We start from the raw sequence: 71118 nt of genomic DNA on the forward strand, positions 1-71118 counted from the left end.
GCTTAAAAGTCTGAGCGGTAAACTTTGGATATACTAACCACTTCCGTGTCACTTTACAGTGGTATAGGGACCATAAACTACAATCAAATAACCCAAAAATGTCCAAGAAAAGAAAAGTTGATGCAGAGGGAAGGCAATTTCAGGAGAGATGGGAAAGTGAATACATGTTTGTGATTAATGGAGACAAGCCGGTATGTCTTATTTGCTATGAGGCAGTGGCAGTGATGAAGGAATACAATTTACGCCGGCACTTTGAGACCAAACACGGAGCCAAATTTGCTAACCTTAGCCACCAGGAAAAGCAACAAAAGGTCCAAGAATTAAAAGGTAGCCTGCATTCTCAACGGAATATTTTTGCAAAAATGACAGCAAAAAATGATGCAGCAGTGAAAGCCAGCTATCTCGTGGCTGAAGAAATTGCACGAGCTTCAAAGTGCTTTTCAGAAGGTGCATTTGTAAAGCAGTGTATGATGAAGGTATGTGAACAGGTGTGCCCTGAGCAGAGACAGGCTTTTAACAATGTCAGCTTATCAAGAAACACCATCACAGACCGAGTCAGGGACCTAGCCTGTAATCTTAAAACAAAGTTGGCTGAAGAGGCATGCAGTTATCTGGCATTTTCATTAGCTGTTGATGAAAGCAGTATCAGCAATTAGTGACATGAGCTCCAGAACATTCTAGAGCCGATGCACTCTTTATCAGCAGATAATGCACAGCAGAAGTCGCACTCAGGAGAGCATTATTTACAAGTTTTATTCAGCGTTGATCAGAACAAAGAAAAACATGACTGCCTGCATCAGTGTCCCCAGACACACGGAGAGAAACGAAAGCAACAGAAAACATCCTGTGAACAGGAAATGCGCAGACTCTGACTCTCAAAGCCCGCTCCCTTTTAAGGTGGAACAGAAATATCCTAACATCCTTAACTCTTGTGCGTAACATCACTGACACTTCATTTGATCAAACCTATTCTCGTTGATATCTACAGGAGCCTGGCTAAAGGAATATTTAAAGACTATCTTCATTTTGGACAATTTGAATGAGTTTTCTGTTTGTGGCTTCTGTAGTAGATCTTGTGCATAGCCCTCTCAATTTTTGGACTATTAATATAAGATTTAGAACTTAGAATGTTTTTTGTGTGTTTTGTGTGCCGCTTATGTGCTGCTTACTTTATACTGGTATACTACGAGAATTAGTAGCATACGTTCATGTCTTCAGAGCTTTTTCAACAGCAGCAAACCATTAAGCTATACACATCAGCAGGACTTGCCCATTTCAGGTGATCAGGGCAAGCAGCATAGGCAGGGAGAACAAAAAGACTGCTGGTTACTTTAAGCCAATCATAATAATTCCTACATTTGGCTTTTTGCACACTTGACACATATTCATTTTCTACAAGTGGCTCAGCCATTCACAAGCCTTTTCTGCCATCTGGTGGCTAGTATATGCGTGTCACACAATTTTAAAAATTGTTTGTACATTTAAACAAGGCATCTGAACACTGGAAGCCAACAGGTACACCCAATACCTGAACCCAAAACTTAATCCTATCGATCAATGAAATTTTAAGCCATGAGAGGGATCAATTTTTAAAAAAATTATGTTTGCATGACAGCAATGTACATACCGAGCACTAATTCACCAATAATAAAAATGAGGCATCTGGTGGCTGCACTTTTCTGAGGTCCACGGCAACTACAAAATCTGGGCCGCAAAAGCAAAAACATTACTTTTTAACCTTTGTGATTTAATTCTCTATGGCCTTTTTGAGTAGGTGAGATGTTTTAAATATATATAGGACTCTGGGTCAAGATGGCACCTGGAAAGAGGATATTCAATCTGTTCAGCACTCTCAAGTGAACCTAAGACAACAGATGCATAAATCTCAAAGGTGTGACCACAGGGTGTGTCTGTTTGGGAGAAGGGGAAGGATAATCCTATACTGGTGGTCACCCAAGCTCAGTTGCACAAAGTCACCTAAGACACCTAACGGACCCTAGTAAAACCTTCAAAGGCGTCAGGCAAGGGTGCCTATTGGCCCCTCTACTATTTAATTTCTATCTAAATAACTTAGTATCTGCACTCAATGACTCAGAACTCCACCCGCCGAAGCTTGCAAATCGGCATATTTCGGTCCTGCTTTATGCCGATGATGCGGTAATCCTATCTAGAACCCCCATTGGACTCAAAAGAGCACTAAGAAAGCTCGCAGCATACTGTGAATCTGAATGTCTCAAAATCAACTATTAAAAGACCAAGATACTCGCTTTTGGGGAAAAACCAAAGCTTAGAAGCTGGGAACTCCAAGGCCATAAATTAGAACAAGTCACAAACTACATGTATCTAGGAATGGTGGTACAGGCCTCAGGAACCAACAAACTACACATAAATTCCATTGGGAGTTCAGCAGAAAAAACCGCAAATTGTATTCTTAAATTCCGCAGCTCTAAAATTATACAAGGCCAAAACTTTGGCACAACTCCTGGATGGTTCCTTCCTCTGCTTTCTCACCCCTTGAGAGTTCAAGCTAGACTTCTTAGAGCTCTCCTCCAAGTCCCCAGATGTGTCTCAAACACATGGGTGAGATTGGAAACGGGGATGAGAGTGGAGGCTAGCATTTGCTTAACATCAATCCACAAATGGCTGACATTGAATCTGCTCCCCCCCCCCCGAGGGATAGCCCCACTGATCCTCTGTGACCAATTCCAGTCAGGCTGGCAGACCGCAGTTCTGAACACCCTCCAGAAACTGGGTTTTGCCCCTCAAGCCCTTCTAAGTCTGGGGTTGGGCCAGGCAAAAGCCATGGTCAGGCAAAGAATATTAGATACCAAGAGACAACTGGACTACGCAAGGTGCCCCGACTATAAAATTGGAGAAATCATCAGATATATAGCCGCACCGGCAGCATATCTCTTCTTTCTCGTATCTTGAAATGCAAGGGCCTTTACACTCGCCAGAAGCACAGCTCTTCCCTCGCTGGTCCTGGATGGAGCCTTTAGAAGGGTCCCGTATGCTCAGAGACTTTGCACCTGTCCATTGGGAGAGACAGGAAGCCCAGAACACTTGCTCTTTAAATGTCCCTTTTACTTAGAGGCACATAGTAAGTTCATTGATCCCCTACTGGTGAGGCTCGCCGACCTCCCGCAAAAGCAAAAATTTGACCTTTTGCTGTTAGGCAAAGATCAGAAGAAAACCTGGATGGTCGCCAGATTCTGTGTACAAATCTGTAGGCGCAAACCATTGTCCAACTCAAAATAGTCCAGCATGAAAATCCCCAAACTCTATTCCATGGGTGACTCTTGAGTCAACTCCCTGGGATAGTTTATTGTTGCACATTGTTTCTAAATTTATTGTTGTACATTGTTTTAATTGTCTGTTTTAACCATATTTTCACATCAGTTTCTAATGTTGTAAGTGTCCTCTATTTCAGAGGCTTCTACTCTGCAGCGTCTTATAGTTGTTTCAACTGCTTGTTTTTAGTTCTTATCTGGTTTAAGTATCAGTTTTTATCCATCCATTATCCGTGTTTAATCTTGTATTTTATTAAGATGTTTTATCCTATGCTTGTTTCTTTGTCCTTATTTGCTCCAACATTTATCAGTTAAAAAAAAATCATAACTGCTATTTTATTTGTATGTTGTTTTTTTATACTGGTCTGTGACCATAATAAAGTTCATTCATTCATCTGTTGAACCATTTGCAATGGAACAAAGCTGACAAATACCCAGGCCAAGCCAAATTACAGATTTCTGTGCTTGGCGTGTATAGCCAAATCTCATTTACAGCCCAGGAGTTTAATTGGTCATGTGGACATTGACTTGGGAAAGGAGGGGGGATTCATTCAATTGCTGACAATAATTCCACATGAAAATCTTCCTTGTATTTGGTCCCCAGACCCAGAGTTTTTGAAAACAAACATCGCAAGACTTGACAACAGATTCTTTAAATTCTACCGCTCCCAGGATGAAGGACACAATGAGGTCCCTTTCCCTAATGCCCCTAAAAGGTATTTGCAAGATCCCTCAAATAAAAATATTTTTCAGCTGCAACTCACAGGAACACACTTCTGGCACCTCTCAGGTGGGTGCCATTGCCATTATAGGGTAACAAGGGAGGAATTTGTGAATTTCGGCGCCTCTTTCTAGAAAAATAGCAATGGTTACTCTATATTTTTCAGCCAACAGTATCAGAGGCACAATTTGGATTCCATAAAACTAGAAACACTATTAACTATGTCCTTTGCAATTTAATTAAAACTACACAAAGACTCTCCAAGAATCTTTCAGCTTTCATAAATCTGATTTCAGCCTTCAACTCAGTAAATGTATATAGCAAAGCCTGTCACAGGCAGGAGCCCATACAAATCTTGATCTAAGATACTATGATTATAGAACTCCATCAAAATCTTGCCTAGGTAAGATTGAGTTTAACAGGATGTATTTTGCCCCCTCTAATTTGTTAATGTAGTACTAAGTACTAGTAGCAAGTCAAGGATTTAGTTATTGCATTGCTATTTGTATCTCTGTCCCAAAAATTCTTATTTTGTGCCTCTATAATGGATGCCCAATTAAAGTCATGGTGATTAATCTATTAGTTTACAAGTAAGTTTGTCTTATCAAATTACCTTTTCCAGTGACAGCAGAGAAAGGCAAACAATACCCCCAAAAAACTTTTTCTTTTAACTGTACTTTGCTTTGAATGTTTGCTCTCAGCTGCTATGCGCACAGCTCACTGTAGTTAAAGTAGAATGCAAATAAATTCAATTAACATTGAAAAAAATAATTAGGTACTGCATTTTCACCCCTTTCCCTAAAGCAACCTAGATTCTTTTCAAGATCCTGTCATGCAGCCCCCTGAACTTTAAAATGCTGTTTCCCTCAGCTCAAGTTTGAGTATCCTATTTATTTTTGAGTCTATATTGCAAGCTGCTTGCATCATTAGGAAAAACCCCAAGCATTCAGAATTTTTTGCAGCAAGGGCGATGTGTGCACACACACAAGGCAATACAACTAAATACATAACTAGCTGCGGAGAACAGAGGTCTACAGCATATTTCCAGCATTTTATGACTGCCTCAGTGTTGAAGCCCAAGTAGCTATGCCTTTCAGTAGTTTATGTTCAAAGTCTGCCCTTCTCCCAATAAACTATGCCAAAATACTACTGGACTAACCTAACACCCCCACATACACCAAGCAAACGAAGGATTAGATAACTTTGCAGGGTTGGCATAATATAGCCCACTCTCCAAGTTAGTTCCCCACCTACCCTTGCAAATACATGTAAAGCAATCCAATTTTATCTGTATTGGCAGAGTATTCTTCCCACGTTTACAAACTCTGATGGGGGGAGGTTGCATTCCCTCCCCCCTTGAACTACTCAAGTTTGCAATTAGCCCACTCTCCAAGTTAATTCCCCACCTACCCTTGCAATACATGTAAAACAATCCAATTTTATCTGCATTGGCAAAATATTCTTCCCTCGTTTAACAAACAATGGGGGGATAGGATGGTTTAATCCCCCCCCCCCAGCACTGCCTCAGGTTGCATTTTCCTTTTCTCCCTGCACTGTTTGAAAGCCCGTCTAAAAAGGCTCCTCCCTTTCCAAAGCAGCGTTTATCAGAATGGCTTCCTTGACACGCTCCTCTCCCTGCCCCTTCCCCCTCTAAATGCACCCATCCTCACACTCCGCGCCCCAAACGCGAATAACAAGAGGTGCCGCTGCCGGCAGGTATTTATAGCCGAACTTGCGCACGCGCGCTGGCTTCTCCGAGCCCCTTCCTCAGCAGCTCGGGGAAAGGGCCCCGCCCCTTTCCCCATCACCGCGGAACTTGCCGACGCAGCGGAGGCCGAAAGGGGCGGGGCTCGCGGCGGGCGCCGGAAGTCCGCCCGCTTCCCTCTCGCTTCCATAGGCCGGGTAGTGAGTCGCTGCTGCTGCTGCTGTTTTGTTTTGCTCGCCTTGGCCGCCGCTGCTTCTCCGCTGCATCTTCCAGGAAGGAGGAGGAGGATGAGGCTGGTGATCCTTGACAACTACGACCTGGCCAGCGAGTGGGCTGCGAAGTATATCTGCAACCGCATCATCCAGTACAAACCGAGCCCGAGCAGGTATTTCACTCTGGGCTTGCCAACAGGTAAATGAATGCAATTGCTTGGCATTTATTTATTAAAAATTGCTGGGGTTTTTTTTTGCCTCTATCTCACATCAGGGGCTCTCCCAGATGTCACCAGAGACATAACAGGGTGCCTTGACTGAGGAGGACAAAATTGGACGCACACACCCAACTTTGAGTTGCCACCTGTATAAATATAGATATTATTATTACTATTTTATTTTGTGGCTCCTTGGCTCAGCGCCCTGTGCAGGGGAACTGCCCTAAATCCAGCGCTCCTAGCACAGCGTCAGAGAATGAAAACCAATACTGTACAAGCAATTCAAGTTGTAAGTAAAGCAGATTCCAGCTAAAGGACAGGAATAATTTTCTGGCAGCAAGTTTGACAGCTGAACGTGCTCCCTCCGGAAGTGATGGACTCTCCTTCCTTGGAGGTTTTTAAGCAGAGGTTGGATGTCATCTGTCATGGATGCTATGGTTTCCTCTATTGCAGGGGTTGGGCTCATAGCTGTCAACTTTTCCCTTTTCTTGCGAGGAATCCTATTCGGAATAAGGGAATTTCCCTTTAAAAAAGGGAAACGTTGACAGCTATGGTTGGGCTAGATGACCTTCGGAATGCCTTCCAACTCTACAAGTGGGCACCGAACATGACCCTGCGCTGTGCAGGAAGCCACTGTTCATCCTTCAACTGCCTGCGTATTGTTGTGGGATAATTTCCTTCCGGCCAGGCTTGTGAGTTCCTCCCTCATCCTGCTTTCTATTCTCACTTCCCTTATTTGTTTAACGCAGTTAAAGTGGGTTCACAGATACACACATATGACAGAAAGCCCAATAGTCTCAGGAGGGGCTGTAAAGGAAAGAACATAGGATGTTTTTCTTTTCCAACTTCTCCAAAACACCCCCCTCCACAGGATCCAGATTCATTTTTCGAACGGAAAATGACAGGTGCACATACACACATGTACTGCAATTTGCCTGCTCCCAGAGTAGCCTGATGAAAATGGCTTTTAGAGTTTTGTTACACATTCATGCAGCAAGAAAGTAGCACATTTTAAAAGTTTCAGCAAGGTCCTGACCAGGTTTACTCGGAGCCAGCTACCACACGGTTCAGTGGGGCTTGCTTCTGAGTAAGGGTTACTTCATATGTTGATTTCTTTCTCTTCCTGCTCTCCAGAGTGAGTCTGTTATGGAAAGAAGGGTGAGGGGGGAGAGCTAGTGACTGCCGAAAAAGATGGCTAGAAGCCTTGAACTTCGTGTAGCGACAACGGGTCCCTGGCTTTTGAAGGCAGGCGTAAGAATGGTAGGAGCACCTTCAAATGACTGCTGACTCTGGACTTCTAGTGAAAGGTTTCTTTTCTGGATGCATTACATGCAGAGGAGCAGATTCTATCTCTGTGGAGTCTCCAGAGCAAGCCAGCTTTGAGAATCACCTGTGCCTAGGAGTTTTTTGTGGGGAGCAGGTGGTCTGCAATCCTGTATGTGTACTGACTAGCTTCTAAAAAAATGTGCATCGAATAAAGGTAAGGGACCCCTGACCATTAGGTCCTGTCATGGCCGACTCTGGGGTTGCAGCGCTCATCTCGCTTTATTGACTGAGGGAGCCGGCGTACAGCTTCCGGGTCATGTGGCCAGCATGACCAAGCAACTTCTGGTGAACCAGAGCAGCGCACGGAAACGCCATTTACCTTCCCGCTGGAGCAGTACCTATTTATCTACTTGCACTTTGACGTGCATTTGAACTGCATAGAAGAAAAACCTAATAAAAGCCCTGCGTCAGATCAGGGGCATGTCTAATCTGGCAGCCTGCTTACCAACCAGAGATGTCTTTCGGAAGCCCGAGTCATGTGGCCTCTGATCTTGGAGGTAGTGTACCTCTATAATAACCAGTAGACAGCTGTTAATGTAAAAGTAGCCGTGATTACTTTTAGAGCAATCATTGATTTGGGATAGTATCTTCTGTAGCAGGGATAGTAGCTCCTGTTTTTGCAAAGACGATTCCTAAATCACTCTTTCTCTTTTGCTTTTGTGTAGGTATGTGTGATACCATTTTAAATTTTTTCCAGATGTATTAGTTTGTTTTCTGCTGTATTGGAAAGCTGCCCATAAAAAGGAAAGCATTGTGGTCCAGTTAGTCACACACTGTATTTACAAAAAAAATAAAAATAAAATAAAAATTCCTTCCAGTAGCACCTTAGAGACTAACTAAGTTTGTTATTGGTATGAGATTTCGTGTGCATGTACACTTCTTCCGCTATTGCATGACAGTTCTACACCTAGCTTGGCAACTTGTCCAGTCCTGTGACCAGCAAGTTGCTGCAACAAGTATTTATCTTCCTGCTTCTCTGGGTTACTGCTGTAGGCTGACGGTTCGAATCCCCGCGACGGGGTCAGCTCCCGTCGCTCTGTCCCAGCTCCTGCCAACCTAGCGGTTCAAAAGCATGCCAATGCAAGTAGATAAATAGGTACTGCTGTGGCGGGAAGGTAAACGGCATTTCTGTGCGCTCTGGTTTCTGTCATGGTGTTCCGCTGCACCAGAAGTGTTTTAAGTCATGCTGGCCACATGACCCGGAAAGCTGTCTATGGAAAAACACTGGCTCCCTTGGCCCAAAAGCAAGATGAGCGCCACAACCCTATAGTTGCCTTTGACTGGACTTAACCGTCCAGGGGTCCTTTACCTTTTTTACCTTACTAGTAATAAAAGGTGGATGTTAAGAGAGAAAGACACATAGTGTAAGTAAACACATGTCCTATTTCCATTTGTGAAATACTGGAAGGTATAAATTGAGGTTTTGCTGCGCGTATACTCAACAACTGCTCTTCAAACCTAGATTTAGAGATCAACTGGATTTGTGATTATTTTGCAATTTGTGACTACAGTGAAGGTATTTTTTTTCAGAGTGCATGAAATAATGAGAACTTGCTTCTTGCAGGAAGTACACCTCTGGGATGTTACAAAAAACTGATAGAATATCACAAAAGAGGAGACCTTTCTTTCAAGTATGTGAAGACGTTCAATATGGATGAATATGTGGGTAGGTTTGTCTTCAATGTTTTTTTGCAAAATAGGGTGGGACTGGGTGGTTTACATGTATGCCATGTAAACCTAGAAAAATTGTTTGCAGTCCAGTAATTGGATAACTAAATTAGCATTTGTGTTGAATCTTTTGTTCCAGGGCTTCCCAGAAGTCACCCAGAAAGCTACCATTCTTACATGTGGAACAATTTTTTCAAGCATATTGATATAGATCCAAATAACGCTCATATTCTCGATGGAAATGCTGCCGATCTAAAGGCAGAGTGTGATGCGTTTGAAAAAAAGATAGAGGAAGCTGGCGGAATAGATTTATTTGTTGGAGGTAAAATATATATATATATTATTCAACAGTGGTGGCAAAAAAGGTGTTTTTCAGTGAGCGCTCAAATCAGTAATGCATAATTACCAGACAAAATTCTGTATGCAGGTCTACTCTGAATAATCCCATTGAGTTCAATAAGATTTACTCTCAGGCAAGTGGGGGGGAATTGCAACCTAATAAAAGTATCTGGGTGGAATAAAAATAGTTGGAATAGTTTATTAAACATAGTGGGAGTAGCCTGTTAAGTTTGGCTCATAATAAACACCATCTGTTTATATTACATATGCGCTCAGTGCTGTGCTGCGGGGTTGTTCAACTTGCAGTTTGGAGCACATCTTATGAACTAAACTACCAAGATAAAGATGTGCTTAGTGTTGTTCTGATGCTCTCAAAAGCAAACTATCAACTATAGCTGAGAATGAATGCCACCAATCTACTGCTGCATAAAGTTATTTAGTACTACCAGACATTCCCATCTACATTGTCTTCCTTGTGTGTGCTCTTTCAAGGCATTGGTCCAGATGGTCACATAGCTTTCAATGAACCGGGCTCAAGTTTGGTATCAAGAACGAGATTGAAGACGCTAGCAATGGACACCATTCTGGCAAATGCAAAATACTTTGATGGAGATTTGGCGAAAGTTCCTACTATGGCGTTAACAGTTGGCGTGGGAACCGTGATGGATGCTAGAGAAGTAAGAATATTTTTCTTTCTTTTCTGGATATTTTTGTAGTGTGTTGCTTTTAGATAAGACATGTGAAGCATAGCAGGTCCATTTCATTGCAAAACAATGGAATTGCAAAGTGAATCATTGCTACAAACATTCTGTGCTAATAATGCATGTTTATTTATTTTGTGCGGTGTAACTGATGATGTTGGTAAACAATTTTTTCCTCCAAAGTTGGACAAGGTGCTAGAGTTGTAATTTTATTCCCAATCCATTAGTATCCTTCTTACTGTCAATTAACATCCTGATTGAACGGAATAAAATAAAACTCTCTAGATTTAGCTTCCTCTTGAGCCGATAATGCATGTAATCTCAGTAAAATAGATGCTGCTGTTTCACACTGGTCCCGCTAGCTAGGGATGATGGGAGTTGTAGTCCAGCAACAGCTGGAGACCCAAGTTTTGAGAAACACTGCGATTGTAGAGGACAAAATATTTTTCTCTCTCCAATTACAGTGCAGCCTTTGAACGGGGACACACTTCTCCATCTCAATCCCGTCAAGTTTATGTCCTCTACTGCCTGTACAAGGTCGACTTTGGCAGTGTCTTCTTACAGAAGCATAACACAGTGTCAGTAGGAAATGTGTGCTTAATATCTGCCATCTTCTTCTTTCTTCTTCTTCTTTGGCGATCACTCGTAGCCGAGTAAGATTGCCTTCCATAAACACGGATTTTAACAATGAGTCTGTAAGTGACTGAGGAGGCCAATTCTGTACCCACACGTCCTTCCACAGTGGGGACATTGGTTCCCGGGTGGGAGTTGATCACGGTGTGGATTTGCCAAGCGTGCCTTCCTCTTAGCACGTTTCTCCCTTGCATCCTGAGTTCGAGTGTCTTCAAAGCCCATGACACCTTTGGTAAAGGCTGTTCTCCAATTGGAGCGCTCGCAGGCCAGTGTTTCCCAATTGCTACATTTTTTAAGATTTGCCTTGAGAGAGTCTTTAAACCTCATTTGTTGACCACCAGCATTACGCTTTCCATTTTTAAGTTCGGAATAGAGTAGTTGCTTTGGAAGACGATCATCAGGCATCCGCACAACATGACCAGTCCAACAAAGTTCATGTTGTTATCTGCCGTAACAACAACTGTCTGCAGATCTTCCTTAGCATAACGATGGTGCTTTTTTCTTCCAGGTGATGATTCTAATCACTGGCGCGCACAAAGCTTTTGCCTTGTACAAGGCAATTGAGGAGGGGGTCAATCACATGTGGACAGTTTCTGCTTTTCAGCAACATCCTCACACTATCTTTGTATGTGATGAAGACGCCACCTTAGAACTAAGAGTTAAAACAGTCAAGTATTTTAAAGGTGAGCTGCAGTTGTACACCAGGCTTCTGCCAGTGAAGTCTCCCCTGTTCCCAAGTTATTTTAAGGAATAATGGTTTACTTGTTTTTTTAATACACACACACACGCACACACACACAGCAATTTATTCCTTGATGGGGTGTTTAGGGGTACAGTGGGCCAGTGCGTCTGGCTGTTAGCCAGGCTGGTAGTTTGACCTCACCCTTCCAGCTTTACAATGTCATGATTCTTGAACCTCGAAGTGCAAATTTGCCTATTAGTACTGCAGTTTCTTGGTATTGTCTTTACTGTTATTATTCCCTTCCCTGACAATTGGCCCCCAATAAACGGGAGCTGGATTCCACAGCCTGTTGATAGAGAGGATAAGAAAAGACATAGAACGAGTTTATCTACACTGAAGCCTTGCTAACGTCGATTCTCTTTTCTCAAGGTTTAATGCATGTGCACAACAAACTCGTGGACCCACTTTACAGTATGAAAGAGCAAAACTGAGGGAGAGATCAAAGTTGGACTCGTCTGGCTGACCCTGGCAGTGGTTTTAGGTAGCAGATGAATGTACTGCTATGCAATATGCTGGAATACTGGCTAAAATGGAGAATCTAAATGGAGTACTGTGGGGTTTTGTCTTTGTTCGAAAGGTCCAAATGTGCAAACATACATTCCTCTTAGCACTGTTACAAGCACTGTTCTCTGCTTTCTTGTCCAGATCTTTTTTGCCTGTTACACGCTACCTGTATGCTACTGGAAGCCAATGGAAGAGTAGTCCAGACTTTAAAGGTAGCCCTAGACAAGCTGTTTACAGGAGGAGAGCTCTGTGTAAATTCAAGTATATATAAAAGTTCTTTTTGTCACGGGCTGTGTAATTTCAACCTACAAACTGGTAATTGAGCACTTTACTTTGAGAGACTTGCACATAACTGTCAGACCTAAACCTCAGCAGCTGCGTGCCTTAAAATCTACACCTGGGAATCCGCATGGGGCACAGAAATAAGGTGAAAGACTTTTCATCCCTAAACTGCTGGTCATGTTTTGTTGAATTCTGGAGGTGTAGCCAATATTGGCCTTTTGCAGCAAAAACAGCAAGGAAATTATTTGGCACCTTGAATATGAACTTGGACAGCCATGAGGTGTGTGTATGTATATCTTTGTCTTTCTGCTATAACACTCAGTTTCATTAAACGAAGCTAGATTTTTGAGGGTTAACTGAATTATACACATCTCAAAGTATGACCTCCTTGTTGTTAACTTTCCATAAGAATGCCACACTCTTGTAATTCTAGCTTAAGTAAAGCTTCACATAGCTATTATGCTGTCTAAAATTCAATTGATGCACAACCACTGGTGCACAGGTCCTTTTGGACCTAGGAGAGGGAGGAACAGGCTTATACTCACTCTGCCAATGCGCACAGGGGCCAGGGATGGAATCCCTGCGCAAAATGGTCGCTGCCTCTACTGTACATAATGCGCTTCACTAAGGACCTCTGTGGTGCAGTGGATCAGCGTGTCTGGCTGTTAACCAGAAGGTTGGAGGCCACCCAAGGATGGCTGTGGGCGGGATTGCTCCATTGCAATGGGGGTTGGACTAGATGACCCTTGGGGTCCCGTCCAATTCTACGATCAGAGCATGTCAGGAATGCACGTGGAATAAAAGATGGTGTGCGAAGTTATGGCGGCTGATAAGTTGAGGGATCATAACGCCATCAAAAAAATTGATTACCAGCCAGAATGATTTTTTAAAGAGTTGCAGGCTTTCTAGCTACTCGTCATTTATAAACGTTCTTGAAATCAGAACACTTGTCAAAAGTGTACATTTACATTCATGACATTTCAGAGTCTTGAGCCGTATGTACACACAGGATATATCGGATTCCAGACAGGGCATCCACATTGTAAACACTAGTCTATCAAACGTTTACTTTAAAAAAATCCGTAATTGTGGACTTCCAACTACTTGTCAGTCTGTCTCTTTAGAACACTTATGAAGGCATCCTTTGGCACTTCCACGTTTCCGATTTTCCTCAACTTCTTCTTTCCCTCAGCTTGCTGCTTTAATAGCTTCATTTTCCGTGTAATATCTCCTCCGTACTGTTTAAAGGGAAACAAACAGGTTATTTTCTCTGTGTTTTACAATATGAATATCTATAATACTGGCTGGCATACTCTGGTCAAAACTGTTCTACTGTTTTTCAAGTACCCAAGGCAACTAAAAAGACAGATAAATGTAAAATTGCTACCCTGAGCTCTGGGTGAAATAAGTGGCATAACTCTTATAAAAACCAGATCTCTTAACTTCACACACTGTGGAACTGCCACCAAAAGCAAACTTGTCATTTTTACTGAATGTGCATGTACCAACATGAACCTAAAACATAACAGAAAAGCAGGAGTATATAGCTTAGCACCAGTACCTACAATAGAGGAAGCAAAAAACCAAGGGGGGGGGGCATGATTCTACAATCACCAGACGTTACCAAAGGAAAAGGAAGGTGATTATCAGACAGTCTCTCTCTGCCCCACAGAAAAGAAAAGAATGACACTTACACATTTTGCCAGGACGTTTTTTCTATAAGCTTTCACTCTGGAAGAAATAAGTTTCAGTGCTTAAACCAAAGTGCATTTTCACAAGATGCCCTGCAAAAATGTTACATGATGTCACCTCGTGGTATATCACAAAAGGCAACTCAATAATCGGCATGTGGCCTCAAATGAAATATATTTTCTAGTTCATTTTAACCACTGGGTGTCAGCCTTACTCCATGGCTACTTTTCCCATATCCAAGAGGAAAATTGGAGAGAATTCTAATACAGTGGTACCTCAGGTTACATACGCTTCAGGTTACATACTCCGCTAACCCAGAAATAGTGCTTCAGGTTAAGAACTTTGCTTCAGGATGAGAACAGAAATTGTGCTCCGGCGGCGCGACAGCAGCAGGAGGCCCCATTAGCTAAAGTGGTGCTTCAGTTTCAGGTTAAGTACGGACCTCCAGAATAAATTAAGTATTTAACCCGAGGTACCACTGTAGTCTGCTATGCGCTTCCTAATTACAAAGTGGTATGACAGAAATATATTTCCTTTCGTGAGACCATTCCTTTAATTTGGAATGGGAAGTTATTTGGTTACTGCCTCAACTCTGCCCCATATTCTGCATTCTATGTGGGACTACCCTTTCAGACAGTTCAGAAATTTCTGGTGAGCCAGATTGCAATTGCAGACTAATACCAGCCACCTAAGGCACAAGATATACCTCTTTAAGAAAGTCAAAATTTTGGTTAGTCTCCAGGCTAAAGGCAAAGTGCTGATCTTTAAAGTTACGAAACGGCCTGGATCCAGGGGGTCTTTGTGAACAGCTCTCGTTCCAATATCCTTGTATGCTGAGATTTTCACGCAGATCCTTTGTCTGGATGCCGTCTCTGAAATAAAGCTGGCATCCGCTAGAACAAATGGAGACTAATCTGAAATGCTCTTGAAGTGAGTAGCCTAAATGAAAGACCACAGTGATTTTTACTTTAGTTGTAACCTTTAAAGAGACTGAAACAGGCATAGGCAAACTCAGCCCTCCAGATGTTTTGGGACTACAACTCCCATCACCCCTAGCTAACAGGACCAGTGGTCAGGGATGATGGGAATTGCAGTCTCAAAACATCTGGAGGGGCAAGTTTGCCTATGCCATCTTCTCAAGTAAATATTGGAAACAACTTTAATAGTTACAAGTGATAAAAGGGGGAGGGGAGGGACTTTTATTCGGTTTGCAATACTAGCACTTGTCTAACAAATGACTTTTTTAGAGCAAAGCAAAACACAAAACAACTCACGTTTCTCTCGCAATGACTTTTTTCCCAACAGCTGCCTGAATAGCTATCTCAAATAGCTGTCTTGGGATAACGTCTTTTAAACGCTCACACAGAGCTTTCCCAACAGTGTATGCTTTGTCCCTTAAAAAAAAAAAAAAAAAGGAAAAGACCGGGATGTCAAAGTGTAAAACAAGGTTTACAATTAGATTTTTCCATTTAACTATATAAAGGGGAGAAGGATTGATGTTCCACAATGAAACGGAACCGCTGAAATGAAGAACTCGTGTTGTACTGGAACAGCACCAACCTGTAGAATGAAACTGAAAATTCAAACAGGTAGTTTTGGGAATGTAACCAAAAGCAGGAAATTGCACTTCAGGCACAATCCTATGGTACCTGAAAGGGGTCAGAAGATACTGTGGGCTTTCCAGTGGCATTTTCTATTATTCCTCTGCTGTCAGCGGGGTCAAGGGTTGGCTTAGATCCACAAGCCTTCCCATTACTTCCAACATGGACCTGATAAGTGAGGCCCTCCCAATGTAATCAATGGGGTTTTAGAAAAACTGGCTACAACAGGGGTTGGCAACCCGCGGCTCCGGAGCCGCATGCGGCTCTTTTACACCTTTGCCGCGGCTCTGCAGATCCTCGGGGACCCTGAGCAGAAAAGCAGAAGCGCCAGAAAGAGGAGGGGGATGGAGCTGGGCAGCCGAGCCGGGTAAAGCAAGGCGTCATCATCAGCGGAGCTCGAGAGGCGGCGGCTGCTGGGATGGAGGAGGAGGAGGCGGCGGTGGCCGGAGAAGGGCTGCTGCTGCTGCTGCTGCTTCTGCCGCCGGAGGGAAGTTCTGCCAGGCGGCTTCATGGCTCATAGCTTCCCCCGGGGTAGGACGGGTGGCGGCGGCGAGGGGGAACGCTCTCCCAGGCCACGCTCTCCTCAGCCCCGTGCGCGAGGCACCTGAGGCGAGGGAGAGAGAGCGCGCTCGCTCGAGGGAAATGGCGGGGCGGGGTTTTTGTGTGTGTGAGGGGTGGCAGTGGTACTTTGGGATCCTTTTCCGTGCCTTGCTTCTGAGTGGCCGCCGAGTTGAGGGAGAGCACCTGAGGTGAACCACAAAATGGGCCCGCCCTCCCTGTCAGGGAGGAAGGGGTGAATTCCGTCAGTGACGAGGAGGGGGTCCAGAGGTAGCCAGCAGGTGCAGGATTTCCCCCGTTCTCTCGTGCCTATGCAATTCCTGCCCTTCTCCCTTCTCCCTTCTCCCTTCCCCCTCGAGATTTGCTGCAGAGACAAGCAAATGAAGAAGAAAGGGAAGAGTATTAGCTGACATGTCCCTGGATCCCATGGAAAGCACCACAGATTCCTTTGCTTACCAGCTCTTTTTATTTTAAGTTGGCTTCAAACCTGTAATTGTGTAGGTGTATGTATGTATACATATACACACATAAATATTCATATCTCTTCCCTCTCACCTTCCTTTCACCCAGTTTCTCTGGCACTGGTTTATAAATGCTGCTATGTAGAAATGATGAGAAAGTTGCAATAGCAGAAGGAATGGATATGTGCTGTTAGTAAAAAGAGAGGGAGTTGAACTGCAGGGAGGGACAGACACTTTTCTATGTATTAATTTGTATAATGCCCTCTATGCACATGGTGCTTTGCAAAAAATGGATATGAGAGGTACCATACCCCTCTTTGCTATCTGAAATAGACTCAGGGAAAAGAGAGAATGGGGGAAGGGGAAGAATGTGTGGTTATTTACATTTGGCTTGTTTTGCGGCTCCCAGTTTTTTTTCTCTTCGGAAACGGGTCCAAGTGGCTCTTTTTGTCTTAAAGGTTGCAGACCCCTGGGCTACAAGGAAAAAAGTGAGCCTGCTTTCTGCCCTAAAAGGTAAAGGACCCCTGACAGTTAAGTCCAGTCATGAACGACTCGGGGGTTGCGGCACTCATCTCGCTTTACTGGCCGAGGGAGCCGGCGTTTGTCCACAGACAGTTTTTCTGGATCATGTGGCCAACATGACTAAGCCACTTCTGGCGAACCAGAGCAGCGCACGGAAACACCGTTTACCTTCCCGCTGGAGCAGTACCTATTTATCTACTTGCACTTGATGTGCTTTCGAACTGCTAGGTTGGCAAGAGCTGGGACTGAGCAACGGGAGCTCACCCCATTGCGGGGATGCGAACTGCCGACCTTCCGATCAGCAAGCCCAAGAGGCTCAGTGGTTTAGACCACATCGCCACCCGCGTCCCACTTTCTGCCCTAAGTCAGTGTAAATCCAGCAGAGTTTAGGGACTAATCATTCTTCCACCACATACTTTTCTTTAACACCCACCCATACCATCTCTTAAAGATACCCTCTGCAGACTAGGGCTGCATTTTTAGTTTACTTACTTATGAACAATAGTTATGAGCTCTTCTACAGGGTTCCCGTTTAAAAGAACGTCCATTTTGATAAGATCCGCAGGCTGGTATCCTGCATCTTCATAGTCAAAACTGAAAGGGGGGGGGGAACATTAAATTCATCACTCAAAATGGCTTCGGCTTTTTAAAGACAGTGTTTTTAATATAATATTTGCATTAATTCTTCAAATAAAGATACAGGTTTGTTGTCCCTCAGTAAAAAAGAAAAAAAAAAGTCCCCTTTGCAAATAACAATAAATACATGGCCTATTCTTAATCACATATAGATATAGATCTATTCCCAGTTTGGTATATTAAATTCACCCAGTTGTCTAGACACCGATCTGATAAGTCATTGCTCTTCCATTTCTATACAGTCAAACCTCAGTTGTTGTACGTAATCCGTTCCAGAAGACCGTTTGACTTCCAAAACGATCGACAACCAAGGCATGGCTTCTGATTGGCTGCAGGAGCTTCCAAAAAACATTCAAAAACCGGAGCATTTACTTCCGGGTTTTCGGTGTTCGGGAGCCGAAACGCTCGAAAATGGAGGCGTTCGGGAACCGAGGTTTGACTGTCCTTGAAATAATCTTCTCAGGAGGGTTTTCCCCCTTTCAAAATATTCTCCCAGTGTTTACTAGCGTTTGCTAGAGGACTTAAAATAGTGCAGAAAGGAAATAACCTGCTTATGTCCCACAAGGCCTTAAAGACAGCCTCCCCCACCTATTTGTCCTCAAACATGTCGCAGGGAAACCTGAGGAATAGTCTGCATACACATGTACTTGCAAAGAAGTCCCACTGAACTCAATGGGCCTTACCTCAGAGCAGACATGTATAGAATGGTCCTGCAAGACGCATAAACTTGCCCATTCTGCCCTACAACAGAGGCAAAACCATTGTATTCCTCAAGTGGCTGGGGCAACCCAGTCAGATGAGTGGGGTAAAATTATTATTATTATTATTATTATTATTTCATGCACTTTGGAGAGACTCCACCTCTTCTGCAAAACCTTGAAATTCAGTGGGGACTGAGTACAACTGGAATTCTGAAAACCCAACAAATAATGAATGTCCCACTTAATTTTATTTTAAAAAAAAAAATATATTGCTGTACCTGGCATATCCAGATGAGAGGGATTTCAGAGCATCGTAGAAGTCAACGACAATTTCATTTAGTGGAAAGAAATATTTCATCATGACTCTGTGGTCATCAATGTATACTAGGTCCTTCTGAATAGCCCTTCGAGTCTGGCAAGCAACACAATAGTTTTGACAGTCAACTAGAATTTCTCATGATATAAATCTTCAGTAAATATTCCATTCTAAAACATGATGGGTGAATTTTAAACTGAAGGACCGATATTACTGGGACCTGGCAGATTAACAAACTAAGCAATAAAAGCTCCAGTGTTTCTTTATGGAATAGATATTTATTTTCTCATCTTGTTTGCACATTCTTCTGTGGGTCTTTCTCCCGACTACTCACTTTTCTTATTGCTAAGGTACCAACAGTTTCATGAAAATACAGTGGTACCTTGGTTTAAGAATGGCTTAGTTTATGAACAACTTGGATTGAGAACACTGCAAACCCAGAAGTAGGTGTTTTGGTTTGTGAACTTTGCCTTGGAAGCAGAACGTGTTTCGCTTCCTGTTGAGTGTGTTCCATTTGTAAATTGAGTCCCCCGTGGCTATGGGAAAGCACGCCTTGGTTTTAGAATGCTTTGGTTTAAGAACAGACTTATGGAACAAATTAAGTTCATAAACCAAGGTACCACTGTAATGTAAAGCTATTTTGCTTGATCTCCTATAACTTTGCCTGCTGGGTGAGAAATGGCTTCAGGAGACCAAGTTGTACAGAGTGAAATAAATTGTAATTTAAGATGGCAAGCTAGTTAGGACAAAGTCCCATCTTTTCTTTTCTTTTCTTTTCTTGCTGTGCTGAGCCTCGATAATCTGGAGAACTGGTTGACTACCATAAAATATTTTTAAGGCTCTTAGTACAAAAAAGGGAAACGAAACATCCTATCCACGGAGGATAAGACAAGAAATAGATTATAGTACATCAGATTTAGTATGAACCTTAGAAGAAACTGCACTTAATCTAGGAAGTTCTGCACTGCAGCAAGAAGCCTAAGGTAGCGGTGGCATCTTCTCTCTTGGTGATCAAACAAACATTTGTAAAGGATGTTTTGTTTGAGAGAAGTCATTGGACAAGACAACCAACTGAGTGTCTCCATGCTATAAAACTCAGCCATAAGGATTTTCATATATATATATATATATATATATATATATATATATATAATCTCCTGTTGCTGCATAAGCCTAAACATATTTATCAACCAATTCCATATTTGAAATCCACGTTTGTTCATTTAATCAGTTAACCAGTTAAATGAATAACTCTGATGTGTGTAACTTCCTCTCAACCAATTTATACATATACATGGATTTTATTTGAAGAGACAGAGTACTTCAGTGGCTTAGAGTCTGAGCGCTGAGAGCCGGGAAGTTGTCAGCTGAAACTTCATCTCCATCACAAACTGAATATATAGCCTTAGGCCAGCCACTGTTATTTCAGCTCAGTTTCCAATCTATAATGAAGCTGCCTAGTGCCTCACAGGGTTGTAATAAGGATTACTGGGATAAAACAGGCTAACAGCTCTGAACAACTTCATGGTGAGTTAATCCATGTGAATGTGCTTGCCCAAATCAAACATGTTCCTGGCTTTCCAAACTCTCTTGTGAGGAACCTGCGTTTTCTGAAAAACTTGCCTGCCACCACAGATGTTCTCTGCATTGCGGGTTGAACATGTTCTAGCACAAACGCTCAGTTCACACCGGGGATAAGGAGGCTCAAGATACTTGACCGAGGCTCCGATGTTAACAAAGAATATCCCCCAGAATCCTCTGCAATAGGTGAGGTTTTTCAGCAGACAAGTGGCTCTCTAAAATTAATCTTTGGCTCATTAAAATTAAAACTGCTTCATTTCATCTCAACCCTGAAGGCAGAAAGGAGACCCAAGCTAAAAAAAAAATTCACTAACCTGGCATAGACTTATTATTTTTCCAATATATTCATCAGGTGCTATGATAGTGCCCAAAACTGTAGGCTCCAAGTATTCTGCCACTACTGACTTGTCAGGAAACTTGTCAGGATTTATTATGGTGATCACCTCTTTTCCATGTTCCTACAAAAGGTAAAAAAAAGTCAGAATGGCCCCTCCCCGATTTCAAAAAGCCAAATCAAAACCATACCATTACCTTTATCAATTTTGCTGAGGAAAGAACAGCTTTATAGGGTACGGTGGGTGCTGTCAAAATGACAGATGCGTTGTACTCTTGTTCCAAACGCTGATTAAAAACTTCCATATGTAAAAGGCCGAGAAAGCCCAACCTGTAAATGCAACGTTTACATGGTACTCAATCTTCCCTGTCAATCACAAAGTGCTAAAAAATATGTCCCCGCCCCCCCAAAAAAGCACCAACTAAGCATGTTAAACTTCCTGGCCAAAGGAAATCAAGAGAAAATGTTTGTGCTTTGTGGCGCTGAAGATTGAATATGGCAAGTCTCACCTCCATCCGGCTCCCAAGGCAAGGCTGCTATCACGATGAACAGAAACACTGGAGTCATTAAGAGTCAGTTTTTCTACAGCACTTTTCAGGTTGTTATATTCCGACTGGTCTACTGGGTACATTCCTGTCAATACAACACATAACTTGGCTGATAAAGGCAGCTGATCCTCATATATTTCATCCAGCATTTTCTCTAGAACCACTTAAGACGCTTCTCTGTAGGAGACAGGTGCCAGCCCACAAATAATATACCAGGTTCTTAAATTATCAGTCTTCAGTCTTGTTCCACATAAGGGCTGGATTCAGTGGTTGACTGAGCAGTAGGCAGCTTGAATAACTTATCCTTCTCTTCTGGGAGGAGGGGAAGAGAAAGATCAATTGCATGAACATAAGGAAGTCTCAAAAATATTCTCCTCCTGGAAGTTTTCCATCAGAGTAAACTGACTGAAATTTTCGAAGGTACCCATCCATGCGAGGAAATCATTCCTTGAAATTAAATCTGATCAAGTAAAGCTGTTTATCTGAATAACTGTGAAAAGGCATAGCGATTCACAAGCCTGTACAAAATCACTATTCTGTCAACAAAAAATAAACCACCTTTCCCAAGAAGAGTTTGGATTTGATATCCCGCTTTATCACTACCCTAAGGAGTCTCAAAGCGGCTAACATTCTCCTTTCCCTTCCTCCCCCACAACAAACACTCTGTGAGGTGAGTGGGGCTGAGAGACTTCAGAGAAGTGTGACTGGCGCAAGGTCACCCAGCAGCTGCATGTGGAGAAGAGGGGAATCAAACCCGGTTCACCAGATTACGAGTCCACTGCTCTTAACCACTTCACCACACTGGCTCTAAAGCCACTGTTGTAATAAGCAGTGATCTAGACGGGCACTGAAGCACCACCTCACCTAATTTACAGAAACCCACCATAAACACAAAATGAAAGCATGGTCAACAAGAAGATTCTGCGCTCTACGTGGGGCTATCTTTGAAGGTGATTCGGAAACTGCAATGAATCCAGAATACAGCAGCTAGGCTGGTGACCCGGAGCGGCTGCCAGGACCATATAACAGCAGTCCTAAAAGAACTACATTGGCTCCCAGTATGTTTCTGAGCACAAAAAAGTGTTGGTGCTGTAACAGGGGTACAATTTATACAGGGATCCATGGCGTTCCTGTTACGGTTAACGACGATTCCTAAATGCACCTAAGCACTCTACCGGTATAAGTAAACATGAAAGTACTTCCTGTCATTGAATGTGTGTGCCTCACCTGCAAAGACCATGGGTTTTGCCGACTTAAACCCGGGCAATGGCTCCACTGGTTGGTTATGCAAATAGATTGTGTCTCCTATTTGGGCCTCTTTGACCTCTTTCATTCCAGCAATGAGATAGCCAACCTGGCCGGCATATCTAAATGAAACCAGCATCATGCGGAAATATTTATCACATTAGATATTTCAAGCCTTTTTTCTTGGCAAGAAGAAGCTGTTTAGGGATTTAATCGCACATTATCAAATGCCTACAATTATGTCAAATCCTCTTCCCCATATTTGTGTGCTGCAATCTTTACAAAACTTGCTGCACAGCCTTGGCAAATGGACAGGAAGCAGAGCATTTTACTCTTGCCTGAAATGTTAATGTAACAACAACAACAACAACAACAACAACAATAATAATTTATTTGCACCCCGCCCATCTTGCTAGGTTTGCTTCCAGCAAAGATTAAAAATACATTAGTCAGTCAACAGTGCTTTGTCCTGGGACAGAGGCACCATGAAACAGCTCCTATATGCCATCATGGGACACAAGTGGCGTCGTGGTCTAAACTACTGAGCCACTTGGGACTGCTGATCAGAAGGTCGGTGGTTTGAATCCCCGCAATGGAGTGAGCTCCCATTGCTTTGTCCCAGCTCCTGCCAACCTAGCAGTTTGAAAGCATGCCAGTGCAAGTAGATAAATAGGTACCGCTATGGCGGGAAGGTAAATGGTGTTTCCGTGCGCTCTGGTTTCCGTCACGGTGTTCCATTGCACCAGAAGCGGTTTCATCATGCTGGCCACAAGACCCAAAAAGCTGTCCATGGACAAACGCCGGCTCCCTCGGCGTGAAAGCGAGATGAGCGCCGCAACCCCATAGTCGCCTTTGACTGGACTTAAACGTCCAGGGGTCCTTTACCTATAAAATGCCATTAGCCACTTCCCCACGCTGAGCTAAGCTAGAAGATGCTTCCGCTCTGTGTTTTGCCAAAGGAAAGTGCAAAGCTGATGGGAAATCAGGCTTACTGCTGCTGGCAGTAGGAATCCAGATCAGGGTTTCCCAAACCTGGGTCTCCAGCTGGTTTTGGACTACAACTCCCATCATCCCTAGCTGGCAGGACCAGCGGTCAGGGATGCTGGGAACTGCAGTCCCCAAAACAGCTGGAGACCCAAGTTTGGGAAACTCTGATACGGATATTGAGAAAGGCCAAACAAATAAGAGTTTCTGATTCATTTCAAACGCTTGCAACTTACAATTTGTGCGTTGGCTGCTCGTTGGGTTTCAGAATTCCCACTTCATTAACTTCATAAACCTTTTTCGTATGAGCTGATGCTATCCTTTGGCCTTTGCGAACCTCTCCACCCAACAGTGCAATATTGGCAATCACACCCCTGTAATGATCAAAGGTGGAATCAAACACCAAAGCCTTCAACGGATCCTGTGTGCTGGCGCTGGGCCTGTTATAAGAAAGACATATATATCATGTATTACTGTGTAATACATACTGAGAGTTATTTTTCAATACCAAATGCCTGTTTTCCAAGTGCTCGCATAAATACAGTTCCAGTTACTGTAGCAAATAGCAACACACACTGCACACAGAACATTGAAATGCCTTTGTTTCTGCTTTATCATCATGTTATATTTACCAGAGAAATCTACTGATCTGAATTCAATCAAGAATTCAATTCAGACTGAAATTCCCAGGTTTCAAAAAGGGTTATTTATGTATGCCACTACTGCGGCCCGTGTTTTGTTAGCCCCAAAATGGAGAGCGAGCGAGGTCCCAACCAAAGAAGAATGGCAACTTAGGTTGACAGAATATGCACAACTTGCAGACTTAACATATAGAATAAGAGAACAAGAAGAACATATGTTTAGAGAAGACTGGGAAAATATTTATTGAATATATGGGGGGAGACTGTGTACACTTGAAAACATGGGCAGCATTAAGACAACAGTGTAAATAAGTTTTGATGGATGCAATAATGGAATACTGAATGGTATAGTTTTTGTAAAATATGCAGGGATTTATGATATGGAAAATGAACCATTGGAAAGAGAAGAAGGGAAGTAATAGATATCATAAGGATGTAAAGTGAGGATTTTAAATTGTAAAACTGAAAACGAGAGAGAGAGAGAGAGAGAGATGTTAACTCACTAAATTAAGGAGATTATTAAAAAGATGCAAACATGTAAGTGGCTCAAGCAGATGGCTCAGCGTAACTGCAAGACAGTCCATTTCTCAATAGTACAGAGGTACCTCCGGTTGCGGACGGGATCCATTCTGGAGCTCCGGTCAGATCCCGAGGTTTATACAACCGGAGGGACCGCTTCTGCGCATGCAGCGAAACCTGGAAAAATACTTCCAGGTTTGCCGCATACGTATCCCGAAGGATACGTGAATTCAATTAGAGGTACCACTGTATATAAGATACCAGAAAAATAAACTTACGGAGGGATTCGTTCAATAACTTCCTGAAGTATTCTTTCGACATTTGTTCCCAGCTTAGCAGAGATCTAAAGCAAATTAAAAAGGGAAAGAGAGCTTAATTCAGCGCACACTAACTAGTAAGCTGTTGCCACCTCAATATATTATGCTTCATGCAGTTATATTTGAAAATGCTTTACTCTGAATAGTAAGCAAATACATTTCTTCAATGATTACAGTAGAAGGAAGCAAGGCACTTTATTCTGGGAGAAGTGCTGAGTTTCATTTATCTCAATGGAGCTTAATTCTAAGTAAACACTGTGCACTGTGAGAATATAATCATTTAATAAAAATAACCTGGTAAGGTTTCCATGTAGTTTTATCAACAGCTACTACACACAAATTTATACACCAGAAAAGGTGTCTTACCCTAATACACTCGTCTTTGGGGATATCAAACACCGTTTCAATTTGATTTTCCACCCGCTCGGGATCTGCATTCTTTAGATCAATCTGGAAAACAAAGTTATTGTCGGAACAATGCACCCAATGTAAGAGAAGTCAGAAGTAAATTCTGTTAGAGCAAAAATGAGAGAAGCTTTAAAAATGTGAACTGCATTTACATTTGCACTTTCCTTATCTTTTACTAGCAACCTGGGAAGTTTTTGTGACTTAAGAACAAGACTAGGGACCTGCAGTCAAGAAGATGGGAGTTTGTTGAGAGCAGTTTATACAATATTGGAAAGCTTGGGTTCGTTGTCACCCTATTTTATTTACAAAGCATATAAAATTACCGGGCACAGGACAAACCATTTTAAAAAAGACAAACCCTCTGCCTAACGTAAAGGGAAGGGTAGGGGAGGGGATGCATAAAGGGGGAAACCACAGAAAATGGACATCTGAAACCAGCTGAAATATTTGTAAAAGAAAATGCAGGGCAGAATAAGCAGGTTCAAAATTCTGTTTTTCTTTCGGCATCAGCAGACAGATGGGAAGCATAACCGTGTGCATGTTTACTCAGAAATAAGTGCCACTGTTTTCAGCAGGGCTTACTCCCAAGTAAATCCACAGAATTGCAACTTCTGAGCTCAAGGATAAGGCAGCCCTGAAGAAGTAGTAGGCCTACCCAGAAGATTAAATTGAGCACAATATAAAGAATAAGAGGGACCACTTAGTAGTGCTATATGCTCTCAATAATAATAATAATAGTAGTAATAATAATAATACGTTTCCAAGCACAGTTCAAAGTGTTGGTGCTGACCTTTAAAGCCCTGAACAGCCTCGGTCCAGTATACCAGAAGGAGCGTCTCCACCCCCATTGTTCTACCCGGACACTGAGGTCCAGTGCTGAGGGCCTTCTGGCGGTTCCCTCGCTGCGAGAAGCCAAGTTACAGGGAAGCAGGCAGAGGGCCTTTTCGGTAGCGGCACCCGCCCTGTGGAATGCCCTCCCACCAGATGTCAAAGAAAACAACTACCAGACTTTTAGAAGACATCTGAAGGCAGCCCTGTTTAAGGAATGTTTGACGGAATACTGTATTTTAATATTTTGTTGGAAGCCACCCAGAGTGGCTGGGGAAGCCCAGTCAGATGGGCAGGGTATAACTAATAAATAATAATAATAATAATAATAATAATAATAATAATAATAATACCCCGCCCATCTGGCTGTGTTTCCCCAGCCACTCTGGGCAGCTCCCAACAGAACACTAAAAACACGATAAAAGATCAAACATTAAAAACTTCCCTAAACAAGGCTGCCTTCAGATGTCTTCTAAAAGTCAGATAGTTGTTTATTTCCTTGACATTTGATGGGAGGGCCTCTTGTGTGGCAGCACCTACCCTTTGGCGTGTGTCCTGAAAGAACACTAGGCTGGCAATTTCAATATTGGCATTTGGGCACCTGGTTACAACTCATTTGTTCACCCATCCCAGGCTTTCCCTGCTGGATTGGTGTGGATGCATCAATCCGACCTACAGATTTGTGAGCTACTTGTTTCACTAATGTAATTTCATTGTGGATTTCATGCTGTCCACTGCCGTGATATTATTATTATTATTCCTTAACCCTGGCAGGTATAGAGATTTCTGAAAAATAAAACAAATGAACAAACCATGGGAAAGAAAGAGGAAGCTCATAAAGGACCTTAAAAGTTAAGTGCCGTATTTTTCACTCTATAGGACGCACCGGACCATAGGACGCACTGGACCACAGGAGGGGGAGATCGGGGAAAAAAATTCTCCCCCTCTCTGCTCAGCTCCCATTCAGCAAAGCGGCAGGAGAAATGGAGCCCCTTCCATTTCTCCTGCCGCTTTGCTGACGGGGCGCTGTGCAGAGAGGGAAAACTGTGCAGTGCCTCTCCAGTGAAGCGAAGCCTGGAGAGCAAGAGGGATCGGTGTGCACCGACCCCTCTCACTCTCCAGGCTTCAGGCGGCTATCCGTAAGCCTTCGGAGCACAGCGGGAACTCCTGCTGCACTCCAAAGGCTTGCGGATAGTTGCCTGAAGCCCCCGGAGCGCAGCGGGAATTTGCGCTGCACTCCGGGGGCTTCAGGTGGCTTCAGCGAAAGCAACGCGAAGCCTCCGGAGCGCAGGGGGAGCCAAGGAACCTGCACTCGCTCCATAAGACGCACTCACATTTCCCCTTAATTTTTGAAGGGGAAAAGGTGCGTCTTATAGAGCGAAAAATACGGTATATGTTGACGGAATGATGTAAATCAGGGAAGAGACAACTATAGAGATGATACACAACCAGAATGGCCTCTTGGCCTTCCGTGGCTGGCCTCTGTCACAACTGCATTCAGAGGTGCTGAGAGCAAGTTGCTATTCTACAGTCAAAAGTTATCTAAGAATTTTTAATACTGTGTGTGGCAAGTGTTACCTTATTTATAACAGGAATTATTGACAGCTGTGCTTCAAACGCAAGATAAAAATTCGCAACCGTTTGAGCTTGAATACCCTAGAAAAAAACATCATAATTAAACATTTGAAAGTTTGTGAATGTAGTCTCTCCACCCCACCCCAAATTGTCCCAAAGGGAAAAAAGACATGGCCATAGCTCAGAGCCAGAGCAGATATTTTCCACATAAAAGGTCCCAGGTTTCAATTGCCAGGTAGGTTAGGAGAGGCCCCTGCCCATGAAATCAACTGGTCATGGAAAATTGTTTATGTAGCAGTAGAGGTTAGAATCACAGAATTGTAGTCCTGGAGGGAACAACGAGGGTCATCTAGTCCAACCCCCTGCAATGCAGGAATATTTCGCCCAACATGGGGCTCAAACTCATGACCCTAAGATTAAGAGTCTCAAGCTCTACGGGCTGAGCTATCGCAGCATAACAGGTTACCTAATCTATCACCCCAGTTATCAAGCGAAGGTAATATCTGCAGAAACTCAAAGTGTTCATTCAGAAGGCTCATTATATCTAGTAGGGCTTGGTCTCTTGTGGGCTGCAATCCAGTACTCACTTATTTGGGAGTAAGTCTTGAAAGACCTACACTGGCTCCCAGTACGTTTCCGAGCACAATTCAAAGTGTTGGTGCTGACTTTTAAAGCCCTAAACGGCCTCGGTCCAGTATACCTGAAGGAGCATCTCCACCCCCATCATTCACTGAGGTCCAACGCTGAGGGCCTTCTGGCGGTTCCCTCGTTGTGAGAAGCCAAGTTACAGGGAACCAGGCAGAGGGCCTTCTCGGTAGTGGCACCCGCCCTGTGGAACGCCCTCCCACCAGATGTCAAAGAGAAAAACAACTACCAGACTTTTAGAAGACATCTGAAGGCAGTCCTGTTTAGGGAAGCTTTTAATGTTTAATAGACTATTGTATTTTAATATTCTGTTGGAAGCCGCTCAGAATGGCTGGGGAAACCCAGCCAGGTGGGCAGGGTATAAATAATAAATTATTATTATTAAGTCCCACTGCACTCAATGGGGCCTGCTCTTGAGGAGCCGTCTACAGGATTGTATTGTAAGTGTGTTTAGGATTGTAGGCTAAGATCCCTAGCACTCGTAGCACCTAGAGACTCATAATATCGGACAACACACAGGATCCAACTCTCAGAGCCAAGAGTCCCATAACTGGCTCATCAGGAACTGCCTGTGGTGGAAATCTAACTGGTCTTTTCCATATTTCTGAAAAGTTATCTACAATGATAGACGACTCTTCCCTCGAACCATTTGGGAGAGGGAAACTCTTCATTGCTCCAAGAAGGACAAAGATGAGGCAGAAGTTACTGTTGCCAGTCACACCTCAGACAGCAAAGATAAATGCTTTACAAACCCTACCTCATTTGCATCCACTATAAGCAAGACGCCTTGACAAGCAGACAACGACCGTGAGACTTCATAGCTAAAATCTACGTGGCCCTGTAAGGGGGGAAACAAGCGATGCAAACATTTCAAGAACTTGGCATCTCAAGGTCTGGTTAAAAAGACCATCAAAAGAACACCATGAAGTCATGTAACCCACTGTCTGACAACTTACCAGAAAGCATCGAATCTAGTTTCTGCCATTTTGTGAATATTGTCAAAATCAGTGGTTCCCAATTAGGGGTCCACGGACAACACACCTATGCCAGAGACTCACGTATTTTGGAGGAACGGCTCATAACATCAAAACAGCAACCTACCCCCTTTAGGAAATTAGTTATGAAAGCTTCTTGACCTGTATTTAATTAACTGTAGTTCCTGAAGAATGACAGAATTTTTATTTTGTGGGGAGGAGGGAACAAAGTATAGGAGGGACTAAGTATCTCCAACCTGGTGTTCTCCATGATGACTACAACTCCCATCATCCCTGACATGACCATTGGGCCAAGATAGCTAGGGTGGATGGGAATTGTAGTCCAAGTTATCTGGGATGCACCTGCATAGGGTCTTAGGCCTGTGACACCTTGTATTTGTACTTTCTTTTGAAGAGACCGTGAGAGTCAACAAATTCCTCCCTGTGCTGAGCGATGAAGATTTCTGGATGACTCATCCAGTTCATTTGCTTCAATCTTTCTAAACCCCCTCATTAACTCAGCTTCTCCTATTTAATAAATTAGTTGCATTAGTCTAACAACTGCAGTGTGTCCAGTGATTAATTGCAGCTCTGCTTCGCTCCTGCCTGATAACAATGGAGCTTTATCCAACCCCTAAAGCAGGCATAAGGATTCCTCACCGCTAATATACCAGAACATGGTACAGTGGTACCTCGGGTTACATACGCTTCAGGTTACATACGCTTCAGGTTACAGACTCCGCTAACCCAGAAATAGTGCTTCAGCTTAAGAACTTTGCTTCAGGATGAGAACAGAAATTGTGCTCCGGCGGTGCAGCAGCAGCGGGAGGCCCCATTAGCTAAAGTGGTGCTTCAGGTTAAGAACAGTTTCAGGTTAAGTACGGACCTCCAGAACGAATTAAGTACTTAACCCGAGGTACCACTGTATCCCTGCATGGACTGAGCTGCACAACCAATTCAGTGTTACTAGATCACAGCCATGGATTTGCTCCAGTCTGTGGTTATTTATATATTTATTTTACAATAATTACACGCCACCCAATTATCTGGGCAGTTTGCTGTAAAAAGTGAAAACCAGAGGGTTTCCCCCCCCCCCAACTGTTCGCTGTTTGCAGAACAGACCCACTGAAATGTATGAGCATGACTAACTTCGGTTCATTCATTTCAGTGGGTCTCCCCTCTGAGCAAAACAGACAACCACTGAAGTAAACAAATAAAGCATACATTTAAAAGCTAAACAAAATAAAACCAACAGCAGAATGAAGCCAAAGTAAAAAACCAGCAACAAGAAGTAACAATAATGCAAAATATAATAATCTAGAAGCATTCAATATTTTCTTTTTCAAAAACAACAACAATAGTTCAATTTCGTATTACTTCAGCAATGTTGATGATTAACTTACAGGTGTATCAATGAGATTTAAGAGGTAATTTGTTCCTTTGTGGTTATAAATCAGAGAGGCAGTCTGGGCTTTAACGGTGATTCCTCTTTCTCGTTCCACTTGCAACTTATCCAGCACCTGTTTGTTATGGTCTGTTTTGGCAATGGTTCCTAGAGGGTCAAAAATACTCCATAATTAATGTACATTGTGATAAGTGTCCATTTTTGCATAGCCCTATTTAATTCTCATAGACCTATGGCTGTTTTTTTTAAAAAAACCACGATCAATTTTATGTGTTATCTTTCTCAGTCTATTCCTATCAAGAAAGCTAGGGTTCCAAAGTTTAGTGGAGCAGGCAGACAATGCTCAGGGAAAATCATCTAAAACATATTCGAGCAACTGATAGGTGAAAGGGCTGCTCTCAAAACTGTCAGTCACTCAGTCAGTTTTATTGCACATAGCCAAAGGCTGCCACAATGTACACAGAATCATTCAACAATTAAAAGAAAATATACTGGACTGATACAAAAAACTTAAAACATTTATATTATCAAGACATTACCTACTCTAAACAGAGCTATAAAAGTACCTTAATATACAAATTAAGACATTAAACAATAACAGTTATAAGCTAAAATTATCACATGGCCACTAATATATTAAAAAATGATGTCAATTAATACAGTGTGCAATTATATTCGGAGTTTGGTGATAAGGATAGAATATAGCTTGATGTAGATAGGGTCAAATAAATAAATAAAAGAATTCTCTGTTACTGGTTTGGAGTTCAACAGATGGACAACACTAGGCTACCAAAAAAATAATCAGGGACCTAAATAGGTGCTACGCATGAAAATGGTAGGAAGGGAGCTGGATACATTGTCACCTGTAGAGATGCTAGTCTATATAGAAGATCCCTATGAAAAAGAAGAGCTAAGAGCTGCACACTTTCAATGGACAAAGGCGTATTCGGCAAACAAGGCAAGTTACACAAGTCGTATGTGTGCATATCGTATGTTGCCTCCGTGACTTTGAAAATCTGAGAAAGTTTAGCTGGAAGGAGAAATGTGTAAACCTCTTTTGGTAGTAAGGTTAACACGTTTTTTTAATGCAAACTGACTGCCATTTCACAAAACAGTTGTCCCCCAAATTAAACACAATAAAATAGAATGGAAACTTTAGCGTCCCACTTCTGTGACAAAAATGCACACTCAGGTAGTGAAAGAAAACTTACAATTTACAATACCATAGCCATTACCATAAAGCGTTCTATTTTAGGTATGGAAACGATATACATTAGAAGTATTCTACTGAATCTATAAACAATGGTCAGCATGGAAAATGAAACTGGTATTGGAATCATAATTGCTGTGCGTAAATAACGAAGACGAAGACGATTACCACAGTCTGTGAAGCAGGTCCTGGTAGCCATTCCATGGCCTACAGGTCACCACCTCACCATGGAAAGAAGAGCTTTCTCCCTTGTGGCATCTCCTTTGTGTAGATCAGGAAGCTGCTAAATGTTTGCTTCCAACAGCAAGAGAAATCAGACTGCTTCACCCAAGCTTTTCCTGACTATTAATAGGACCTTGCTATCCTAACTGAATATGACGTTTTATCCATATGGCTTTTATTATTCTATTTTGTCTTATGTCGCTGTTTTACATGTTCTGCCTCGGTATTTATTTTAAATGAAGTGTGGGAACGTCAAGGATATCAGGAAAGGATATACTGAATAAGTACTATCCTTCCTTCAGAGCAGATTCCCTTCAATATAGCAGGAAGCTGGTTTGCAGATTCATTTGAATCTCTTTAGTTAAGTAATCCAATCTGGCTTGCCCATTATTCCTGGTGTCCCCTTTTATCCCTCTTAATAGAATAAAGACACAAGAGTCTTTCCTTAAAAGTAACAAGAGGTTTACTCACGTTTCAGTTCACGATTTGATCCCTGAAAGGCAGGCTTGACTTAGTAGTTACATAACAATCTGTGAGTTCATCTCACATGTAGACTGAACTCATGTGCTGCTAGCTGGGAGCCAGCAGACAGCAAAATTACATTAAGAGAACAAAATGGCTGCAGGAGAGCAGCGTGGCAGCAAGCAAGAGAGAGATCAAGAGAGAGAAAATGGCTGCGTGACTCGGCTCTTTTATGGAGGAAACCATGACCATGCCCATCTCCCAGATCACATGCAGGGGGAAGACACTCCAGACCAGTGGAACAGGAAGTTACCTGTTGTGCCCACTCTAGGGAAATAAGGAATGTTGTATTTGACTGTTCCAATGGATTACATCCCCCAGGCAGTACCCAAAGAAATAAAGCATACTGTAAAATTATCTCACCTGTTATCTCCAGCAGCCTATCTGCTAGAGTACTTTTTCCATGGTCCACATGAGCTATTATGCTGAAATTTCTAATGTTTTCAACAGGAAACAATGACATGTCCACTGTATCCTAAAGCACATAAAGGGAAAGGGTCACAAATCATGAATAGTCTGGGGTGGTGGACCAATGTATTTGCCAATGTATTTATACTCTCGTTAAAAACCCAAAAGATACCATTTCACATTTTTTGCTCCAAGGTACAAAACTGGGAGGAGGACCAGGCCAATAAAAGTTTGTGGTTCTGATGCAAAATCCCTTTAGTGCCCTTACAGCTTTTGTTTTCCATCTGCATTAATAAGCAACAAATGCATGGGCAAACAGAAAGGTTGTTAAATTTAAATAATAGTAATAAAATCAGTGGCTGTCTTATTTCAAGGGATGGGGGTGATTTCACAAACTGGGCAACGTAACAGAAAAGACTGCCCCTATGGTTGGTCCCAAGATGAAACTTAGGGCTTTATAGCTCAACAAGAGGAACTTAAACTGTGCTGTTCTTTCCAAAGTGGTGCAGCTCACATTAGGCAACTCGACGGTAGCCAAGTTAAAACACCTGGAGAACACTAGTCTAGGGAACACTGAATTATGTTACACACACACAGTGTGTTTTAAGTTGCAGCTCGTAACATCTCAGTTAAGAGTAACTATTCGTCACCGCATACACATTCAGTAGCTACGCAGTCAATTGATAGTCACTCTTAACCGAGATGTTTCAGGTGGCAACTACATGCTGTGAACCACTCTACTGTTGTGAACTCATATGCTGCCTTCAAATTTACTAAATAACTAAAGGTAAAGGGACCCCTGACCGTTAGGTCCAGTCGCGGACGGCTCTGGGGTTGCGGTGCTCATCTCGCTTTAGTGGCCAAGGGAGCAGGTGTACAGCTTCATGTGGCCAGCATGACTAAGCTGCTTCTGGCGAACCAGAGCAGCGCACGGAAGCGCTGTTTACTTTCCCGCCGGAGTGGTACCTATTTATCTGCTTGCACTTTGACGTGCTTTCAAACTGCTAGGTTGGCAGGAGCAGGGACCGAGCAACGGGAGCTCACCCCGTCGCGGGGATTGAAACCGCCGACCTTCTGATCAGCAAGCTCTAGGCTCTGTGGTTTAACCCACAGCGCCACCCGCATCTCTACTAAATAAATAGACCAACTCAAAACATAAATAAATAAACTCAAAACATACCTACTTGGGAGATATGCTTCACTAAAATGAATGAGACTTACTTCCAAGGTTATGTTCTTAAGACTTGGATTTTTGATAAACCTTTAACCCCCCTGATACTCATTTAACCAAAAAAAAGTGGTAAGAGGGGAGAAAAACATCAGGTGACCATGGAGTATCATTATGTTTGCAAAATAGTAGCAGGAATTAGCTACCTGGTGTCATCTACTTCAGAACCCAATCCAATGACTTGGATTGCAACTTGCTATGAATTTTTTTTGCCACCCATTTACTTCTCAGCTACATTATTTACAAGGTGAACTTAATCATGCTGAAATCAACCCAATAACAAGTATTTTATAAGTAACCAAGACAACTGTCACCTTGCCAGTCTCAGAGGAATATCGCCTGAGGAATGTGACGCGATGTCTGGGAGACTTTTCCAAACCCAGAGAAAGAGACGAAAAAATGCCAGCATGATATGACCTCTTGAGGCTGACAGCAAGCCGCAATGCCCTTTTCACAAGCACAAACATGCTTTTAGGGGAACTGCAGCAGTCACCGTCCAGAGTGTGGTGTGATAAGCAAAGTGCTGGGAACAGGGCATAAATGCAGCCACTGGCTAAGCATAGTTTTCTCGCTCCTATAATCAGTCAAAGGAATCCTTAACAAAAATGCATTTCCAAAAGTTGGAGAAACTTGGTTTTATGAAGCTGTGCATGTGTTCTCTGTACAGGGCAGAAAGATCCAAGGTTTACAGTGTTTATTCCCATTCTGCACCAAGACTACACCTGCGAAGAGAGAGAAAGCTTGAACTTAGTTTTTTTAGCAGTACACTGAACTTGTTCTCAAAGTGTGCTCCTTTCCCAGCTGCAACCAAACCACTAATATTTGAGAGAACCAATTTACGAAGCAATCTTGAAGTGACAGACCTTGCCTGTATCAACTTACATCCTTCATTGCAAAGGACTTAATTTTTGTCCTAACAGTTAGGTTTATTGCAACTCAAACTCATCAGTGCTCTTTCTTTCACTTCTGCCCACCAGCCAGAGTAACAGATGCGTCCTTGAAGGATAAGCCGATCAACAGTTAATTGCCAGGGTAGCTAGGTAGAAACTCCGAAGTCATAGCCAATATTCCTGCAACTACCAAATGATGGTGAGATACAGAATGCTAGACTAGAAAAAATGGCTAAGCTTTTCTTATTTTCCTCACGCCTTCTATCATCCTGACCCACATGCTCCATGGCCATTACTTTAAATGCACATTATTTTGAATTCCGGCAGAGTCAAGAGATGCAAGCTGCCTGTTTACAACAGTAGAAATGAGCATTATTTCAGAATACTCTCCTGTGGCTGGACTAAACATAATTTTATGTGACTTGAGTTTCATAGTCCACTGATCAGGAATTTGTTCCACAAGTCTAAATGCATGGCCTATTAACTATTTAATAGACTTCTGTGTAGGAATCAATCTACACATTATGCAGAACACAAGGGACCTGAAACAAAACATTGTTCCAGGCAGTCAGCTATGACCTCCAACACAATACTCCATTACTGCTCACATGCCATTGACTCTTTTATTCTTCAGCTGTCTGTCATTATCTATAGACAATGAACACACTCAGCCTTCACTGGGCTTTTTGGGGGGATCTTCCCCATTAAGGTTTTAAAATATGAATTTCTGCAAATCCAAACCTGCTGTTATCTCCCTCTTGTATGTGGGTGGTGTCCTTTTGGGTGCATAAGCATTTTAATATTGGAAACGGGAAATTATAGCGGTAGAGCAAAGCAGTAGAATTCTAGTGGGGGACAATATTTTTTAAAGCATCTCCACATAAAACAGGCAGTCTTTGCGTGTGTGTTTTCCTGCATATGCTAGTTTAGGGGCAGGCATTTAAAATGGAACTCTCTTTTTCTCTCCCTGCAGTCTGAAGTTGTACAGTTATACCACATTCTGCATAATGCATAGAATTGTTTCACAGCTGGTGTAGACATAACGTTTATGGTTTTGTTCACATCAACACGGGCAAAGCAGCAGCAAAGTGGGAGCACACAGAAGATTGCATCAGCAACTTCTATGATAATAAAATATGCATTTGGAACATCCAAGCCTGATTGGATGATGATTTTTTTCAACGATTTTTTCCATGTTCACACTATGTTACACTGCTCACATATATCACATTTATGACAACAACACACAGGGTTTAGGCAGGTGTAGTAAACATATGAAACAGCTTGTAGATACGTCATCCTTGTAGGAAATCTGCAACACATAAAACTTCCAGAGAAGCAAAGCTATGCAAATTCAGAGACATATCTCCCACTTGCCTTCTTCCATTACAAAAGGCCACAGACAAGTTATATCAGAACTCTCTAAGCACCAGATCTGGTCAGTCATAATGGGACAGTGTGGGGGGCTAAGGTTGGGTAGGTTGCTTCAAGACTGGATTAGCTGTATGTGGGGCTTGATCCGGAAGCTGCAGTTAGTGCAGAATGCTGCTGCACGATTGCTGACGGGAGTGAGGCCTTGTCAGCATTTAACACATGCGCTCAGAGATCTGCACTGGTTGCCTATTTGATACTAAGCCAAGTTTAAGGTGTTGCTATTAGTCTATTCAGCCCTTAGCTGCTTGGGAACAATTTACCTATGAGATCGCCTTACACTACACTTCGGTCAGCCGAATTAACACTGTTACAGGTGCCACATACTACCCGTTCTGCATTTGTATGAACTCAACCGTTCAGTATGGCGGCGCCTTCCCTTTGGAACTCCTTGCCTATTCGGATCAAGCAGGAGCCTGCCTAAACCATTTGTTTAGGCAAGCTTACCAAGATGCTTAGAAAGTCGGTGTGTAATTTTAGACTATTTTAGTATTTTAACTTTTTGTGTGTTTTAAAGTAGGGTTGTCATTTTTTCTTGATTTTACTGCTTCATCTTTTGTAAACCGCTTTGAAGCCTTTTTAGTCCTTTTTTTTTTACAATCAAGTGCTGTGAATAAATCTTATGAAAGATCCTGGTTCAAATCACAAAGTTCTCTAGGTGAGTTTGGGCTGGTAGGTCACTACGTCTCTTCACCTCACACACCTTACAGGGTTGCTGTAAGGACAAAAAGTGGAGGATGAGATAAACACACCAAGGAGAGAGGCAGTGTATATAATACAGTGGTACTTCAGGTTACAGACTCTGCTAACCCAGAAATACAGTGGTACCTCGGGTTAAGTACTTCATTCGTTCCGGAGGTCCATTCTTAACCTGAAACTGTTCTTAACCTGAAGCACCACTTTAGCTAATGGGGCCTCCTGCTGCCGCTGCGCCATCGCTGCACGATTTCTGTTCTCATCCTGAAGCAAAGTTCTTAACTTGAAGCACTATTTCTGGGTTAGCGGAGTTTGTAACCTGAAGCGTATGTAACCCGAGGTACCACTGTAGTACCTCGGGTTAAGAACTTTGCTTCAGGATGAGAACAGAAATTGCGCGGTGGCAGCAATTCTTAACCAGTTTCTGGATGAAAAGTCCAGAATGAATGGATGAAAAGTCACACGCAGCCTTTGCATAGAATTGCTAGCGGGACCTTCTGCAGGGACAAGGGCAGTCGGAGGAGGAGTTTATATAGAAATCATGGAATCGTAAATTTTGAAGGGGCCGCCCCCCCTCCAGGGTCATCTAGCCCAACCCCCATTGCAATATGCAGGAATCACAACATGTGTTGGTTCCCCATCCAACCGATGTGAAACCATACCGGATCCTGCTTAGCTTTGCGAAATGTGCTGGCAGTTTCATGGCTGCACATGGTTCTTCTCCCCACCCTTTCCATGTTTACAATCTCATCTGCACTTGACATGGAAGTACGCGGATAAAAGCAGGACAGAATGCACCAAAACAAATTAAAACTTCAGTGGCAATTAAAGCCAATGTTTTATTAATCTATTCAAATATGGGTTTCTTCACTTAGCACTGCCCACTCTTAACATTTCTGCACTAGCCCCAACTTTACGGTCTTTTGCGTGGATTAGAAATAAAATAAAACCCTGCATCACTTATCACAGACCCCAGAGTAACCCCTGGCCGCCGCCTCATTTAGCACCCCGGGTAAGATACTGGCCGTCCTCTTATGAAGGCAACGAGGTGAGGAAGGAAAAGGAAAAAAAGGGATCACCCACCATTACTAACTCGGACATCACAGACTTCCGAGACCCTTGACAGGGAACTAATCGATGTGTACCGGAAGTGATAGGCGGAAATAATTCGGTTGTTTCTTATCTCTATGGCATTTTCGGAGCGCATAGAGATAGAAAAAGAGAGTCGTACGTCCATAGCGCACGGTTTAGAGTTTTTGCTGTTTTGATATGGTCTTTTTTCCACTTAACGCAGTCTGGAATAAGACCAGGGCCGGATTTGCGTATAAGCTAAACGAGCTATAGTTTAGGGCCCCACTCTCTTGGGGGCCCCCAAAAAATTTAAAGGGAAGAAATCTGGATGTACATTTCCAAAATACTAGAAAACAAATAAAATAAAACCTACATACAGCAACAGTGTTTGTTTTGTGTTGTGTAGGCTCCTATGATGTAAGTCATGGGCCCCGCCTGCTAGCCTGCTCCCTAAAATGTCACTGGTTTGCGATTATTATTTCATGCTATAGCAAGTATCTAGAGACTAGATTATGAGTCTTTGTAAACTGTGCTTCTAAAGGAACTTTTGTTATTGCCAAATGCCAGTGTGTTTCCATTATTAAGTTTGTTATGAATGAAAAATCATTTTAGGTTGGAACTTAATAATTATTTCACTATTGATATTCTTCTTCTTAATTGCATTTCAGTTCAACAATTACTTGGATAAAACACATATTTTGTTACGTGCAAATGGTTTTAGATACCTATTAGGCCCATAAATTACCATAAATCATATATTCAACACAAAAAACAGCGACAATTCGTTGTTGACATAGGGTTTATAGAAGCGAAGGCCCCACATGGACCTGTCACTTTTAATCCCAGAGAGAGAGAGCGCGAGAGAGAGGCGAAGATGAAGGGTATCAAAACTAACCCGGAAGTGCGCTTCCAGGCTATGAAACTGGCAGTCTAACCTTTTAAAAGTCTACAGGCTATACGCGAGGAGGGGAGGGGCAAAAAGGAAGGAACCTACCGCTCTGCGCAGTAAAACTTGCTGCTCCGAGGGAGAGGAACGTACTGCGCGTGTGTTGTAGGCACTGGGAAACCTCTGATTGGCCAAGCTCACGGGCAGGGCTTGTCCTGGGGAGAGGAGAGGCTCTTGCGGCAGTTCGTTTTAAAAAGAGGGGCGCATGCGCGGGGCCATGTGCTGGGTATTACCTTATTTGGCGGGGGGCGGGGGCGGGGAGTGTGACCTGTCTTTCAAAACTGCAAGTGATCCAGGATTTTATTTTATTTTTAATCCGCGCGAAAGACGGTAGAGTAAAACTGGGGCTAGTGCAGAAATGTTAAATCTTTGAATAGATTCATAAAACATTTGCTTTGTCACTAAAGCTTTAATTTGTTTCGGTGCATTCTATTCTGCTTTTAATTTTATTTATTATTTCATAAAATCGATACACTGCTTGATTATTATTATTATTATTTTAAAAAAAGACAACCCCAAACCCTCAAAGGTCTCTTATGTTTTTAATTATGGTTCTAAGTTTTTGGTGATAAATTTGTTTTATCTTTTTTTCCCCTTAACAAACCACCTTGAGGCTCCCCCCCCCCCTTACAATCAAGCCGCATATAAATCTGATAAAATAAATAAATAAATAAACAAAACTCAAAAGCCCTAGCTCAGCAAGGAACTCTCTTAGCTAGAACCAGTGTCAGCATGAAATGGGTTGTGGAGGAAGTGTAGTGGCTCCCCTCCCCACCGTCTGGATGCAGATAGGACAGGAAGACCATAGAATTGTACAGTTGGAAGGGAACCCTGAGGATCATCTAGTCGAACCCCCTGCAATGCAGGAATATGCACCTGTCCCATAATGGGACTGAACCTGCAACCTTGACATTATCAGCGCCACACTGTAGCCGACTGAGTCATCCAGATCCTCCGTTGCTGTATCCCAGGGGTCAGCAACCTTTTTCAGCTGTGGGTCAGTCCACCGTCCCTCAGACCATGTGGGGGGCCGGACTATATTTTGAAAAAAAATATGAACAAATTCCTATGCCGTGCAAATAACCCAGAGATGCATTTTAAATAAAAGGACACATTTTACTCATGTAAACACGCTGATTCCCAGACCATCCATTTTTAAAAAAATGTTTTATGTTGTTTTTATATGTGCTGGAAGCTACCCAGAGTGGCTGGGGCAACACAGGGTACAAGTAATAAAACTGTTGTTATTGAATAGGACGTCCCTATTTGCATCAGAGACATGTTGGAGGGCATGAATAAAATGGCAGAATAGACTACAGTATATCACTTCAGGATGCATGTGTTTTTTTGGGGTTGCTCCCCTAGGGTTGCCATTTTTCAAAAAGTGAAAATCCAGACAGAAGAGTTGTTGAGGGCGAAATAATGGGATGCTTTTGAGCAATTTTTGTGGGAAATTGGCAAAAACGAGACCGCCAACATCCCAGACATTTAGCTGAATTCTACCTGGACACTGCTTTCGACTGCAGTATTCTGGATATGTCCGGGAAATTCTGGATGTATGGCAACCGTATCATTCCTGCCCGTGCCCCTGAAAAACCCCTAACACATAGTCAGCAGTTGTTCATAAGGGGTGGCTGGCTAGAGGTAATGTCGTTGTAGCAATAGTCAAGCTACTAGGAGGCAGTCATGCTTCTGAGTCCCAGTTTCTGGAAACCACAGGAGGGGAGAGGCTCTTGCACTCGAATCCTGCTTGCTGGCATCTAGTTGGCCCCTGTGAGAACAGGATGCCGGACTACAGTGGTCTGATCCAGCTGAAGGCTCCTCTTACGTTCTTATGCTGGGCTTATCAGGATATTGGGGTGGGGTGAGGCAATGGGGATACAGCAGGGGTAGGAAACCTATGGTCCATAGGCCAGATCCGGCCCAATCACCTTCTCAATGGGTTGTGGAGGAAGTGTAGTGGCTCCCCTCCCCACCATCTGGATGCAGATAGGGCGGGAAGCCCCAGCCACTCTGGGTAGCTTCCAGCACATATAAAAACAACATAAAACATTTTTTTAAAAATATCCATATACAGGGCTGCTTTCAGATGTCTTCTAAAGGTTGTATAGTTACTTATCTCCTTGGCTCGTCATATAACTCCATATCCTTCAACATTTCTCCAGTGAAAGTAGGGGTATCCTATGGAAAAGCGAGACATTCCTGGATCAAATCAGAAACCGGGATGGCTTCTATAAATCTGGGACTGTCGCTGGAAAATCGGGGAACGTGAAGGGTCTGTTTTATTTTGCTGCCTGAGAGTCGCAGACCTGTGTCATGTGTGACTGTTGTAAATGCAGAAACGGCTCTAGAGCAGAAATTGAATTTACGCTCGTGCCGGTTGGTTTTATGGTTCCCATTATAAACTTGTGGCCTTGGTGTGCACAGTAATGGCCTGTTAATGCTTCTGACAGAATGGCCAAGGGCATGATTGAGAAATGAACCGGGTCATTAAAACAATGCATAGGTAAACAATTTTTAGCTTAGCCAGCACAACACTTAAATTGCGCTTGGAGTCACAGCTGTAAATAACTGTAAGCGGGCTGTTGTTTTTAACAGCACGATGGTTTGTCCATTGTGATATTTAGATCCTCCTTTTCTCCAAATTGCTGAGGATGCGACACATATTTTAACTCAATTTACCCTGCACAACCATCCAGAGAAGTAGACAAGGCTGCTAAGCATGATTTGCCCATCACTCTTACTCAAATCCTGATTTCAAATCAAGATTCCCACAGCTAACACTAGTCACCTCAAACACTCTCTGCCTTTATCTGAGCTATTTTGTTAGATAAAATTCCCTGAAGAACCAAAAGGTAGTTCAAGTGATGATTTATTAATTCATGCGTATATGCCAGAGACTTTATGTACCTGAGCATGAGGTAAATGGCAAGGTGCTTTGAATGTAGAAATGCAAGGCGAGGAATAATATCTTGCCTGGCATAGCAAAATATAAAGCTGAATAAAGTGATTCAATATTATAGCAAACATTATACAAATCACTAGCTCTGTGCTATTGCACCTGCTTCTACTAACACCTGGGCCTATAAAAATGTCTGCACAGGACCATGTCCAGAGATTTCAAAGAAACAATATAGTCTGCCACAGTTTTCAAAACATCCATTATATGCCGGTGATGAGGAACCTTGAATGAGACATAATTGCATTATGCACCATTCTCCTGGAGCCAGACTCTAAATGTATGATAAAGTAATATGGAGAGGTTGTCAATAAGCACATCTGTCAAACCACCCCTTTTTGCATTGCTATAACTCTATATTACACACACGACACATCCTATCTGGATATGGAAGCAGAATAAAAACAACAGGGGCACAGTGCTTAACCCTAGTGATGTGGGGCAGAAAATAATTCTTTTTCCTAAGTTCATTAGTAGCAGAGAATTGGTGCCAAGTAACCTTGCTCACATAGAGGCAAATCACTGATTATTTTTCTTAATTAATAGTGGAAGTGGGGAGGGGGCGATTTTCATCCAGACCACAGCATATGTGGAGGGTTTAACCCTTTTCTTCTCCACCAAAGTCCTGACAAAATAACCCACCCACTTCCACTCTCCAGGCTGCTGTTAGCCTTCACAGAGAGGGGAGAGAGAGATGCTCACATTGGTACTAAAGCAGAGTCCCACAATATGTAGCGCTAACACCATTCCAGAAAACATTGTGGAGAAGGTGGCTCTGCAATAGCAAAGCCTTGCAAAGAATATGAGGATCAACTGTGTACTGAATACGACCTGGCTGAAATTTGGGGCTGTTCATCATTTTGATGACGTTGTGATAATACATATGTGTCTGCTACATAACAGTTAATACATCCCGCTCTGTACTTACTTGGACTCAACACAAATGAGGTGGGGGGAAATTCTGCTCCACGTTTTGTCAACTGTGCACAAGGTAAAACCAGATGAAATGCAACAAGTACTGTATCACATGCATTGGCCAAAACCCTGAAATTTAAATGTGAAACCCCGTGCATTTAAGAAATTATATCCGACTTCACACCCCAATAGCACAGAGGCATTGATTTAATTTCTCAGATCTTTTGCCAAGCAGATGTCTCATGTTATACCATGAAGTGATAAGTGAAAGTTCAGTCAGCTGTTGTAAGAATCAAAGACTTCAAGTAATTATGTACATTGTTAACCATCAGTTAGCGCTCTGAAGCCACTGTACAGTGGTACCTCGGGTTACATATACTTCAGGTTACAGACGCTTCAGGTTACAGACTCCGCTAACCCAGAAATAGTACCTTGGGTTAAGAACTTTGCTTCAGGATGAGAACAGAAATTGTGCTCCGGTGGCGCAGCGGCACCATTAGCTAAACTGGTGCTTCAGATTAAGAACAGTTTCAGGTTAAGAACGGACCTCTGGGACAAATTAAGTTCTTAACCCAAGGTACCACTGTATTCATAGAACCAGTGCTTTTTTTCTGGGGCGCGCACAGGGGTACGCATACCCCTAAACATTTTGTAAATCTAAGTTTGGCCTCATTGAGGGGCAGTATTTCAATATGAGTAGGAAAATGAGAGTACCTCTAAACAATTTTAAAGAAAAAAAGCACTGCATAGAACTGACGGTTGACTACATAGGAGCCAGTGTCTCTGCTAACTAATATGCTGTTATAATTTAGACACAGACACACACAGAGAGAGAGAGAGAGAGAAAGGCTGAAATGTTTTCTTCCTACTCAGATTGAATGGGCACCAGTCAAAAAAGCATTTGAAATTACGTCAGTGGTGTCCATTTCCCACAAAACATTCCCTAGCCCAACCAGTCACCTGACTGAGTATATGCTAAAAGGAAATGGCATTGTAATGGGCACAATATGAATATAATTCTACCCTTCAAGAGGAAGCTCAAAATGTTATTAGTAGGCACGTTCTGTCGCCTACGAATGTGCTTCAAGCATCTCATCAGCATCTGGTCAAGCAGGTGTGATTAAGGCTGAAGGCAGAATAGTGCCTGAACATAATCATCTGCAGGAATAGGCTCCCAAGGGCAGAATCAAAAGGTTTCCGTCAATCAAGTTAGTGTAGGACCTCGTTTGCAAAATCTCAGGATGGCATCACAAGTCCTTGTGTCAGCATGTAAGCTAATGAACGGGTCACCGAAAGAAACTGCTCAACATTTCCTTCCTTAAGCAGCTGGCTCGGACTCAACAGTGAATTTCAGTTTCTTCCAAATGAAGTTTGAAAATGAAATTTAGGCACCACAACAAACTTGCAAAGTGGCGCCCTTCCCCGTAGGTTCTGCTTCATTTGCTGGATTAAAGAAGAGTATTGCATGGATGGTGTCATTATATGCCTCAATCACTCGATGTCAACTATTCCCATAATGTTTAGTGATGCAAAACACACTTTAAAATTTGTGTGACGGGCGTTAACTCCTACTGGAAACTTTTCTGCTCCACCAGGCAATTAAGAATGCATCCCCCGCAATGGTCTATTGATGTTTGTGAGCCATTTCACAGGGGCTCCCTGTCAGTCCTAACAATTGGCAGCTTGCTTTCAGTTGCCAGTTTTTCCTTTTGTAGCTCCATCTGTACCTGCCCTGCACCTGATGTCCCACATGACATCAGGTGCAAGGCAGGTGCGCATTTTTTTGGGAAGCAGCCAAACTAGGCTGGAGTCTCCTCACCACTGTCTTGCACAATGATATTCCACCTGATAATTTGGTACACAAAGAGCCAGGCTAAATCACAAGAAAAGCCGAGGCAATTTATTTGATATGACAGGTAGCATCATCTTAAAGAGGTTTCACATTGAAAGTGATTTTTTTTTAGAAAAAAGAAAAAAACCTAAATATTATTGATGAGGAGAGTTTTACTGCTAATGAATCTCCCCCCACATTTCCTCTCCCACATGGTAATGTGACATTTGAAAGTGTGTTTTCCTTCTTGCATGATGGCATTAATTTTTCAAGAAGGTTCTGAATCTTCAAGACAGTTTGCATACGATGTGTTGCAAAATGGCACAGAGATAAATCAGTAGTTTGGATGAAAGCACAAAGGATTAAATTGCCTTAAGATTAGTCACACACACCCTCACCCTGACTTGAATCTTGAGTTTGAGCACCTGCACGATTTGAGGAAAAAGCACAATTCCCCAGCTGTGCTGCAGAATATAGGAAGTTGTCCATCCATCCAGCATGACCTACACTGATTAGTATCACTTCTGCAAGGTACAGTGGTACCTTGGTTCTCAAACTTAATCCGTTCCGGAAGTCCATTCCAAAACCAAAGCGTTCCAAAACCAAGGCACGCTTTCTCATAGAAAGTAATGCAAAATGGATTAATCCATTCCAGACTTTTAAAAACAACCCCTAAAACAGCAATTTAACATGAATTTTACTATCTAATGACCATTGATCCATAAAATGAAAGCAATAATCAATGTACTGTACTATAAAATAAGTAAGAGACAGTATTGTAGATAAAAATTAAAATTATTATTTTTTCTTACCTGCACTGATGATAGTCATTGTTTGGATCGGGGGCTTTTATCCATTTCCGCAGCCATACAATCAATCAATCAATCAATCAATCAGTAGCGGAACTGGGTTCCACACAGTCGCAAAAACAAACTACAGTGGACTCTCGGGTTGCGAACGTGATCCATGTGGGAGGCACGTTCACAACCCGCAGCGTTCGCAGATGCGCTGGTCACGATTCGGCGCTTCTGCACATGTGCAAAGTGCAATTTAGCACTTCTGCACATGTGCAAGCGCCGAAACCCAGAAGTAACCCGTTCCGGTACTTCCGGGTTCGGCAGGGTGCACAACCCAAAATCGCACAACCCGAAGCGTCTATAACCCGATGTAGGACTGTAACAGAAAAAGCCTCTAAAACAAAAACACAAAATAAATAGCTAAAACAAAAGCGCCAAACTTAATCCGTTCCGGAAGTCCGTTTGACTTCCAAAATGTTCAAAAACTATGGCACAGTTTCTGATTGTGCAGGTGCCCAGGAAACAATGGTCAACAGCCACATCAGACGTTTGGCTTCTGAAAAACGTTCGAAAACCAGAGCACTTACTTCCGGGTTTTCAGCTTTGGGGAACCAAGGCATTTGAGAACCAAGGCGTTTGAGAACCAAGATACCACTGTATTAGGCAGCGGACATTTGCAGTAATACCCGGAAATGCCAGGGATTCAACCTGAACTTCCTGCACGCAAAGCAGGCTCTCTACCTCTGAGCTATAGGCCTTGCCCTCTGACAGATCCTCACCCAATATACTCTTACAAAAGTTGGGTGTCACCCCAACTCTCTGGCAAGCGGTAGTAACATCCCATATGGTTCCAGGCACTCATATTGAGTCTGTGTTCCTTTGGAGAATAGAGACACGGCAGAGACTGTCATAGGTTTATGAAATATGGTTTGTTCACCTTTTTATACCTTCAGTCTGCATGGAGGGAGTCCAGATCTGACAGCATGGTCATTTCAAGAGGGGCTTGTGCCCCACAGCAGTGCAGCTCTCCCAGCCAGCCTTCAGCCAGCCTGCCCAAGATGGATCCCGGTCTTTCTTTCTCCTTCCTCCTCCCCAGAACAAAAACTCTCTTTCCCTGTCACTTCAAACACACACCTTGGCGACATCTATCTCCCCAGGCCAAAGGATTCCTCTCCGATGGCCCGATCATGGCTTTTTGTCATGTTAACAGATTTGCTCATTGCTAAGCCAGCCAGGCTGCTTTGCATTAGGCAGCCCAGGGATTCCTTATCTGGCACAGTTCTGAAGCTTGTACTTTCATCCATATCCCATTTAATCAAAATCCTACCATTTATTATGGGACGCGGGTGGCGCTGTGGGTTAAACCACAGAGCCTAGGGCTTGCTGATCAGAAGGTCGGTGGTTTGAATCCCTGCGACGGGGTGAGCTCCCATTGCTCGGTCCCTGCTCCTGCCAACCTAGCAGTTTGAAAGCACGTCAAAGTGCAAGTAGATAAATAGATACCGCTCCGGCAGGAAGGTAAACGGCGTTTCCATGTGCTGCTCTGGTTCGCCAGAAGCAGCCTAGTCATGCTGGTCACATGATCCGGAAGCTGTACGCCGGCTCCCTCGGCCAATAAAGCGAGATGAGCGCCGCAACCCAGAGTCGGCCACGACTGGACCTAATGGTCAGGGGTCCCTTTACCTTTACCTTTTTGCCATTTATTAATTTCTAGGATTTAGGGGTCCCCCTGCCCCGATCTTTAACAATTTATATACACCTACGCTGGCAACAAAGGACATGTGAAGTCAAGGCAGCCCTAAGGAGCAGAAATACAAGGAAGGTCATCAACCATGATGAATGTTGCTGTGACGAGAAATGGAGCAATTGCATCAGTCCCTGCGCAGGCCTGTGTCATGATTTGGGAGGAACCGGGAAGCATGACATTGCAGCGTTTCTCATCATTCCCAACAGCAGTTGCCGCACAGTTTCCGAGGTGTGCTAGTTGCTTTCATTCTCCTATCCCAACTGGCGAAATGAATTCTGGCATACACAAGGAATCCAGACGAGAAGGCCCAAAGGACTTCTTTTGTAGCTGTAACAGAAATAATAACCAATACAGTTATTATATTGTTATGTGTGTTTGGGCGGAAGCATTGGTTGTCATCCGTCTGTCTTTGGAGACAATGGAGGAGTGCGCTTTTGGGGCTGAAGGCAAACTCTTGGAAGGTTACAGCGCCTGCTGTGGCTGGAGAGGTCGATACAGGAGAGACATGTTCTGTTGCATCTGGGGCAGATGAAGGCATCCAGATGCGCTGCTGCAGATACACCAGGCGTTGGGGTCCCCATACCCCAACCCAGATAAATAAAGAGACCAATAAGACTGGTTTGCGGTCAAAACAGGCCACAACTTGATTGAATACAGATGAAAGAGGTTTGGCTTGGGCGTGGAGCAATCTAAATATGTGTGGCCAATCTAAGCGGGGGTTCCTAAGACACACATCAAATAGGATGACCCCCTCAGGGACTGCTGCTTGCGGGAGCGCCTTCAGCCCCGGCCCCTGTGGACATGGCCACTACCCCCCGATCCCTTTAATAGGATACCCCAGTGTTTGGAGGGGCAGGCGGAGACTAAAACCCCCCCTCCATCCAAGACAAAGGATTGCCCCGATGCCCAGCCACCAACCAAGCAATGCTCTCCACCAACCCACTCAAATCTGCACCTGTGCCTTAATGCTTTTGATCGTATCTGACAACCAAATGTCATTTCCCGATAAGGAAAGATGCATGCCATCCGGCAAGGGGCGAATCTGACGGAAGCCTCCCTGCCCCCTGGCAAAGCCCAAGTCCCAGCCTACATCCCCACTTGCCAAATCAGGATGCAGGCTAGGATCCTGATAGGTGGCAAGGGCTTCAGGAAGGGCACGTCAGTTCCAGTTCCCATGTCGGGGCGCCAGTGAAGCCTCTGCTGTCCCGCAACGCCGCCACACCAAGAGGGGTGAGCGGACTTCTCTCTGCGCTCCATCCCAGCAGTCATTCCTCCTTTGGCCACTGCTATGGACGCGGGTGGCACTGTGGGTTAAACCACAGAGTCTAGGACTTGTCGATCAGAAGGTCGGCGGTTCGAATCCCCACAACGGGGTGAGCTCCTATTGCTCGGTCCCTGCTCCTGCCAACCTAGCAGTTCAAAAGCACGTCAAAGTGCAATTATATAAATAGGTACCGCTCCGGTGGGAAGGTAAACGGCGTTTCCGTGCGCTGCTCTGGTTTGCCAGAAGCAGCTTAGTCATGCTGGCCACATGACCCAGAAGCTGTACGCCGGCTCCCTCGGCCAGTAAGTGAGATGAGTGCCGCAACCCCAAAGCCGGTCACGACTGGACCTAATGGTCAGGGGTCCCTTTACCTTTACCTTTATGGATGCAGAACCTGACTGTCTGTCTGTCTCCAGGCACTGTGGTCATCTGCTAGGAAATTCTCTGGGTAGACATCTATAGGATTGTGTTGTCAGCCACTTGAGCAGAAGGCAGAATTTTAGAAAAAGTGTCCTGTCCCCTCTGTCCCTGTGCGAAAGACAAGCCGCAACACCAAAGCTCCCTCTTTTGTGCAATGTTAAGATGCATGTCCTTCTCTGGGACTCGCTAGGTTTTTAAAATGAGTATTCAAAGAGCAAAAATACTGTTTGAAAGTAAAGAGCCTTGTCTACTTTCTGGTAAATTTATTAGCTCTGTTACCAGACAAATCATGTTGGAAATAATGTCCATGGCACTGAAAGTCTTTCTGTCATGCATCTGTTGGAAAGCCAAATTTAGGACTTTATAAATAGCTCAAGATCACCCTGCTGAAGACACCAGAAGGCTTGGCTCGTTTCTCTGCATGTAAGCTGAATCTATAGTAGGGAATTTTCATCGACGGTAGGAAGAGGTATGGGCCTTCAGTTTTAAATGTTTAGAAGGAGTAGTTCTAAGTCCCAGCTGTGCACCTTTTAGACACACTCAAGTAATTGATAGCAACAGCTTGGCTTTTGTTTGGGGTGGGGGGTTTTTTTTGGGGGAGGGGTACATCTGAGAAATATTAAAGGCATTTTAAAGCATTAAAATTGTACTGAAAATTAAATTAGAAAATATATTCCAGGGTTGCTTTAAGAATTATTATGTACTTCCATAATTTTATGTGCACATAATTTATAGAAAATGTCACATTTCTAATAAAAAAAACCTAATTTACTAGACTTATTAAAAATAAATCAGATTTTCTTCTAAATTTGGAAACATGAATGATTTGTTAACTAGCAGGAAAGAGAGTTGCTATATGGCATAATTGTTGTGCTAAGTATTTTTGATAAATGAAGGCATCAGGCTGAAGCAGATTGATTTGATTATAGGATATCAATCAGCACTTGTAAATACAAAATGCGTTCTGTGTTGTTGTTTTTAAAAGAACTCCCAATGAAATACTGATCACATTTTAAAGTTTTTCTTAGAAAGTTGTTCCTGCATGGGTTTACGTTTTCTTTTACTTTATTCGTTGATAGAGTGAGGCTGGGAAGTCGCTGGACTACAATTCCCATCATCCGTTGCAATTTGCCCTCCTGGCTGTGGCTGATGGGATTTGGAGTCCAACAACATCTGGAGGAACTACATGTTTCCTACGCCTGATTTAGAGGCCTAGTTGGACATTCTCTAGCCCTCTACTGGTCTAGGAGCAGATACAAGGCTGGTGGGTGAATCACTCACAACCCTTCCCCACCTCCCTATTGCCCCATTACACACATCCTAAACCTGCTGGTACCATATCAGTAAGAAAACAGGATGACATGGACATTTGCCCCTATTCAGGATGGCAGTTCTTATTTTTTGTTTTGTTTTGTTAGGATGCAGTCCCGTACCCACTTCCTGGCGAGTAAGCCCTAATTAACTCAGTGGCACTTCTGACTAGAGACCCATAGCTAAACGGAAAACAAGCGGACTCTATAAGTCCTTCCACCTCCCCTCTCCTAGACAAGCTTACAGTCGTACCTTGGTTCTCAAACGTAATCCTTTCCTGAAGTCCATTTGAATTCCGAAAACCAAGGCGCGGCTTCCGATTGGCTGCAGGACCTTCCTGGCGGACCTCAATAGTCTCCTTTCACAAGGGAAGGGCTCAATTCTGGCCCATGAATCAGCAGCAAGTAGAGATGGCATTGATGACAAGTCTTTATTGTTGACTTCTTTCTCCTACCTGCAGAATAGGTAAATTCTATTTTCAATTAACTTGTTTAATATTTTTTTAAAGAGTGGGGGGGAGCTCTAAGGTAGCAGCTAGGGCCAGGGGCCATCGCCATAAATTGTAGTGCTAAGTTAACTATGAAAAATATATCTACTTTACGGAGTCTACATATAGTAAATTGAACGCCAGTTTCACTAGCATTTCTACAGAGAAAAATACCTCTCTGCTGTGCCCATGATTTTATAGACTTGCTATAGAACGCAATAGTTTAGCAGCAGCATCATTTGGTTTCACTGTAAAATTAACGGAATAAATGCTTTTAATTCCAGAGAAAATGCCCAGTATATAAGTAAACCTGGATTTCCAGCTTCTGTTCCAAAAGGCACACATATCAAACATTTGCCGTATTTCAGATTACATTGTTGCTAAAGTAACCTGTCTTCCTTCTCTTCAGTATGTCAAACTTTGAGCAATTTGATATAGATTTTTACCAGTCAGATTACATCGCTGAAAACCAAGAGCAAGGTTATAGCAGGCCTGAACCCCCTGGAAATGAGTATGGAAGCAAACAGTAAGTGCTTGAAATAGAACAAATTTACTGATTTAATTTTAACATTGCATTTCAATTGCAATTAATAACACAATTTAATTGTTTCCCCCCTTTTGTTAAAAATGTGAAAATGTGTTCCAGCCTTGAGAATTTTATGAGGCGTATCAGTTGGCTGCACTTATAATAAAACAAAAAAACATTAAAATGTATGCTTAGGGTACTTTACAGTCCCTTTACCTAAAAAAAAGAAGAAGTAATAACACAGATTTAGAACAAGATCCCACCAATAGTTTTTCAATATTAATCCCCACGTTTCTTGAACACAGTTGTAGCAATGCATTTTTTTACTTTCCTTCCTTCTTTCCTTCCTTCCTTCCTTCCTTCCTTCCTTCCTTCCTTCCTTCCTTCCTCCCTCCCTCCCTCCCTCCTTCCTTCCTTCCTTCTTCCTTCCTTCCTTCCTTCCTTCCTTCCTTCCTTCCTTCCTAGGCCAACAAGACACATTCTCCAATTTCCAAATGCTAAAGAAAGCGCATCTTTTTCATGGGCTGGCTTGCCTATGAGCCGTGGTGAGGTGGTTGTCTCAGGGCAGCAGGCTCACGGGCAATCGCCACTGCTAGGTGCTCGCTGCCTCCTCTTGCTCCTCCGCTGCTGCAGCCATGGTCCCTGACACACTGCTGGTGGTTGGGCCACACTGTGGGTCACGGCAAGGGGAGTGGAGGAGCAGCAGTGGAGGAACAAGAGGCAGAGAGTGCCCAGCAGATCAGAGCACTGGGTACCTGGCAGGGTTGAGTGGCGGCCACCCAGCCATGATGAGGAGCAGGAGGAACTGGCAGGGCACAGTGAGGAGGTGAGCACACAGAGGTTTTACTGAGGGCCTTCTGGTGGTTCCCTCCATGCGAGAAGTGAAGTTACAGGGAATCACGCAGAGGGCCTTCTCGGTAGTGGCGCCCGCCTTGTGGAACACCCTCCCGTCAGATGTTGAGGAAATAAACAACTATCTGACTTTTAGAAGACATCTGAAGGCAGCTCTCTTTAGGGAAGCTTTTAATATTTGATGAATTATTGTATTTTAATATTTTGCTGGAAACCCAGCCAGATGGGTGGGGTATAAATAAATTAATCGCTTCTGTGCATGCCCAGATGCTGAAAATTGCAGGTGTGATTTTTGGTATCTGGGCATGCGCAGAAGCGATTTCTGGTGTTGTGCTGCGCCAGCCCGACCCACAGAGGATCTCCGCGGGAGTGATCCAGCCCATGCCTCCGCAGGAGTGATCTTGTCGACCCCTGCTTAGACCCAATTCATACTTCACTGTTTTGAGGAAGATGCCCTTTCACTCCAGTAGCAGTGCTTTTGACTCCGTTCCCCATGTTGTCTTCCTTGTAGAGGTTGGGCAGTTGCCTCGCCACCACCAGATGCATTTGCTTCTCCAGAAAGGGCTTCATCTTCTCAGCAGTACACAGGTCAGATTTTTCAACCGGCGTTCACTTCAGAGTTCCCGCCTAACAGCGCTTACCCTGACAGCTTTGATGAAGAACCGCCTTTGCTAGAAGGTACGGAATTAAAACGCTTAATTACACTTTCCCCATGTTCTGGCGGCTTATACGTGGAGCTGAATCCCTTAATACTCACCGCAAATTTCTGCGGTGTCAAGGAAGTGATTTATTTTCCTTCCCTATAATATTACTAACAAGAACTTGTCTAAATGAAGGGTGGAACTCGTCTGAGGCTGGGGAAACGACCTGCCTGGAATGTTACCCTTTTTCTGGCTTCCCAACTAGGGAAGCTGACATTTCTCCACACAACAACGCACAGTGATACTTCCTAGAGCCGGCCCTGTCATTGGGCAGAGTGTGGCCTCAGGCAGCAGATGCTCAAAGGCTGGGAGTTGTGTCCAGGTAGTATTAGATGGCAGTGTTGTGTGTGCCACTTGAGCTGCCCTGCACCCCTTAACCTATTCGGCTGCCCTCAGGTGTGATGGAAGATGCTATCCTGTTAGCAATGTTAAAAGGTAAGGGTAAAGGGACCCCTGACGGTTAGGTCCAGTCGCGAACGACTCTGGGGTTGCGGCGCTCATCTCTCTTTATTGGCTGAGGGAGCCAGCGTACAGCTTCTGGGTCATGTGGCCAGCATGACTAAGCCGCTTCTGGCGAAGGAGAGCAGCGCACGGAAACGCCGTTTACCTTCCCGCCGGAGTGGTACCTATTTATCTACTTGCACTTTGACGTGCTATCGAACTGCTAGGTTGGCAAGGGCAGGGACCGAGCAATGGGAGCTCACCCCGTTGCGGGGATTTAAACCGCCGACCTTCTGATCGGCAAAGTCCTAGGCTCTGTGGTTAAAGCACAGTTCAAATGGCAGTTTCTTTGACTTGTGCATGTGGATCGGTGAGGAGGGAGCATCTTGTCTTTCACCTCCAGCAGTTGAAAATGTTTTTGGCCAGCTCTGACCCTCTACACTGGGGTGAGCAAACTTTTTCAGCAGGGGGCCGGTCCACTGTCCCTCAGACCTTGTGGAGGGCCAGACTATATTTTTTTTTGGGGGGGGGGTGAACAAATTCCTGTGCCCCACAAATAACCCAGAGATGCATTTTAAACAAAAGCACACATTCTACTCATGTAAAAAACATGCTGATTCCCAGACCGTCCACGGGCTGGATTTAGAAGGCAATTGGGCCGGATCCGGCCCCCGGGCCTTAGTTTGCCTACCCATGCTCTACACCGCTTGCAGGCCAGAAGCCAGATTTTACTCCATTCCTTGACTCCATTTTGGCACCTTCTTTCATGTTAAAATTAAGCAGCAGATCACATGTTCTTAATAGACATTTCGTAATGTCCAAAATATCAAACTATAAATTGCAATTAAAACTCCCTTTCTTATAAATGAATAAATGTAAGCAAGAGAAAAGTTTATTGAAGTTTGGTATGTGTTAACTTACCACTCACACACACACATTTTCAATTGCTCTGGGTCCAGAATAGTAATTTAACTAATCACAGCACAGTCAAAATCCTAGGTAAAAAGTATGTTTAAAAGCAATATTCAATCTTAGGCTATCAAATCAGAAGCTTGGGGTTGGAGGGGAGAGCTTTGTTTAATTTGTTGTCTTGCATTTGTAACACAGACACATGTTTATATTTGAAAGGGCAGCACTACAATTTGCATGGAAAATAAAGGTGGTAACTCATTTTTATGGCACATACATCATGTACTTTACTGCCTCTAGATGACAGCATCACAATAAATTTCATATTCAGATTTCATAGCATTGCCTTTCCCTCTATATTTATATTGCATAATCAGATATCATGTTAAGGTACCTATAATTAATAAACACTTGTTATAATCTTGTTTACATATCTAGTAATAAATTTGCCAGCTTTTTAAAAAAAACCAAAGGCAGCGTATTCCAAGGCAAAACTTGATAAATTTCCTATAACTATGACATACTATAGATTACCATAACAACATCAACTGTGTTAGATTTAAATAATGAAAAAGGTTAAAAAATCTGTACATGAAATGCCTAGTGGAAATATTTGCATCTCATTCTGATGTACCGGGAACTGTAATTTACCCCCCCCCCCAGAGCTATAATTCCCAGCGCCCTTAAACTGCAGTTCTCAGTATTCTTTTTTGGTGGGGAGCGGGATGTGTTTTGAATGTGCTTTGTGTATTTGCACTCCATAGGACTCCCCTGTTAGAGTCTACCCTTTTCACATATATTTAAATAATGCACAGTTTTTATCTCCATTTGATCCCTAAGAGGACAAAAGTGACCCCCAAGTCTATCTACCTGTCTCAGGGGTGGGGAACCTATGGCTCTCTGTTTGTTACTGAACTACAACTCCCATCATTCCAGATTTCTGGCTATGCTGGCCGGGGCTGATGGCAGTTGAAGTGTGACAGCATCTGGAGAGACACAGATTGTTGTTGTTGTTTAGTCATTTAGTCGTGTCCAACTCTTTGTGACCCCATGGACCTGAGCATGCCAGGCACTCTGTGTCTCTCCAGATGCTGTCACACTTCAACTCCCACAAAGGCTCATATAGTTAAAGCTATGGTTTTCCCAGTAGTGATGTATGAAAGTGAGAGCTGGACCATCAAGAAGGCTGATCGCTGAAGAATTGATGCTTTTGAATTCTGGTGCTGGAGGAGACTCTTGAGAGTCCCATGGACTGCAAGAAGATCAAACCTATCCATTCTTAAGGAAATCAGCCCTGAGTGCTCACTGGAAGGACAGGTCGTGAAGCTGAGGCTCCAATACTTTGGCCACCTCATGAGAAGAGAAGACGCCCTGGAAAAGACCCTGATGTTGGGAAAGATGGAGGGCACAAGGAGAAAGGGACAACAGAGGACGAGATGGTTGGACAGTGTTCTCGAAGCTACCAGCATGAGTTTGACCAAACTGCGGGAGGCAGTGGAAGACAGGAGTGCCTGGCGTGCTCTGGTCCATGGGGTCACGAAGAGTCGGACACGACTAAACGACTAAACAACAACAAAGATCTTTTATTGTTTCTCCGCTTATTGGCTGCTAGCGTGGGAGGGTTCAGATTCCCCGAAACCTGACAGAAAGTCCCATCATCCCCAGCCAATATGGCCATTGGCCCAGGAGCATAGGAGTTGTAGTCCACGCCCAGGGACCCAAGGCTGGGAAGCTGCCTAAGATGAACCTCCAGGGAGGAACACAAGTGGCTTAAACAGTCTCCAGATTCTATCCTTGCAATCTGATTAGGAAGAGAGACAGTGGCTTGTTCATAGATGGTTCATGAGTTTGCGGGTTCCTCAGTTCTGACTGGACCATGCTCCCCTCTCTCTCCCCCCCCCCATAGTTTTGGCAACCAAACTCCCCCCTCCCCCACAGACCGTTGGACAATTGCCGACACTCTGCTGAACAATTCCTCTGCCTGTTGCAGAAATTGCCGTGTGCTGTGCTAGATGCTTTACGATTTTTAATTGTATTTTTATCGCTTCTTTTATTTCTTAAATTGCATTTTATTGTATTACAATTTGCAGCCCGCCAGATTCAAATTGTAAAGCAATAAAATACAATGTTAAAATATAAAAAAAATAAAATAAGCAATAAAACACAATTAAAAGTCACTGTGAATATTTAGTGTGCACATGCTACAGGCCATCAGAACGAAGCTCGCTGACCATGGCTGATCCCACAGACCACGATTTGGGAACCACTGACTGTGAACCACCCTGACTGTGAAAATGTCAGAAGCAAAATGCTATTTTTGCTGGGAGCTTGGGTAATTTCACACACTTCTGCCGCCCCTGTTGCTTCACATCTTTCCAAGCAAGCTGGCTAGGAGAATTTGTTATCCACCACTGGAGTTTGGCATAGTGATTAGAAATACATTTGTAAACTTCAGGTTATTGTTGTTTTGTTGTTGTTGTTAAATAAGGCTTTCCTAGGAAAACATGTGTCTGTGTTACAAATGCACAGGCATTTTCCTGGCCATCTCACCCAAAATGACTGCAAAAAAGGACCCACTTGCCTCTTTCTCAGAGGCCAGGTGTTGGATGAGAAGATGGAGGGTGATGAGGTTTTGTGAGGGGCTGGGGGGGGGGGGCCTTTCCGAGCCCAGGAACCCTTGTCCACTGCCCAATCTAGCCAACCATTGAATCTAAGCCTACTGTGAAGGATGACTGGATCTGCCTGCTTCTCTCACCATCACCCCCACCAAAAAAAACCCCACATTTTGCTTAACACAAAGACAGAATGCTTAGACAGGGCTAGAGTGTTTCAAGCTCTTTGTGCTTTCTGGGGTTTCTGTGGCTTAAGGCAGCCCTGAGGCTTTGAGAGCAGCCCGATTTGGCATAGGACGCCTTGCAGAATACCTTTTTCAACTCGGAAGAGCCTAGAATCTCTCCAAATTTGCCTGTTTCAGCTTAGAATTCATCCAAGCCTCCCCCCCCCCCGCAAAAAAATGCTGAGAGGTTTCCAATGTTTGCAGCTGACAGGCTGCATTCGGCTTGTTGGATCACTAGTAGAATCATAGAATCATAGAGTTGGAAGAGACCACAAGGGCCATCGAGTCCAACCCCCTGCCAAGCAGGAAACACCATCAGAGCACTCCTGACATATGGTTGTCAAGACTCTGCTTAAAGACCTCCAAAGAAGGAGACTCCACCACACTCCTTGGCAGCAAATTCCACTGTCGAACAGCTCTTACTGTCAGGAAGTTCTTCCTAATGTTTAGGTGGAATTTTCTTTCTTGTAGTTTGGATCCATTGCTCCGTGTCCGCTTCTCTGGAGCAGCAGAAAACAACCTTTCTCCCTGCTCTATGTGACATCCTTTTATATGTTTGAACATGGCTATCATATCACCCCTTAACCTCCTCTTCTCCAGGCTAAACATGCCCAGCTCCCTTAGCCGTTCCTCATAAGGCATCGTTTCCAGGCCTTTGACCATTTTGGTTGCCCTCCTCTGGACACGTTCCAGTTTATCAGTGACCTTCTTGAACTGTGGTGCCCAGAACTGGACACAGTACTCCAGGTGAGGTCTGACCAGAGCAGAATACAGTGGCACTATTACTTCCCTTGATCTAGATGCTATACTCCTATTGATGAGGCCCAGAATTGCATTGGCTTTTTTAGCTGCCGCGTCACACTGTTGGCTCATGTCAAGTTTGTGGTCAACCAAGACTCCTAGATCCTTTTCACATGTACTGCTCTCAAGCCAGGTGTCCCCCATCTTGTATTTGTGCCTCTCATTTTTTTTGCCCAAGTGCAATACTTTACATTTCTCCCTGTTAAAATTCATCTTGTTTGTTTTGGCCCAGTTCTCTAATCTGTCAAGGTCGTTTTGAAGTGTGATCCTGTCCTCTGGGATGTTAGCCACCCCTCCCAGTTTGGTGTCGTCTGCAAATTTGATCAGGATGCCCTTGAGTCCATCATCCAAGTCGTTGATAAAGATGTTGAATAAGACCGGGCCCAAGACAGAACCCTGTGGCACCCCACTAGTCACTCTTCTCCAGGATGAAGAGGAACCATTGATGAGCACCCTTTGGGTTCGGTCAGTCAGCCAGTTACAAATCCACTGAGTGGTAGCATAGTCAAGACCGCATTTTACCAGCTTCTTTACAAGAATATCATGGGGCACCTTGTCAAATGCCTTGCTGAAATCAAGGTAGGCTACATCCACTGCGTTCCCTTCATCTACCAGGCTTGTAATTCTGTCAAAAAACGAGATCAGGTTAGTCTGACATGACTTATTTTTCAGAAATCCATGCTGACTATTGGTGATCACAGCATTCCTTTCTAGGTGCTCACAGACTGTTTGCTTAATGATCTGCTCCAGAATCTTCCCTGGTATTGATGTCAGACTGACTGGGCGGTAATTATTTGGGTCCTCTCTTTTCCCCTTTTTGAAAATAGGGACAACATTTGCCCTCCTCCAGTCTGCCGGAACTTCGCCTGTTCTCCAGGAATTCTCAAAGATGACTGCCAGTGGTTCTGAGATCACATCTGCCAGTTCTTTTAATACTCTTGGATGCAGTTCATCTGGCCCTGAATACATCTAAACTAGCCAAGTTTGTATACACTTGAATACATCTAAACTAGCCAAGTATTCTTGTACTATCTCCTTAGTTATTCTGGGCTGTGTTTCCTTTGCTGGATCATTTGCTTCAAATTCTTCAGGTCGGGCATTGTTTTCTTTATCGGAGAAGACTGAGGCAAAGAAGGCATTGAGGAGTTCAGCCCTTTCTGTGTCCCCTGTTTGCATTTCACCATCTTCTCCTCTGAGTGACCCCACTGTTTCTTTGTTCTTCCTTTTGCTACGAACATACCCATAAAAGCCTTTTTTGTTGCTTTTAACCTCTCTAGCAAGCCTGAGTTCATTCTGTGCTTTAGCTTTTCTGACTTTGTGTCTACACGTGCTGGCTATTTGTTTGAATTCCTCTTTGGTGGTTTCCCCCCTTTTCCATTTTTTGTACACATCCTTTTTTAATCTTAACTCAGTTAAAAGTTCTTTAGATAGCCACCCTGGCTTCTTTAGGCACCTTCCATGTTTCCGTCTCATTGGTATTGCCTGACGTTGTGCTTTTACTATCTCCCTCTTAACAAACTCCCAGCCATCATGAACTCCCTTTCCTTTTCGTATTACTGTCCATGGGATCTCACCCAGCACTTCCCTAAGTTTTATGAAGTCGGCTTTCTTAAAGTCAAGAAATTGAGTCCTAGTATGCTTGGCTGCTCCTTTCCGCTGTATAGTAAACTTCAGAAGAGCATGATCACTCGCGCCTAATGATCCTTCCACTTCTACCCCACTAACCAGGTCATCAACATTGGTTAGGACCAGATCTAAAATGGCTGTTCCTCTTGTTGCTTCTCCCACTTTCTGGACAATGAAGTTGTCTGCAAGGCCAGTGAGGAATCTGTTTGACCTTATGCTCTTGGCTGAGTTTGACATCCAACCAATATCCGGGTAATTGAAGTCATTACTACTATCTCCCTTCCTTTTGCATGCTTGGCCATCTGTTCCAGGAAGGCATCATCTATGTCCTCTGTTTGGCTTGGGGATCTATAGTAAACTCCCACAGTGAGGTCACTGTTATTCTTCTCTCCCTTAATTTTGACCCAAATGCTCTCACTTTGGCTTTGAGGTTCTAAATCTTGGATCTCTTCACAGGTATACACATCCCTGACATATAACGCCACTCCTCCTCCTTTCTTGTCTGGTCTGTTTCTCTGAAATAGATTGTATCCCCCCATTATTACATTCCAATCGTGGGACTTATCCCACCAGGTTTCAGTGATGCCTATTATGTCATATTTAGTTTGCTGTACCAAGAGCTCAAGCTCATCTTGTTTATTTCCCATGCTTTGCGCATTAGTGTACAGACATTGAAGTCCATTAATCATTCCCCTGTGTCTCTTATTTAAGGATTTTTTCCTCCCACCACTAGGTCTGCGTGCTGTTTGCTCCATTTGGTCTATGACATTTGGATGATCATCTTCATCAATTGATAGACTCCTACCTTCAGGAGCACTGTCTCCCTCCCCCACATTAGTCAGTTTAAAGCCCTCCTGATGAGGTTTCTGAGATTTTTGGCAAAAACATTTCTCCCAACTGTTGTGAGGTGCAGCCCATCGCTTGCCAGAAGTCCATCTTCAAGAAACTGCAGTCCGTGATCTAAGAATCCAAACCGTTCCTGTTTACACCATTTGCGAAGCCAGCTGTTCACTTCCACTATTTTTCCCTCTCTCCCTGGGCCACGTCGTTCAACTGGGAGGACAGATGAGATGACAATTTTTGCATTTAATTGCTTCAATTTCCTGCCCAGAGCCTCGTAGTCTCTTTTGATCTTCTGGAGGCTATTGCTTGCAGTGTCATTGGTTCCCACATGAACCAAGAGGAAGGGGTATTTGTCAGTGGGTTTTATGATTCCTTGCAGTCGTTCAGTTACATCTTGGATCTTAGCCCCGGGGAGACAGCACACTTCCCGAGACATCTTGTCAGGCCCACAGATCACTGCTTCTGTTCCCCTCAGTAGGGAATCCCCTATCACCACTACACGCCTCCTCTTAGGTTTGGTCGGGGTTCTTCCGTGAGCTGTCCATTCCAAGGTCGCCTGCACATTCCCTGAGGACTGACTTTGCTGCTCGTCTTCATATACCTGATCGACTGTAATGAGGGAGAGATCCTCAAATGGAGTCTGCTCTTCGTCTTCCATGCTAGGGGAGAGGACCTCAAAGCGATTGTGTATTTCTAAACAATCAGAGCGAACCCTGGGCCTCCTACTTCTTTGAGTCACGTTTCTCCATATATCTGGCTCCTGTGTTGGTGAACTAGCCTCCTTCTCAGGGGAGTTCCCTGTCTCCTCCTTGGTGGAGACGGTGTGCTCTGTTGCTTCCAAGAAGAGCTCCAGCTCCCTAATTCTTTGGTGTGTAGCTACACGTTCCTCCAGTTGCTGGACTTTGTCTTCTAAGAGGGCAATCAACATGCAATTGCTGCAGGTAAAGCTGCCTGCAACCTTTGGCAAGATGGCAAACATTGCGCAGGAACCGCAGGCGACTGCAGCTCTTCCCTCCCCCTCCATCTTGAGAACATGTCATTGGGGGTGGCTACAGCAGTCCTCCATCATAAAAAGCGTGAAGACAGGACAAATAACTCCCCCCACAAAAAAACCTAGGTCTCCCCCAACAAATGTTTGAGACTAGCTCCCCTAAATCTAAAAGATGGATCAAACTGTGCGCGCCGCTGCCCTGCAAGCTCTGATAAGCTCCTCCCACAGCTAATCACCTGCCTCAACAGAAACCCTGCCCCCTCTGACCTTTGCACAGGGAGAGCAGCTAATCAGCCACAAAGAAACACACACACACAAGAAAACCCTTTTTGCTCCTTCTTCAACTGCTGCCCTGCAAGCTCTGAACAGGCCTTTTAATAGTATAAGCTTAATATTCATGCAATGCTACGTTTGACTGTGTTGTATTTAAAATGCTATGCAGAGAGGTTTGCATTAGGCATGAGGTGTTTGTCTTTAGCAAATGCGGCAAGGAGAGTGTTTAAGGCTAATTGATGGCTCATCCCAGAAACCCAAGCAGAGATCTCTCACAGCAAAAAGATGAAACCTGAGAACTCAGCGTATCAGAGATAGTGAACAAGCAAGATGGTTCCATAGGATCTCATTAGAGAGAGAGGAAAATTATTGAACTGTATTAATGACTGAAAAGAATATCAGACCGCATTCCTTGCTTATTTACGAGCAATGTGTTATTTTGTATTTTGTACTGTTCATTTGTAACTGTTTCAATACAGTGGTGCCCCGCAAGACGAATGCCTCGCAAGACGGAAAACCCGCTAGACGAAAGGGTTTTCCTTTTTGGAGGTGCTTCGCAAAACGAATTTCCTATGTGCTTGCTTCGCAAGACGAAAATGTCTTGCAAGTTCCTGCGGGGATTTTTTTCCTCCCCCCCCCCCTTTTCCCCAAGCCGCTAAACCGCTTATCAGCTGATGGCTAAGCCGCTTAACAGCTGATCGCTAAGCCGCTTATCAGCTGATCCGCTAAGACCGCTAAGCCGCTAATACTGTAGCGCTAATCCGCTAAACCGCTAATGGGCTTGCTTCACAAGACGAAAAAACCCGCAAGACGAAGAGACTCGCGGAACGGATTCTTTTCGTCTTGCGAGGCACCACTGTACTGCGGTAAAGCTATGGAACTCATTATTGTGGCGGAGAGCAAATTCATTTCTGCTCTGAACAAGGTCTGGATAAGGGATTCCATTTGCAATGACTCTGACAAAGCTTATGTTACTGAATCCTGAAAGCCACCTACTCCGAAGTGAGGTGTCCACTACAGCCACTTTCTTGTCTGCCAAAATTAGTGATTGCCTTATGAAAACAATGCAATATCTTCTTGTACAATGGGATTGCACGGGCAGCTCATTAATCAAATAAATAAAAGTAGCATGGATATGGGATGTGGGTGGCGCTGTGGGTTAAACCACAGAGCCTAGGGCTTGCCGATCAGAAGGTCAGCGGTTCGAATCCCCACGATGGGGTGAGCTCCCGTTGCTTGGTCCCTGCTCCTGCCAACCTAGCAGTTCGAAAGCACATCAAAGTGCAAGTAGATAAATAGGTACCGCTCCGGCGGGAAGGTAAATGGCATTTCCGTGTGCTGCTCTGGTTCGCCAGAAGCGGTTTAGTCATGCTGGCCACATGACCTGGATGCTGTACACCGGCTCCCTCAGCCAGTAGAGTGAGATGAGCGCTGCAACCCCAGAGTCAGGCACGACTGGACCTAATGGTCAGGGGTCCCTTTACCTTTACCTAGCATGGATATAAAGAGCATATCCATCAACATTCGCATTGGAAGATGTCCAATTTCATCCACGTATTGTATTGGGTGCAAGAGAAACAGAGCATGCAGTGAAGGCTGTTGCACCCAGGTCCTGCTTGTGAACTTTCCAGAAGTCTCTGTTGGCTGCTGCAGGAACAAAATGCTGAACTACATGGGTCATTGGCCTGATTCAACAGGGCTATTCCTGTCAGTGATCTGGTTCACATAGTTTTCCTTTGCCTAACTGAGTAATCAATACTTCCAAATTAAGTCTTGGCTACAACGCATGCATCATTAGAATAATTTGCCTACAGCCAACCGACTGTTTTGTTATTCTAAAGCGAGCTATTGCAGTGAGGTTTTTCATTTAGGATGATTAACCATTTTGAAACTTCTTCCCCCTCCTCCGTTGCAGAGCTGGGGATCAACTTCGATCACATCTGGCAAAAAACATTAACCGTCCTCAACCCAATGAAGCCAGCAGATGGCAGCATCATGAATGAGACGGACCTGACAGGGCCTATGGTTTTCTGCCTGGCGCTTGGAGTGATGCTGCTACTGGTACGGTATAGTGCAAACTGCCGCTGTTCTCATAGCAGTATCCTCAGTAGAAAGGCAAACGACTTTGGGCTTTGTAGGGAGAAGGAGCTCGATTAAAAGCCCCACATGCTAAGGAATGTCGAAAGCAACAGCGACTCATCTGCTAGGAAGCTAGCCTTGTGGCTGCACCCTGCTCAAGTGAGCTGCTTCTGATCAATGGTCAGGGATGATAGGAGGTCATGTGCACGGTCTCTGGAGAGCCACAGACTTCCTATCGCTGGGATAGTGGGAAAGGACACCTGAACGCAGCACCTACAGCTATCTAACCAACTTAATTGATGAACTGAAAGCTTTCTCAGCTGCCTTGTGTGGTTGTGCCCTCCCCAGGCACCTTCCATTATATAAAGCGCAACACATTGAACTTGAAATCTTCCGAGCCACTCAGACGTGATGCGGCTGCTGTGCTTCCTGACCTGTTCAAAAAGGGCTTCTTGCAACTGGGAGAGGAAAGTGGCTAAGAGCATCAGAAAATAGGGCTGTCAATATATAGGTACCAACAGGAGAAAAACAACAACCCAACCCATTTTTAAAAAAATAAAAATTAGGTAGTTATCTGAAACTACCTTATTGGGACATTTCCCCTTAAAAGTTGCCAGCAGCGCTTTTGCTTAGAACACTATATGTTGTGCTAATTACTGTATGTGATTAATAACAATAATAGTCCTTTTCTTATTTATAACCTGCCCATCTGGCTGGGTTTCCCCAGCCACTCTGGGCGGCTCCCAGCAAAATAATGAAAACACGATAAAACATCAAACTTTGAAAACTTCCCTAAACAGTACATACCCCAAAACGTGCATGCGGGTGGCGCTGTGGTCTAAACCACTGAGCCTCTTGGGCATGCCAGTCAGAAGGTTGGCGGTTCAAATCCACGAGACGGTGTGAGTTCTTATTGCTCTGTCCCAACTCCTGCCAGCCTAGTGGTTCGAAAGCATGCCAGTGGAAGTAGATAAATAGGTGCCACTTCAGTGGGAAGGTAAACAGTGTTTCTGTGTGCTCTGGTTTCCCTCACAGTGTTCCATTGCGCCAGAAGCGGCTTAGTCCTGCTGGCCACATGACACGGAAAACTGTCTGTGGACAAACGCCGGCTCCCTAGGCCTGAAAGCGAGATGAGCGCCGCAACCCCATAGTTGCCTTTGACTGGACTTAACCGTCCAGGGGTCCTTTACTGTCAGGGAACTGCCATCGGAGCTGGAAGCGGAGGGGAGGCTCCAAAGGGATGGCGGAGAGGGTCCCAGTAGGGAGAGAGGGAGCCCGTCTGCTGGGGAAGGAAATCAGTGTAACACCAGTAGAGAAGGGGGGCAGATGGGGGAATCGGGGAGGAGGCTCCAAGACTCCTCGCCGGAGACCAGCGGAGAGAGTACGGGTACTCCACTGCCCACACCCTCCCTGCGCAGAAGACTTCCACGCAGGGAGAGTAGGAGGAGACTTGGCGTCAAGGAACTTTTGTGCTGGAAAAAGTTTAAGAAACGCCCACTGACGGATTCTGCCAGCGACTGAGACAGTCATGATGCTGGAGGCTGTTCAGTCAGAAAGGGTTAACCAGGTAACCTAGCCAGGAGTGGCGGCAACTTACGCACGAGCAACCCCTAAACCCATTACATTTACCTTTACTTTTTTTGCATGTTAGGATGCCAGGTCATTAGGTTCAGCCCGATTTCACACATGGCTGCATGTGAGACTGCTGTGTACAGTGGTACCTCGGGTTACATACGCTTCAGGTTACATACGCTTCAGGTTACATACGCTTCAGGTTACAGACTCCGCTAACCCAGAAATAGTACCTCAGGTTAAGAACTTTGCTTCAGGATGAGAACAAAAATTGTGCTCCAGCGGCATGGCAGCAGCAGGAGGCCCCATTAGCTAAAGTGGTGCTTCAGGTTAAGAACAGTTTCAGGTTAAGATCAGACCTCCGGAACGAATTAAGTACATAACCAGAGGTACCACTGTAAATGTGTGTGTTTCCAGTGGCGTAGCGTGGGGGGTGCAGGGGGGGCCAGCCGCACCGGGCGCAACATCGGGGGGGCACTTGCACTCGCAGCTCTCTGCCCCTACCTGGCTCGAGTGCTAAAATCCACAGGTTAGGGGGCGCAAATTACTTGCCTTGCCCCGGGTGCTGACAACCCACGCTACGCCACTATGTGTTTCTTCCATAGCTGCCCTCCACGGGGGCTTAAGATGGGAGAAAAAAGGAGGCAGAAATGTAGCCTGGCCCGTCCCATTTTAGAACTCATTGGCGCATGTTGACTCTCTGCGCCTGCCAAAGAAGAAGACTTTTGTCCGTGATTCTGCTTCTGGCTTACCAGCATCTGATGACTTCTGCTTTCTGATTCACTCGGGGCCTGACCCTGCTAAGGTGCCAGAACATTTGAAACAAAAAGTTGGCAACTCTTTTAAACAGCTGCTGAATCAGCACCAATTAGCAGGTTATAATGTTCATTCCCATGTGATGAAAACCTTCGGTGTGCTGAGTTCTGGAGATCAAGCTGTTGTTAAAGCCCAGAGACCAGGCTGCATTTTTTCCTCCTTATTAAGCAAAGCTCCCGGCGAAGGGATGGAGTAGAACGAGAGGAGCAACTTAGTTCTTTCCAGTTGTCATTGGACCTCCAACTCTTTTCAGCCCCAGACAGTGTGGACCAGTGGTCAGGGATGATGGGAGCTGTAGCCAAACCATCTCTGGAAGGTAGGACATTTGCTACCCCTGGAGTCGAAGACATGGTGGTTGCACCCATTGGAAAATGTATGCATCATCTCCTGCTGATAACCCAAGTAATGGCTATTCTTTGTTGCATCCACCATATAGAAAATAAACCAAGGAAAGTTGATACACCTGTAGGACCTTCAAGTCTTTTTGGTGACATGTTGGTTGTAACCTTGCTGAAGGAACAGAACTACAATGTGGCATTTTTCACTCCACCAATTGGCACACCTTGCCAGCAGGTTGAGTTTATGGCGCACGGGTGAGGGCCTGTTTTCGTTTAGATGCAATAATAATAATAATAATAATAATAATAATAATAATAATAATATTTATACCCCGCCCATCTGGCTGGGTTTCCCCAGCCACTCTAGGCAGCTTCCAACAAAATATTAAAAATACATTAAAACATCAGTAATTAAAAACTTCCCTAAACAGGGCTGCTTTCAGACGTCTTCTAAAAGTCAGATAGTTGTTTATTTCCTTGACATCTGGTGGGAGGGCATTCCACAGGGCGGGCGCCAGTACCAAGAAGACCCTCTGCCTGGTTCCCTGTAACTTTGCTTCTCGCAGTGAGGGAACCGCCAGAAGGCCTATTTCCGCTGCAGTTTTCTTTTGTCTCTTTTGGTCAGCCTTGCCAAATTCCACCTGAGCGCCCCACATAGAGAACTGGTTGCATGAATGATTATGGCACTCCTAGAAATGAGTCCACGTTTACCTTTTTTTTTTTTGACATGTGGCGGAGAGCATTCAGAAATTTACTGGGAGGGTAGTGTCATTATGGAGTTTAGTCACTAGATGGCCCTGGACTTAGATGTAGCTGTGTGGATTCAGGAGTTTCCTGTGTCCCGTTTACAAAACAAAAGCATGGTTGGCTACCTTTCTGACTGGTGTGTCCTTTAAGCCTTCCATGACACCTACCATTGTATGGTGCTGGCATTCATGTGGTGGTTTGGTTATATAAATTGGCATAGGCTGGCTAGGAATTACTGGTAAGGTAAAGGTAAAGGGACCCCTGACCATTAGGTCCAGTCGTGACCAACTCTGGGGTTGCGGTGCTCTTCTCGCTTTATTGGCCGAGGGAGCCGGCGTACAGCTTCCGGGTCATGTGGCCAGCATGACTAAGCCGCTTCTGGCGAACTAGAGCAGCACACGGAAACACCGTTTACCTTCCCGCCAGAGAGGTACCTATTTATCTACTTGCACTTTGACGTGCTTTCGAACTGCTAGGTTGGGAGGAGCAGGGACCGAGCAACGGGAGCTCACCCTGTCGCGGGGATTCGAACCGCCGACCTTCTGATCAGCAAGTCCTAGGCTCTGTGGTTTAACCCACAACGCCACCCGTGTCCCAAGGAATTACTGGTAGCATGTGCAAAAAGAGTGGGGTAAATCAGCTCGAAGGAAACTTGTCATCCACAGAATTGCCACTCATCCCAGGAATACTGCTGCTACTGATGCTGAAGCAACTATCGTCTATGGTATATATTGCAGCCAGCAAGAAGGGAATTAGTAGCAGTAGAAGAAGAAACGAACCATCCTAAGGAGGACAGTCACATGTACCATAGGGGAAAGGGCTGCAGCTCAGTGGTAGAGCACTTGCTTTCAATGCAGAAGGTCCCAAATATCCGGATAGGTCTGGGAGATCCCTCTTTGTGAAACTGGAGAGCCACTACCAATCAATGTAGACAATACTAAGCTAGATCAAACAGCTTCCTTTGTTCCAGAATTGTGGATACTGGTGAACACAGATAAAGGGACAAAGACGAAGAGCCTTGTACTGTCACACCATTAAGAATGGCCTTGTTTAGTCGTTTAGTCATGTCCGACTCTTCGTGACCCCATGGACCAGAGCACGCCAGGCACTCCTGTCTTTCACTGCCACCCACAGTTTGGTCAAACTATGGTAGGTTCGAGAACACTGTCCAACCATCTCGTCCTCTGTCGTCCCCTTCTCCTTGTGCCCTCTATCTTTCCCAACATCAGGGTCTTTTCCAGGGAGTCTTCTCTTCTCATGAGGTGGCCAAAGTATTGGAGCCTCAGCTTCAGGATCTGTCCTTCCAGTGAGCACTCAGGGCTGATTTCCTTAAGAATTGCCTTAGCAGTTCTCAACCTGTGGGTCCCCAGATGTTGTTGGACTACAACTCCCATCATCCCTGAGCTCTGGCCTTGCTAGCTAGGGGTGATGGGAGTTGTAGTTCAACAACATCTGGGGACCCACAGGTTGAGAAAGGCTGCGGCTTAGGTTGTATCTACCCCTGCAGGGACTCAGCTGGACTGGTCCATTATAACGTTAAAAATGTGTTATAAAAATGTGACACCAGAAGGCGCTGTGGAGCAGTGATCAATCATCAATGGCAAAATGCATTGGGAGCTACCGTATATTTTTAAATAACTTTTTAACAGCGTTTTTCATACCTCTGTAGATCCTGCTCAGATGTGTGGAACCTTTGGCCCTCCAGATGCCGATGAACTACAACTTCCATCGTCCCTGGCCACTGGCCATACCTGCAGGGGTTGATGGGAGTTGTAGTTCAGCAACTTCTGGCGGACCAAAGGTTCCCCACACTTGTTCTACCACCTGAAACAGAGACCTAAAAGACAATGAGCAGCCTTGAGCAGTTGGTGCACCGGGACTGAATAACATTCAGATTTCCAGATTGCTGGTTTCTGTGTCAATTTCTGGCAAAATCTCTCTCAGAGAGGCTTGAACATATTCCTTCTTGGTCTGTACTTGGTCTGTAGTTTGAGGGATGGCAAGTATTTCTGGGCCAAAGTTGCCATCTGTGGGCTAAGTCATAAAAGGTTAGATCTGAGAAAATAATGTGTGTTCTGTGTACATAAACCTCATCAGAAATATTAAGTTCCAAAGCAGTGAATTCTCCCCACCCCACAAACAAGCCTCTAATGAAAGTCAAGGAGATAGAAACACATGTGGGGCATGGGAAATGGGAAGATAATTTGAATTCATCTGTTCCAGCTTCATTTCCCTCCTCTCCTCCCCAACTACCCCCTTCCCTTTCTTATTGCACCGAAACCTTCCTCCTCCGCCAAGCAGTATATCAAAGAGAGTTTTCATTTAGCCGCTATCTTGCTGTCTTCTGCCTCTGGCGCAAGCAATTTGTTAATCTTAGATTAAGCTGCTAAGTATGGCTGTGTCAATTAATCAAACGCTCTGGAACAAACAAGTTAAAATATTAGCTGATTATTGCTGGCATTGTGTTTATGCGCGGCATCTGCAGGAAATATTGCAGATCAAACCTCCCTGGCCAAATTGAAAATGCTAAACCTATTGAAAACCTTTAATGACTATCGAGGTTGTTGATAGTAATCTGTTACACTAATGGCATTATATACCCACAGTATGTCAGCAGCAGTCGGGGGAGTGCTGGAAATATGAGTGTTGGAAAAGCCAGTGGCCCGTTAATTCTCTTTCAGAGATAAAAGTGTCTTCTCAAATTGTCACGACAGTCCTTGTTACGGAGTCAATAGCTATTAACATGCTGTCCCATGTGGGTCTCCTCACGTGTCAGTCCCATTGAGTTCAATGGGAATTAATCCCAGGTAAGGCGGGTGGCGCTGTGGGTTAAACCACAGAGCCTAGGACTTGCTGATCAGAAGGTCGGCGGTTCAAATCCCTGTGACGAGGTGAGCTCCCATTGCTTGGTCCCTGCTCCTGCCAACCTAGCAGTTCGAAAGCACATCAAAGTGCAAGTAGATAAATAGGTACCACTCCGGCGGGAAGGTAAACGGCGGTTCTGTGTGCTGCTCTGGTTTGCCAGAAGCGGCTTAGTCATGCTGGCCACATGACCCGGAAGCTGTACACTGGCTCCCTCGGCCAATAAAGTGAGATGAGTGCCGCAACCCCAGCGTCGGTCACGACTGGACCTAATGGTCAGGGGTCCCTTTACCTTTACTTTTTAAGGATGTGTAGGATTGCACCCTAAAAGGAGGGGGGGGATGATAACTGGGTGAAGCAAAGGAAGAAGAAGAAAAGTGCCATGAAAAGGTAAACGGTCATTGATAGGTTAATGCAGCGGCAACTGCTTTTTGGCTGCAATATTAGGGGAAGAAATCACAATTGTACTTTTGGTGCCATCAGCTTGGAGATTCATAAAAGGTATCACTGAAACTTTCTAGGTATTCATTTGCTTACAGTGGCCAAGCGCACGCGCTCAGACTCATTTTGTGGATTCAGTTACGTAAGTTTTGTACTTTTTCATGAAGAGGTATGATGTATCTTTGCTGCAACAGAAAGGTGCACCCAGATGTTGAACACTTTGCAGAACGCTCAGTACCGAGAAGACAAAAAAGAACGGGTACAAGCCATCAAAGTC

The 71118-nt window shown here is 44.1% G+C and overlaps 3 protein-coding genes across 6 annotated transcripts in view; 2 read left to right on the forward strand and 1 right to left on the reverse strand.

Annotated features, from left to right (window-relative positions):
* The first annotated feature begins 5878 nt into the window (after nucleotides 1-5878).
* Nucleotides 5879-12345, forward strand: GNPDA2 (glucosamine-6-phosphate deaminase 2). The gene is made up of 6 exons (XM_081020165.1): nucleotides 5879-6127; nucleotides 9037-9138; nucleotides 9280-9462; nucleotides 9972-10156; nucleotides 11322-11496; nucleotides 11925-12345. The coding sequence occupies exons 1-6, from the start codon at nucleotides 6004-6006 to the stop codon at nucleotides 11984-11986; spliced, it is 831 nt and encodes a 276-aa protein (XP_080876291.1). The 5' UTR covers nucleotides 5879-6003; the 3' UTR covers nucleotides 11987-12345.
* Nucleotides 12346-13207: 862 nt separating this feature from the next.
* Nucleotides 13208-38566, reverse strand: GUF1 (GTP binding elongation factor GUF1). Of its 3 annotated transcripts, none has more exons than XM_081019974.1 (18): nucleotides 38523-38562; nucleotides 34737-35144; nucleotides 33150-33261; nucleotides 30831-30979; nucleotides 29211-29291; nucleotides 27812-27889; nucleotides 25364-25447; nucleotides 24959-25023; nucleotides 23757-23960; nucleotides 22519-22658; nucleotides 21253-21376; nucleotides 20941-21073; nucleotides 20724-20867; nucleotides 18791-18924; nucleotides 17668-17769; nucleotides 15308-15427; nucleotides 14036-14072; nucleotides 13208-13579 (listed from the first exon to the last, which is right to left on the reverse strand). In XM_081019974.1, exons 2-18 carry the CDS (start codon nucleotides 34887-34889, stop codon nucleotides 13442-13444), a joined length of 1998 nt encoding a protein of 665 aa, XP_080876100.1. In that variant the 5' UTR covers nucleotides 34890-35144; nucleotides 38523-38562; the 3' UTR covers nucleotides 13208-13441. The 3 variants fall into 3 exon arrangements, 2 of the variants coding, with proteins under 2 accessions (XP_080876100.1, XP_080876101.1); XR_013990123.1 differs by having other exon boundaries at nucleotides 13527-13579; nucleotides 14036-14125; nucleotides 38523-38566; XM_081019975.1 differs by lacking the exon at nucleotides 27812-27889 and having other exon boundaries at nucleotides 38523-38556.
* Nucleotides 38567-49741: 11175 nt separating this feature from the next.
* Nucleotides 49742-71118, forward strand: part of YIPF7 (Yip1 domain family member 7) — a 29479-nt gene continuing 8102 nt past the window's right edge. The window contains exons 1-4 of one of the 2 annotated variants that reach the window (XM_081020181.1): nucleotides 49742-49812; nucleotides 51597-51713; nucleotides 53077-53243; nucleotides 63902-64047. In XM_081020181.1, coding sequence (XP_080876307.1) covers nucleotides 51598-51713; nucleotides 53077-53243; nucleotides 63902-64047 — 429 coding nt within the window. In that variant the 5' untranslated portion in view covers nucleotides 49742-49812; nucleotide 51597. Of the gene's footprint in view, nucleotides 49859-51596; nucleotides 51714-53076; nucleotides 53244-63901; nucleotides 64048-71118 lie in introns of both variants that reach the window. The other variant, XM_081020180.1, reaches the window with a different exon arrangement.

The sequence above is a fragment of the Podarcis pityusensis genome (assembly GCF_964106645.2).
Source record: "Podarcis pityusensis genome assembly, chromosome: 9".
NCBI classification, from domain to species: Eukaryota; Metazoa; Chordata; class Lepidosauria; order Squamata; family Lacertidae; genus Podarcis; species Podarcis pityusensis.

Excerpts from the sequence above, each read along its gene's own strand:
- GNPDA2 (XM_081020165.1), top strand. The coding sequence starts at position 6,004 with ATGAGGCTGGTGATCCTTGACAACTACGACCTGGCCAGCGAGTGGGCT. Across the intron at positions 9,463-9,971 it reads AATAGATTTATTTGTTGGAG|GCATTGGTCCAGATGGTCAC; the intron begins GTAAAATATATA and ends TGCTCTTTCAAG. Across the intron at positions 10,157-11,321 it reads CCGTGATGGATGCTAGAGAA|GTGATGATTCTAATCACTGG; the intron begins GTAAGAATATTT and ends TTTTTCTTCCAG.
- GUF1 (XM_081019974.1), bottom strand. The coding sequence starts at position 34,889 with ATGTTTGTGCTTGTGAAAAGGGCATTGCGGCTTGCTGTCAGCCTCAAG. Across the intron at positions 23,961-24,958 it reads GTTATTGAACGAATCCCTCC|GCCCAGCGCCAGCACACAGG; the intron begins GTAAGTTTATTT and ends TTCTTATAACAG. Across the intron at positions 15,428-17,667 it reads CTCATAACTATTGTTCATAA|GGACAAAGCATACACTGTTG; the intron begins GTAAGTAAACTA and ends TTTTTTTTTAAG.